General features: G+C 35.7%; 1 pseudogene; it reads left to right on the top strand.

Annotated features, from left to right (window-relative positions):
* The first annotated feature begins 3102 nt into the window (after window positions 1-3102).
* Window positions 3103-39132, top strand: LOC141552670 (SCY1-like protein 2 pseudogene; annotated as a pseudogene).
* The last annotated feature ends 32957 nt before the right edge of the window (window positions 39133-72089 follow it).

Here is a 72089-nt window from a genome sequence, read left to right on the forward strand (position 1 = left end):
AGAAAGGAGTACAAGACATAATGTTGTAAAAAAAAATTACATATGCATATGTACTATCAAAAAATGTTATAATTATAAAATTAATTAAAAAAATTTCTCTTACTCGATTTGCTTTCTTATTGAGGGCAAGGTCTGAACAAAGATTTTTCTAAAAAACATAGATTCTCACGTCATTCATGTGTTACTCTCCACCATAATTCCCTATCCTCATATTTGTTAGCTATAGTATACATTGTAACATTCCCTCAAATACTCAGCTTCATCAAGCTCCTTAATTTCCATAATCTATGAAATTGCTCCATCTCAGAAAACCATGACAATAGAAATACCTATAATTTTACTGTTCTACTTCCATGAACCAGAATCCCTCTCTGAAAGTTATGTCCTATCCTATGGGAGAGGTAGTAGATTTCCTTTAACATAAGAGCAATGGATAGAAATGACAGAAATTTTGGCTTGCTAGAAGAAAAAACTTGCAACAATTGAATTACTCCAAAATGGAACATTCTGCCTTCTCACCTCCAAAGGAAATAAGCATGGTGATCCTCTTACTATGGATCCTACTTCAGAAATTGGTTGAAAGATAGGTCACCTGAATTCTCTTGTGATATTTTATGAGCCTCTGATATGTTTTTCCTAGTTATAATTCAGAGCTACAAAGAATCAATATTAAGGAAAACAACAATATCACAATCAAACTATAATCATCTGTTAATTCCTTGCTATTATGCTTGGCTCTGCATTTACAAAGATAAATATCAATCATTCCCTGGTCTCAAGGAGTATATGTTTTATCTGAAGAAATAATATATATGTATATAAATATTTCTGTTGTTCAATTGTTTCAGTCATGTCTTTCAGATTCTTCCTGACCCCATTTGTGGATTTTTTTGGCAAAGATACTGGAGTGGTTTGCTATTTCCTGCTAGAGCTTATTTTACAGATAAGGAAACTGAGGTAAACAGGACTAAGTGACTTGTTAGGGTCACACAGCATGTGTCTGAGGTCAGATTTAAATTCAGGTCTTCCTAACTCAAGGTTAGAACTCTACTCACTATGCTACCTAACTTTCCCACATACAAATATAAAAAAAGATAAATAAAAGACTGGGGGAGGGGAGAAACTAGAAATGGACACATTAAAAAAGCTTTATGAAGGTGATAAGGTAGCTTCATAAGAACCACTACAGTTATAAACTATTTGTTGTTCCAATCATGTCCAACTCTTTGTAACTCCATACTATCTAAAGGTTTTTCTTGGCAAAGATAATGAAGTGATTTACCATTTCCTTCTTTACTAGATTAAAACAAAGAGAAGTTAAATGACTTGCCCAGGATCACACAGCTAGTGTCTCAGACTGTTTTTGAACTCATCCAGGACCCAGAACTTTATCCATTGAGCCATCTAGTTGTTCCTTTAAACCATTACCTTAATTTAAAAAATTGTGTTTCACATCTCATTGTTCATATTGATTGTATAAAAAGTTCTAACAATAATAGTGATGTAAAATTGCAAGAGCTCTGTTATTCATTGATATACAAGTATTTTCAAAGATTTGCATAGAGCTTCATAACAATTCAGTGTTATGAATGTTATGAAAGTGTTATTGTCTTCATTTTATAGATGAAGCCCTGTGGAGATAAATTGCCCAATTGCCTCTGTTATTGATAGAATCCAACCTTGAATCTATCTCTTCCTAATATTAAGTCTATTGCATTTAAATATATTGTAGATGTCTGTATGTGTGTCACATATATACATGCATATATATATATATATATTACACACATATACACATTATATAGATGGAGAGATAGAGAGGGAGAAACAGAGAGAAAAAGAGACAGAGACAAAAAGACAGACACACATACACAGAGATACAAAGAGACACAGAGACAGAGAGAAAGAGACAGACAGAAGCAGAGGAAGACAGACACATACACACACAGCAGAGATAGAGACAGGGAAAGAGTATGGTCATATTGTATCCTAAATTTAACCTCCACACTAACCACAATAAGGTGGGAACTGTGATTTCATTAGTGTAAAGAACTCCCAAATGGGAAAATTCCTTCTACTGATACAAATCTGTATTTTTTTCTGCAACTAATAGTCTTAGGAATTTTCTTAGAGACATTGGCCCACAAGCCAATATATGTCAAAGGCAATATTTGCATCTAGGTCTTTTCAGCTTCCAGATTGATTTTCTATTCATTCATTGCCAAAATAAACATTAATTTAATTAATAATGATTTGGCTTTCCTTCTTAGAATTTGGTCTATTGATATTTGATGTGGATATTAGGCCCCTTAAAAAATGCCCTTTTTTCCCATTTAAAACTTTAAAAAGTTAAAAAAAAAAAAAGCTTTAAAAACTGAACTCCCTTTTTTCCCCTCTCTGACTACATTTCCTCATAGTAAGCAGAGACAAATAAAAGTATCTCAGCTAACCTCAAAGTCTCCTTCAAAGTACATTTAGGTACTGTTGCCTAAATGTGTGGCATTTCTCCCATTGACAAACATTTTAAAAGAGCTGGCCAAACATCAATTCCCTTTACTTTCTCTTACTCTGTGCACTATTCACTTAAGAAGAATTTTGGACTAAAACTACTAGGCAAAAGTAAGCTCTGTTCACTCATCCTCTTTCTTCTTTCTTAGCTAAAGGCCTCGTTGATAATTAGCAAAATACTTCTTAACTTCACCACAAAGTCATAAAAACAAATTACTAGGTCATTAGCATTCCCTTCTGGGAAGAAGCTTTAAAACATTTGCTAAGATAGTAAAAGAAGTTAGTCTGACTCACTGGTATTCAGACATTGGCAGGAAACCTTGGAATGAAAAGAAAATGGGTCTGAGAATTAAGGGAGGATGCTGCTTCGACAGCCTTGAATCAGCAGGAGCTGTGAATGGTGGGGAAGTTCACAATTTGTCCTTTAAACTTTCCCAATCCCTCCACTTTCAAATTTTCTTTTAATCCACTAAATAACTGGTTGCATCAGTCAAAGTTAGACTTAGAGACCTGAGCTTACAAGGGCCAAGTTCTCTCATTGCATCCAGGGCCATTCATCAGTGGTCCTGATCTGTATCTTGCCACTAGACCGAGATGGTTCTGAAGGAGAGAATGAAGCTGGTAACTTTGCTCAGCCCTCCCTCACTTAAATCCAATTCACTTGCATCTCATTGCATCATTTACCTGATTAACTTTCCTCTTCCAGAGTGAAGGACAACAACAATCTCTGATCCATAAAACAAAAAACGTTTGTTGTCTTCACAGTGAAATGAAGACACTAATTAGTTATGTGATCCTGGGCAAGTCATTTAACCTCTAAACAAATTAGATAACTCTTAGACTATAAATACAGAGAAGGTACTGACTTGCTTTGATAGTAGGAGTTTCTTGCTGTAAGTTCATTATATTAGAACTCTGTGGTCACCTCCTTTACACCACTTTTCTTTGTGCATTTCTCCATTAGTAATTTGTTTCAGCTTACTCAACATATCATGCATCTTGCCCTTGATTTGAGTAATCTTTAACTACAATTCTTCAAAGACTTGGTTTTCCATAATTCACACAGCATCCCTGAAGGTTGTACTTAAAATGGAGTTTTTATTTTGGTGAGAAGCTTGGGGTCATTAAAAAAATTTCCCAATTTTCCAGGAATTACCCAGCCCTCTCTCTTCCTCTCATTCATTTCTGGGTCTAGCTCATTGTCCATCTACAATGTCTATCAAAGACATTGAAATTATAAATAAATTTTATATATGATATTCTAAGCTTAACCTCATACACCAATTCTTTTGGAGGTTAGGAAAAAAATGAAACACTCATATGTCATTCAACAGTTAACAAAAGGAGATCTACTTTGCCAACGTGATAATATATAGAGGACCTCTTGAGCTAATTTCAATGAATGTAGCTCTTTTACCCAAGTTTCTCTGTATGGTTCACCAAACATTAGAGAAGTGCTGGAAATCTTTATAGTTGTTTTGTGTGCAGGTGACCAAGAAGTAATGTCAGTAATGTAAGTCATCAAGTCTTAAAAGTATTCCCAATTCCTTTTAAGAAAACATTAGCGTGACTTCAATGGAAGTAGGGATTAGGTTATTACTATCACCACATATGGTTTGTTCATCCAACTAAATATCATAATGTCTATCAAAGATCTCCACTTATTTGTACCTCTCTCCTTGTAAACTCTGTATATACTCATTCTTCCCAATGATTATGTATCTGTGGGAGAAGGAACTCCAGATTTAGAGGAGAGATGTCTTGTGACACTGTTCCTGCCATCTGATTTCAGCAAATGTCTTTTCTTTGAACCATTTGTGTCCTTTGATTAGATTTGAGGTAAAGACATTAGTGAGAGCTTGTGAACTATTGGTTAAGGATTGTAAATTTACAGAGTACCATAAGCTTGGGGTAATCATCCTCCAGGATTCTCAGCCTTTTAGTTTGAGTTGGGGTAAGGAGGTGCATCATGGAGGACCACAGGAGGTATTGTACTGTACAGAGCTATGTTATTAGCTATGTGAACTTAGAAAATCACTTAAACTATCTCAATTTCAATATCCTCACTTGTAAAATGGGAATAATAGCATCTATTTCACAAGGTTACTGTGAAGAGCATCTGATATGTGTGTACACATACCTATATGTGTACACATATGTGCTTTTTAAATATAATATACAAATATGTATATATTTTATATATAATATACATAAGTATATATATATACATATATACATAAATATATACACACATATATATACATATATATCCATTACTTTGCAAACCTTAAAGAGTTATGTACATGTTAATTATTATTATATGTTAAAAATCTCTGTTTTATAGAGGCATATTAAGACCTTCCTATTTAGCTGAAAATATTTTCTTCAAAACCAAACATTTCTCTAGTATAAAGTCCTTTCCAGCCTCTTCCCTTTAGGAAAGTGTATAAAAGATCAAGACAATTCCAGAGAATGTGTATATATAAAGGTGGTTATCAAACTTAGAACAAAAAATATATATAGTTAAAATAATTGACTTTCCCATCCTCTGAATAAGAGTCATGACCCACCTAAGGACAGAGCCTCCATTCTCCATTCTGAAGGAGTGCTTATAATATTGTTCTTTTTCCTGGGAGTTGGTTGTGAAATATTTGCCATTATGTCTCTGGATTTGACAGAGAAGAGATCCTTTTGATTATCCTTAAAGGAGTGGTCAAAGAAAGAAATCATTTTAGGAGATTTGACTAACCACCATTGTTCTGTTAGATACAGTTGAATAACCTTAAAATAATTTTTATCATATTTTGCCCTTTTCCTTGTTCAAGATTCCTGTATTTCAAATGGGCTTATATTAGCGAGATACCTAAAGGTATGAGGATACTATGTCATCTGGGGCATTTCTCTTTCTAAGCTACATAAGCTTGGACTCAAAATAACATTAAATTAATGAGAATTGTTTCTGGCTAACCTGTGCCTAAAATGTAGACTACAGTATTAGTATAATTTTTTTTCGTTGATAAGTTAGAAACTTTCTTGGAACAAATCACGTCCTGTTTTTTCTTTTATATTTAATGCCCTACAGACTATTGAACAGGTGAATAAATTAATTACCTTTTTTTGTAGCTGAATTAAGGTATTAGGAAGTAATCCTATTCTCTGTAAAGTCACTGAAAACCTCCTTGGGATTACTATAGTAGCAGGTGGGATAGGGAAGATATGCAACTCATCCTGCTTCTACATGGTTTTAATTTCTTCTATATTTTGAAAGCTTTTTTTTTGTTTGTTTCATATAGCTTGGAGACAGTTTTCTTGAATTTTTATGGATCAATGTTATTTCTGGGCAATTGTGTATAATACTTGTGTCTATAGTAATTGTTCAGATTCATTATGGTTTACTTGATGAACTCTCAAAGATATTTTAAGTTCTATATCTGTAAATGGTACAGTACACAGAGAGTTGGACTTGGAGCCAGAAATTTTGAATCCTAGTTCTATTAAGATTGTGTGATTCTGTGATCCTGGGAAAGTCATTTAACTGGGTAAGTCTACCTCAGTTTCCTCAAATGTGAAATGGGGATTTTAATAGTACCTACCTCCCAAGATTATTGTGAGGATCAAATGAGATAATATTTATAAAGCACTTTGCAACTCAAGGTGTTATATGAATGCTAGTTATCATCATTATTACTAATAATTTATCAGTATGAAATATTACTGAATTTTCAAATAATTTTCAACTCACTGTCTCTACCCTCACCTCATTCTGGGAAAATTTCCCGGTCCAATTCAATCTCCAGTATTTATATGACATAGAAAATCGGGGGGTTTTGTGATCACATGGTTTATTAAACTGACAATGAAAGTGACAATAAGAACTTATGAAGCCCTTTACTCTATCATCTCCAGACTTCCCCAATTACTGTAATTACAGAAAACAGAGTCAATAACAGAAGTATAATAAGATGCTCTATTATGCAGTATAAGACCAGAAGTTCCATTATGAAGTGTGAACATCTTTAATTTCTAGCATTAGAGAGAAACTTCAATTTTACAAGCAAACATTGGACAAGTCTTTGCAGAATTTTAGGTCCTAAAAGAATTGTGTGGTTTACTGGGGAGTCAAAGTCAGGGATTATATAGGAGGCCCCTACAGTGGAAGAGGAGATAATTTTTTTTCTCAAATCAAATCTCCATGGTCATTTAGCTTTGGAGAAAAGCTACTTCCTATAGAGGATAGAAGAAGAGAAGAGAAAAGAGGAGAAAAGACCCCAGCTTTGGGGATAAGAACTCACTATTTGACAAAAGCTGCTAGGAAAATTGGAAACTAGTATGGTACAAACTAGGCACTGACCCACACCTAACACTGTATACCAAAATAAGGTTGAAATGGGTTCATGATCTAGACATAATTAATGATATTATAAACAAATTAGAAAAACATAGGATAGTTTACCTCTCAGACCTGTGGAGAAGGAAGGAATTTGTGACCAAAGAAGAACCAGAGATCATTATTGAACACAAAATAGATAATTTTTATTATATTAAATTAAAAAGTTTTTGTACAAACAAAACTAATGTAGACAAGATTAGAAGGGAAGCAATAAATTAAGAAAACATTTTTACATTAAAAGGTTCTGATAAAGGCTTCATTTCTAAAATATATAGAGAATTAACTCAAATTTATAAGAATTCAAGCCATTCTCCAATTGATAAATGGTCAAAGGATATGAATGGACAATTTTCAGTTGAAGAAATTGAAATTATTTCTAGTCATATGAAAAGGTGTTCCAAATCACTATTGATCAGAGAAATCAGAGATCAAATTGAGGCAACTCTGAGATACCACTACACACCTGTCAGATTGGTTAAGATGACAGGAAAAAATAATGATAAATGTTAGAGGGGATGTGGGAAAACTGGGACACTGATCACTGTTGGTGGAACTGTGAACAAATCTAACTAGTCTGGAGAGCAATTTGGAACTATGCTCAAAAAAGTTATCAAACTGTGTATATCCTTTAATCCAACAATATTTCTATTGGGCTATACCCCAAAGAGATCTTAAAGAAAGGAAAGGGACCCACATGTGCAAAAATATTTGTGGCAGCTCTTTTTTATACTGGCTAGAAAGTGGAAACTGAATGGATGTCCATCGGAGAATGGCTGAATAAATTATAGTATATGAATGTTATGGAATATTATTGTTCTGTAAGAAATGATCACCAGGATGATATCACAGAGGCTTGGAGAGACTTACATGAACTGATGCTGAGTGAAATGAGCAGAACCAGGAGATCATTGTACATGGCAACAAGAAGATTATGCAATGATCTATTCTAATGGACATGATTCTCTTCAACAATGAGATGATTCAAACCAGCTCCAACTGTTCAGTGATGAAGAAAGCCATAAACACCCATAGAGAGGTCTGTGGGAACTGAGGATAGACCACAACATAGCATTTTCATGCTTTCTGTTGATGTTTGCTTGCATTTTGTTTTCCTTCTTAGGTATTTTTTTCTTTCTAGATCTGATTTTACTTGTGCAGCAAGATAACTGTATAAATATGTATACATGTATTGGACTACCTGCCATTTAGGGGAGGGGGTGGGGGGAAGGAGGAGAAAATTTGGAACAGAAAGCTTTGCAAGTATCAATGTTGAAAAATCACCCGTGCATATGTTTTGTAAAAAAAAAGTTTTTATAAAAAATAAAGTTTAAAAAAGAGAGAGGAGAGGAGAGGAGAGGAGAGGGGAAGGGAAGGGAAGGGTAGAACTATATGAGGATTTTGATGAGAAAAATGACTTGTTTCCTCTGTGAGGCAGCTAGATGGTACAATGGATATAGTACTGGGCCTGAACTCAAGAAGATCTGTGCCCAATTCTGGTCATAGAGATTTACTAGCTGTGTGACCCTGGGCAAGGCACCAAGTCCTGTCTGTCTGTTTTCTCATCTATAAAATGGATATAATAGCACCTATCTCCCAGCACTATCTCATGGATTAATTAAGATATTTGTGGAGTAAAGTATGTGCCTTACTATCACTTTACTGTGTTCATGTCCATTCTTTCCATTTATTAGTGGAAGTGTATGCCTGAGGTTTGAACAGAATGAGGTTGGGTTGCCTCTTCTCACAATTTGATCTTTATTAAACATATATGGGCAAAGCATTATTCTTTGTCTTCCCTATATGAATAAAAAAAACCCCAAGAGTCTTTGGACTTAAGGAAGTTACATTCTATTGGAGGATCTCTCTCTCTCTCTCTCATACACACACACAGATACAGACACACATCTATCTAGCTACCTATCTAGGAATAGCAATATAGCCAAGGGGGGATGTACAAACCTACAGAATAGAAGTGAGTTGATTTGGAACAAGTATTGCTAATTGCTGCAGGGATCAGGAAAATCCTGATGTAGAAGGTGATAATTAAGCTGAATCTTAAAGGAAGTAAAAGATTTTAAGAGATGGAAGAAAGGAGAGAGCACATTTTAGGCATGGGAGACAGAGAGCATCATGGGATAGAGGCATGAGATGGAGTGTTGTATGTAAGGAACTGCAAGAATACCAGATTGGCTAGACCACCAAATTCATGGAAGAAAATAATGAGCAATAAGATAGGAAAGTGAGATTGGGAAGATAACAGCAAATGAAAGTGAAACACAATATCCGCAGCAGATGACAGTCTAACACAGTCAAGGGATGGGACATTCTGGTATATACACCAAATATATATGCTTGCTACACTTGGTCCTTGGAAAGAAAACTTGGCTCTTATGTGAAGCTATTCTAACATGATTGAACCAGCAAGAGCTTTCCAAGACTTTTAAGTACCATGTTGAACTTTTGAGTCATGATAAGGGAGCAGAAAAAGACTTTTTAGAAATTCCATTAAATTGTGAACTCCTTTGAGAATAGACATTGGCTTTTGCCTCCTTTTGTATTCCCTAATAATTTAGCAAAGTGACTGACTTTTTTTAGGTGCCTTATTTAATAAATGCATATAATGGCCTTAGTCTTGTCATGCAGCAATGGGCATTTTACCCCCAAGGGTAAATCCTCTGGCAAAATAAAATGAAAACAACCAAGTATTCACCCACAGGGAAAAAGAGCAGAGGCACTAGTCAGAATTAGGTCTTTTTCTCCAAGACTGTCTTTATTTTCCTCCCTCTTTAACTCCACTATCCTCTTTTGTCTGTTTGATATGTTTCTTTTTTTCTCTTTCAGTCTCTGCCTATATGTCTCTCTCCTCTCCTCTCCTCTTTCCCCTTTCTTTCCTCTTCTTCCTTCTCATCCTTCCCTTCTCTTTCTTTTCCCTGTCTCCCCTCCTTTTTTCTCCCCTCTCTTTCCTTTCCTCTTTTTTCTTCTTTTCTTTTCTCTTCTCTTCTCCTTTCTTTCCCAGATATTGCATTATTTGTCTTTTCCTGTCTTCCCTGCTGCTCCAAGTAGATGAAAGGATCTTTTATGCAATTTCACAATTTCTAACTGTGACACCACAGTGAGAAGTAAAGAGCTACCAGTAACTGTGCCAGGGCCTTTTGGCATCATTAGTGCCCTGGGATAGTGCTCCCCAATAGTAGGCTCTGTACAACCCAGAAAGTGTTTAAGATGATCCATTGGGTAATAGAAAAAAAATGTTAGAATTTCCATTTATATTTATTTTTATCTAAAATTAAGATGGAAAATAATGATTATAATGCAAGCATAAGGGAACAACAAAATAAAAATAAAGCTTTTATTTCTCCTGCTCATAGTATGAGATCCTCATCAGTCACATTCTGAGATAATAATAACAATCTAATCAGATCTGCTTGAAGAAGATGCCCTAAAATCCAAAGTTATCAAGGAGATAATTTGAAATACAGATTTATTTATTATCATTTAAAATGAAAATTTCCCTTGGTGTTTATTGCATCAAAATTAGGAAATGAGCATGTGAAATCATCACAAATAGCAAGATATTTAAAATTAAGATTTTGTTTTAGAAAACAATATGTGTCAGATGTAAAAATTTTCCCATTTTCACACTTAAAAAAACAGCTTGAAAATAATTGGCTAACATTTCAAGTATTAATGTACAGTTTTCAGTGACTTTTGAAGCCACTTCAGTATTCTTTTAAAAAATGCAATAGTTTCCAATAGTTTACAAGAATAACTAATCATTATCAATAAAAAAAATTACCAATAAAGTTTCAACAAAAATCTTGAAATAATCAGTGAATAGAATTGAAAATTTAATATAATTTTCATTTAGTAAGGACAGTCAATGTCCTTCTTTAATTTGTGTTTCTTTGTGACATCTCTACAGCAAGGTAGTCATTTATATATGTAAGTCTCAAAATAAGTCAAATTTGGAACCAGACCTTATCATTGTTGAATGACAACTATTTAAAGTAAGACTTTTTTTTAAAATGAAGCTTATTAAATAGATGGTTTAAATTTTTTTAATTATAGCTTTTTATTTATAAAACATATACATGGGTAATTTTTCAACATTGACCCTTGCAAAACCTTCTCTTCCAACTTTTCCCCTCCTTCCTTCCACCTCCTCCCCTAGATGGCAGGCAGTCCAATATATGTTAACTATGTTAAAGTCTCTGTTAAATCCAATATATGTATACATATTTATACAATTATCTTGCTGCACAAGCAAAATCGGAACTAAAAAGAAAGTAAAAAACCTGATAAGGAAAACACAAATACAGGCAAACAATAGCAGAAAGACTGGAAATGCTATGTTGTGGTCCACATTCATTTCCTATAGTCCTCTCTCTGGGTGTAGCTGATTCTCTTCATTACTGAATAGTTGGAACTGATTTGAATCATCTCATTGTTGAAGAGAGTCATGTGGTGGTTATTTTTGTTAAAGTGCTTTATCATAATTTTAGTGACAATAAAAAGGGTTTGTTGGTAGTGTTATTTTTTTAAATTAGAAATATCATTTGTTTTTATCTCATCCTTTTAAATTTTCTATTTTGTATATTTTATAGAGTAAATAATATAGTGTATAATAATATATGTACATAATTCATTAATAAATATATAGGGATAGGGATAGTATCACAAGAGTTTGGAGATTAGTGTCCCTAGGTTGGCTTTCTTTTGTTAAAATGTTCAAAAGGTATAAATAAAAATGACCAGCAGGTGCCTCCATGGAGCAACAAAAATCACTTGATAATGTGTGAAATCAACTAAAGTAAGTTGCTATGGAAAGCAGACACACGCCCTGCTTAGACTGACTTTTACTGGCTGGTGAGCCATGTTGGACTTCTTTTAGGCCACGTCCTGGCCTTTGTTTTTGCACACTCAGAAATCCAGTTTTATCCATCACTTAGAGGAAAGCAAATAAACTACTAACCCAACTGAAAAGACTGATAAACCATACAAAAGACAATTCAAAAAAAGAATTGTCAATGAACTCATTATTCTTCTGTCCAACAGGAAAGTCTAGTCAGAGAGTCAAACTGTCTTGATGAATACAAGTTCAAAACAGAGAGGTTCAATATACTTAGGGATCCTTTTTCTTAAGCTATAGCTTGAGGTACTATTTACTATTTGCAATATAATCAGTGTTTTTTAGATAATATAAACAATTTATATATAACTGGTATTTATATAAGACTTTAAAGTTTGCAAAGTTCTTGACCTACTTGAATCTCATTTGAGCCTTATGAGACCCAGTATGGCTGTTACCAAAGGTATTATAATTCCTATTTTTCAAGTAAGAAAATTGAATTTCCAAATTAAGTGACTTCCTTGTGGTCACATAGCTGGTGGCAGAAGGATTCAAATCCAGACCTTCCTGACTTCCTGATTCTACACAACTCATCATACTGCCTCTTAATTAGGGCTAGTATCTTTTAAGTATACTAGATACTTACAATGGCTAGTCAGAATACACTTCCTTGTGGAGAATGTTGGCTAGTTCTTATTGTCCTACTCTCCTTTTGGGATCTTCCTTCCACTTTTGTCTTCCAGCATTTCCTAATGACAGTGTTGCAATCTCAATTTTCTTTGTGGGGGATTTCATCTCTGAAAAGTATTCTGAGTATAGAACTTCCTTCCTCCTATTGAAATCAAGTAAAGTTAATGTATTTTTAGAGTATTGGAAAATTAGATAATTTGTGGGTCACATAATATATGATAAAAGCTGGACTTAAGCTCATAGAGAGCAAATAAAATTTAAAAGAAAACATTTGTTAATTACTTACTGTGTACCACGCAGTGTGCTAAATTTTGAAAACTAAAAAACAAAACAAAAGCAAAGATAGTTTTTGCCCTCAGAGATCTTAATCTAATGGAGACGAAAAGTCAGAGAAGTCTTCTCCACAACTTGATTGATTTCTATTATACTTCAGTCTCCTATAGTTTCTTAGAAAAATGCTGGGAATGGGAATGGGAATGGGAATGGGAACCTTCTAAACACCAGAAACTGAACCTAAGTTTTTAAGATATGGGTTTTTTTAATTAAAGTTTTTTTTTACCTTCAAAACATATGTATTGATAATTTTCAACATTAACCCTTGCAAAACCTTGTGTTCCAATTTTCCCCTCTTTCTCCCCACCCTCTCCCTGTACATAGCAAGTAATCCAACATGCTAAACATGGTAGAAATATATGTTAAATCCAATATATGCATATATATTATACAATTATCTTGCTGCACAAGAAAAATCAAATCGAAAAGGAAAAACATGAGAAAGAAAATAAAATGCAAGCAAACAACAATAGAAAGAGTGAAAATGCCATGTTGTGAACCACACTCAGTTCCCATAGGTCTCTCTCTGAATGTAGATGGCTCTTTTTATCACAAAATCACTGGAAGTGGTGTGAATCATCTCATTGTTGAAAAGAACCACTTCCATCAGAATTGATCATTGTATAAGCTTGTTGTTGCTGTGTACAATAATTTCCTGGCTCTGCTCATTTCACTTAGCATCAGTTGATGTAGATCTCTCCAGGCTTCTCTGAAATCATCCTGTGATCATTTCTTACAGAACAATAATATTCCATAGCATTCATATACCATAACAGCCATTCTCCAACTAATGGGCATCCACTCAGTTTCCAGTTTCTAGCCACTACACACTACTTTTGGTTAAAAGGGCTGTCACAAACATTTTTGCATATGTGGGTCCCTTTCCCTCCTTTAAGATCTCTTTGGGATATAAGCCCAGTAGTAATACTGCAGGATCAAAGAGTATGCACAGTTTAATAACCCTTTGGGCATAGTTTCAAATTGCTCTCCAGAATGGTTGGATCCATTCACAGTTCCACCAACAATGTAACAGTGTCCCAATTTTCCCACATCCCCTCCAAAATTTATCATTATCTTTTCCTGTCATCTTAGCCAATCTGACCGGTATGTAGTGGTACTTCAGAGTTGTATTAATTTGCATTTCTCTGATCAATAGTGATTTGGAGCACCTTTTCATATAACTAGAAATGGTTTTAATTTCTTCATTTGAAAATTGTCTGTTCATATCCTTTGACCATTTATCAATTAGAGAATGGCTTGAACTCTTATAAATTTGAGTTAATTCTCTATATATTTTAGAAATGAGTAAAGAGGAGAGGGCCTTATAAGTGAGGAGAAGAGAAGAGAGTCTGTGGGGATAGGGCTGCCTGAAAGTAGAATAAGCAAAAATAACTGAAGAGACAATATATTTTTATTTTTAAATTTTTATATGATAGCATTTTACTTTTTCTCCAGATCCATAACAAGAAAATTTATAGCATTCATTTTTACAAGATTTTGAGTTCCAAAGTTTTCTCCCTTTCTCCTTCCTTCCCTTTTCCCCTTCCCTCCACTCTTCCAAAGATTGTAGAAAATTTGGTCTCATTTAAACGGTGCTATCATGTAAAATATATTTCCATATTAAACATTGTTGTGAAAGAAGAAACAGGTCAAAAGAGAGGAGAAAGCAAGAGAAAAATAAAGTAAGTGGGAAAAAATGAGTTGATATGCATTCTGAGTTCATAGGTTTGTTTTTTTAAAAATCTGGTTATGGATATTATATTTCTTTGTGAGTCCTTTATGCTTGTCTTGGATCATTGTGTTATAAAGAAGAGCTGAGTTGTTAGTCATCATATAATGTTGCTGATGTTTGTGTACAATGTTTCCTTGGTTCTTCTCATTTCACTTTGTAATGGTTTGCAAAAAGTCTTTCCAGGTTTTTCTGAAATTCATCTGTTCATCATTTCTTATTGCACAATAGTATTCCATTATATTCATATAGCAGAGTTTATTCAGGCACTTCCCAATTGATTGACATCCTTTCAATTTCTGATATTTTGCTACCATGAAAATGTCTTCTGCAAATATTTTTTGCACATGTAGGCACTTTCCCCTTTCTTATGATCTCTTTGAGAAATAGACCTTGTAGTGCTAAAATATTATCTTGAAGAGATATAGGAACAAAATATCCTAAATCAGAAAAAAAGCTATGTCAGAAACAAATGTAAGAAAATATAAACCTAGAAATCTTTTACAATCCAATAAAGTGAAAAAGAGTGACAAATTGGGTAAAAAAAACCCCAAAAGTCTACAATCTATTGCTTACAAGAAAACTTTTAAAGCAAAGAGATACATAGCAAATTTTATATCAAATGAATCCAAAAAAAAAAAAAAAAAAAAAAAAAAAAGCAAAAGTGGTAATCAGTTTGGATTGGAATCAGCACTTTATATCAACTTGTTAGGATAAATCATTCAACCTCTGTAATGTTCTCTTGTTCAGTTTTCTTGGGGTCTTTGAGTCAGTCTTCCTTTCAATTCAATAATCACCACAAGTACAGCTAGGTGTCAAAGTCCAAATCCTTTGTATTCTCCTTCAAAGTCTCATCTCCTTTCCTGGGGCCCAGTTAGTTTTCTTAGAGACCTATCTCTCTCCTTGATTCTGAGAGCTTGAGCTCCTGCAGCCAGTCCTTTATCTTCTCGGCCTCTGCCAGCTTCTTGAGGTTCTCCTGAATGTGTCTTGGTTTCTGTGGGGAAGACAGGAGGACCACTACTACCATGGTCTCTCTCTTCCAGTTCTGATTCTGGCTAAGTTTGCCCCGAGCTTATATGCTCTCTTATCATAGGTGTGAATCTTGTAGAACTATAATAAGTACTAAGTACATGTACTGAACTAGAGAACTTACTAAGCATCATGCTAAACAACCATTGTCTTTATCAATTCCATGAGTTAGCACCTTGTAAGAATCCCTGTTTCAAATTTAGAGTTCTATCCCATAACAAACCTCTCCTGTTCTTAGTTTCACATCTATAAGGAGAATATTAATAACACTTACTTCATTAATAACAATTATGGTTGTTGTGAATAACAAATGAAATGACACTTAAATCATTATATCCATGATAGCTATAATATAGGTTATGTCATTTGCATATACTAATCTTGGCCACTCATAATTCTAAAATGAATCATATATCATGTACTTGGATAAGCATTGTGTACTTTTGACAGCTACATACTGAATTATGATGAATGCCCTGTTTCACTGTTTTTACTTTTTGTACTATTTATCTTTTCCTCTAAAGATTTTACACTTCCTCTACAATGGGGGAGGAGTGTGCTAGAAGTTGAAGGGGATCAGTAAAGATTCCATTTGGAAAGTGGTGCTTAAGAGGAATTTCAAAGAATCTAGAGATTTTAACAATTAGCATTGAAAAGTACATTCCAAGCATGGAAGATAACCAGTGCAAAAGTAGAACTATGGGAGATAGAGTGTCTTATATAAGAAACATTAAGAAGGTAAATTTGGGTGGATTGTAGTGTATGTGAAAGGGAGCATATATAATAAGATAGAATGCTACTTTGGTCCCGGGTGGTAAAGAACTTTAAAGGACTTATATAGTTTATATTTGATTCCAGAGGTAAAAGGAAGCCACTACAGTTTTAGGGAATGAGTGCATGGTCAGATTGGAATTTTAAGGAAATCACTTTGGAGTGAGAAGAAGCTTGAGTCAGGGAGAGTGTTGGACATCTCACTGCAATAATCCTGTAATAATCCAGGTAAGAAGGGGTAAAGGCCTGCAGGGTGGTGACCAGGTAAATAAAGAGAAGGGAATGGATGTGAGATATATTGTAGAAGTTAAAATGACAAGATTCAAAAATTCATTATAAATGTAGAGTGAGTGAGAGTAAGGAAAAGAGTATCCTCTTTTCCTAATTACTGAAACTGAGAATTGGAATGACAATAAGTATGGTAGTGACATTGACAGAAATATGGAAGTTCAAGAATGAGTTCAGTTTTGGTGAGAAAAGGAGTAATTAGTTCTATTTTGAGCATGAGTTTAGGTGTTCACAGGACAGCCAGATAAAAATGTCCAACCAGCAGGTGGTGATGTAAGACTGGAACTCAGAAGAGAGATTAACCTGGAGAGATCTATATCTATATCTATATCTATACACACATATATATGTGTATATATATGTATGCATGATATATGTGTATATATATGTACGCATATATATATACATACACACACACACACACACACATATATATATAAAAATCTAAGCATCTTCAGTAGAGATATGATAGTTAAATCTGTATAGAAGCTGATGATGTCAAAAGGAAAGTTGAGAGAGAAATTGGCCTATGACACTGCCTTGGAACACACACACACACACACACATATATATATATGAATGTGCTGATAAATCTTAATGACCAGTTCTCTGGAAAATGCACACACACTTTTAAATTTAATTTGCATTAATGTTTTCTCTATCATTTCCTCAAGGCTAGACAATCAACAAAATAATAAATCAAGAGCATTTATCAATTTGTGAGTCACAGTGATAATCACACTGACAATGGGCTCTCCTAAGCTTATTTGAGTGGACATTAGCATATTCTTGGTAGTAGGAAATACAATATATAGAGCATGATTCCACTTCCAAAACGCAGAGGATAAGAAGCCGAAAAACAGATAAGAGAACTAGAGAAAACAGTGTTGTCAAATCCAGAGAGGAGAGAGTTTCTAGGGGAAAGGGTAGTTAACAGTGTTTTAGCTGTAAAGAGGTCAAGAAATAAGAGGTTCGACACTGGGAAGCGAATGTAAATTGTTAGCACTACTGTCTATCTACCCAGGTTACTTATACCTTCAGAAGCTAATAATTAATGTGCAACAAGAAAATGGTATTTATACACATATATTGTATCTAGGTTATATTGTAACACATGTAAAATGTATGGGATTACCTGTCATGGGGGGAGGGAGTGGAGGGAGGGAGGGGATAATTTGGAAAAATGAATAAAAAAAAAAAAAAAAGAAGATTGAAAAAAAAAGAAATAGGAGGTTCGAGAAGTTGCCTTTAGATCTGGCAATTAAGAGATCCTTCTGGAGAAAGAAGTTTCCATTGTGATTACAAAGGTTACAAAATGGGAGCCTGCTTAGTATTCTGCACAGGAGAGGTGAATAGAACATTTTTGTGGAATTGCTGCTACTGAATTGCTAATGGCATAGGCAAACAGACATTTCTCTATCTGGAGCAGTTAGAGTGGGGAGATCTTTCACAGGGCCTGGGATTAAGGAAGAAGGAAGAAAAGTGCTTTTATGACTTTTTTTTTATTTTAAAGCTTTTTATTTTCAAAACATATGTATAGATAATTTTTCAATATTAAGCCCTGCAAAATCTTGTGTTCTAATTTTCTCTCCTTCCCCCAAACCATCCCCAAGATGTCAAGTAAACATGGTAAAAATGTATGCTAATTCCAATATATGCATACATATTTATACAATTATCTTGCTGCACAAGAAAATTAAATCAAAAAGAAAAAATGAGAAATAAAATAAAATGCAAGCAAACAACAACAGAAAGAGTAAAAATGCTATGTTGTGATCCACAGTCCTCTCTCTGGGTGTAGATGGCTCTCTTCATCACAAGATCATTGGAACTGCCTGGTTCATCTCATTGCTGAAGAGAGCCACTTCCATCAGAATTGATTGTCTTATAGTTTTCTTATTGCCATATATGATGATCTCCTGGTTCTTCTCATTTCACTTAGCATCAGTTCATGTAAGTCTCTCCAGGTCTCTCTGAAATCGTCCTGCTGATCACTTTTTATGGAACAATAATATTCTATAATATTCATATATCACAATTTACCCAGGCATTCTCCAACTGATGGGCATCCATTCAGTTTTCAGTTTCTTGCCAAAAACATTTTTGTATATGTGGGTCCTTTTCCCTTCTTTAGTATTTCATTGTGATATAAACCCAGTAGAAACACTGCTGGATCACAGGGTATGCACAGTTTGATAATTCTTTGGGCATAGAGCTAAATTGCTCTTTAGAGTGGTTAGATCCATTCACAATTCCACTAAACAATGCATTAGTGTCCCACTTTTCCCACAACCTCTCCAACATTTGTCACTATCTTTTCCTGTCATCTTAGTCAATCTGAGATGTAGTGGTATCTCAGAGTTGTTTTAATTTGCATTTCTCTGATCAATAATGATTTAGAGCACCTTTTCATATGACTAGAAATGGTTTTAATTTCTTCATCTGAAAATTATTCACATCCTTTGACCATTTATCAACTAGAAAATGACTTGAATTCTTATAAAGTTGAGTTAATTTTTCTACATATTTTAGAAATGAGGACTTTATCAGAACCCTTAAATGTAAAAATGTTTTCCCAATTTATTGTTTCCTTTTTAATAGTTTCTGCATTAGTTTGTACAAAAACTTTTTAACTTAATATAATCAGAATTATCTATTTTGTGTTCAATAATGAGCTCCAGTTCTTCTTTGGTCACAAATTCCTTCCTTCTCCACAGATCTGAGAAATCAACTCTCCTATGTTCTTCTGATTTGCTTATAATATTGATGTGGGCTAAAAATTCCTTTCTAATTCCCAGCCCCAAGAATCCCAATGGGAGATATCGTGCTTTCCCAGCCCCCATTCTAATCTGCTCAGGTTTCCCCAACCTCCACAAACAGCTTCCTCCTTATCTAAAAACCCATTGAATTCTAACCCTGGCTGAAGCTGGAGCCAGAGACTAATCTGGGACTCCACCCACCTTCACGATCACCAAAAGCCCCCCATTATAAAAAGGGGAACCCTGGAGAGACCACTTTTTGCAGGAGCCCCAAACATGGCACCCTTACGCTGGCCATGTTTGGGTTCCTGTCCTCCTGGCGCCAGCTCTGATCCTGGTATCATTCTACCTTTACCCTTACTTCCAAACCCCAAATAAATCTCTTTCATTAATCTAGTTTTTCGGGTCTGTAAATTCCTTTACAGGCGACTGTGCTGCTACTAGACCTCATTTAACTCTGTATCCTTGTGCCAAATTCAAAGGGGTTGCAGGAGAGCTCTATTTGACTCCTTGTACCCCAAACCTGCCACTAGACCTCAATTAACCCTAATTTCATTCAGGTACCCCTTACCTAACTCTCATCAATATCACCATTTATGTCTAAATCATGAACCCATTTTGACCTTATCTTGGTATATAGTGTTAGGTGTAGGTCAATGCCTAGTTTCTGCCATAGTAATTTCCAATTTTTCCAGGAGTTTTTGTCAAATTGTGAGTTCTTATCTCAAAAGCTGGGGTCTTTGGGCTTGTCAAGCACTAAACTACTACAGTATGAATTTTTTTTTAATAGAAGATTTTTCTGCCTTTCCCCCTTTTGTCTGTGGCTGCTTCTACATTTCTGCGTGCAACTAGTAAGTTTCTGCCAAATCCAAAAAGCAATTGTGTTCTACTATTGTCTTTGAGGTCTTCTGGAAAACAAAGGAACAAACAAAACAATCCAATCCAACTTCCCAAACTATTTCTTTTTTTCTTCTTTTTCTACCACTTTCTTCTGTACTTGACTCAACTGTTCAAAGCAGGACTAGATCTAGCTAAAATGGTAGCATGGGAGAAGTTCTTTGGTGTTCTTTTCTTATAAATCCAATTCCTTTGCCACTTCTCTTTTAATGCAGCTTGCCAAGAAGCCTCCTTCCTTATGTCTCAGTCGCCCACTTGGAAAACCTATCTTTATCTGACCTCCCTGACAGTCAATGGCATCCTTTTGTCTTGCCAAAGTTTTTCTTGAACAATGTTTTCCAGTCCCCTTTAATATTACATCTTATTGTCCAATGTCCCAGAAGTGTAGAGCTAGATTTTTTTTATTTTGTGCTTTCCAAGATGACAGTTAATTTTGCTAATAATTCAATCTTTGCTAACAAGAAAAGTCTTGGGACTCCCCCTCTCTTCCTAGGTCATATTCTATTTTTAACAAATCAGCTTCGTTTTTCACAGATTGTAGAGGGCTGAAACTCCAAAATGGTATGCTTGAATCAGACAACCAAGCACTTAGGGCTAGTTATCTATTTGATGTGAGACAATGGCATATATTTGGATAAATGGCTCTTCTCACTGTTGGTGCTTGCTGAATGTTTAGTGTTAAGATAATCAGAGGCAAGGATTGGAGGAGGAGAGAGATAGGCAGAGCCGCTTCCCAGCAGGACAAGGAGGAGAGAAATTGGTGACTCCAGACTCCAGAATCCAGGATTCTGCTTGATTCCTGCCCCTTTCACTTCTCCCCCTAAGACCAAGGACTTTAATTTGTCCTGACTCTGGCTGACTCTGGGGCCTCCAGGGAACTAGCCCGTAGTCTACAACAGACCATAATAAAATCCCTAATGGAAAACTAAAAGAGAAAAAGTATTGAGAACAACATCTCACATTGAAGTCTAAGGAGAAGTTTTGAGACTTTCCATTCTACATTCTTGTCTTAAGGTTCTAAATGCATTTATGCTACTGGTTTGAAACTAGGATAATATGTGGTTCAAGAGAAAAGGCTACGAGTCTTTTCCCTTTATTGCTGAAAAGAATTTCTAAAAGGAATTGTTAACATCATTTAAAAATATATAATGGGTATGTGTGTGGAGAGTAACACTGATTTTATTAGCTTTCTTTTCCCCACTTATCTTCATTGAGGCTGAATTTATTCTAGGCACAATATTAAGCACTAAAGAAACAAAGAAAAGTAAAAAAGAGTTCTTGCCCTCAAGGAATGTACATCCTGATGGGGAAGATAATGTGGGGAGGAGGAGAATATATAAGATATATACAATATACTTGGAAGATAAACTCCCAGAAAAATCACTGGCCTTGAGAGATTAGGAGAGGAAGAGCTTTCTACAGAAAGTGAGATCTCAGTTGTAATTTGAAGGGAGTCAAGGAAACAATGAGGATGATGATAGAAGTGAAAGTTCAAAAGCACATGGACAAGAGATTGTCTTGTAAAGGACAACAAAAATAGCTAGATGAGTGGAGGAAAGGGGATATATATGAAAGATGTTGTGAGAGTAGGAAAAAACAAGACAATCATACATTGAATATGCAAATAAATGAAAGGAAGAAGCTAAGGATGGCAAAGTGTAAATCTGAGTGACTGGGAAGATGCTCCCTCAATTGTAGAAAGGGAGGTAGGAGAGGAAAAGGTAATGACTTATCTGCAAGTTTGAGGAGCCCATAGGACAGCTTATCTGAGATAATAAAAAGGCAATTGGTGATGCAAACCTAGAGCTCTAGAGAAAGGTTAGGGCTAGATATACAGATTTAGAAATAATCTCTATAGGAACTAATGAGATCATCAAGCAAGATAGTGTAAGGATAAGAGAAGTCTGCTAGAACAGAGCTTTGGGGGAAAACTAGTTTGTGGGAATGAAGATCTAACAAAGGAGACTAAGAAGAGGTCTGACAGGAAAATCTAAGTGACATCTTGATCTAATAACTTAAATGTATTATTTAAGTTCAAGGAGAGATTAGTGTTGAGAAATTTGGATAATGTAGGAGAATAGAGCTATGCCTTGGTGGGTTGGTAAAGGAGATAACTGTGCCAACTTAAAATCATATAGTATGCTTAATATATATAATACTGCTTAATCCATTTACTGGTGGGGTTAAGTCCTGGAAAGTTAAACTCATAAAAATATAAATATTTTCTTTGAGATCAGAAGACATCATTGTGTATCTATAGAGCTAAAACTAGGTTTAACCTTGCATCCTCTGCAATTTTCAGATTCACTTCTTACAATGTACTTTAATTAAAGCAAATCCAGTCAGAGTGAAGGATTCTGCTATAGTACATGTCATTAATTGATTAATAGACTTTTCATTAATGCTTGTAAAGTGTCCTGAACAAATCCAGAGCTACATGCCAAAGTATAAGATGTTTTATGCTTATTTTTACTTCCATTAAATTTATGTATTCATGCTAATCATTTTCCATAAAAATTAATGAAGTATCTCTTTCATTTACAATGCTTCCAATCTAATTTACCTTCCTATATTTATAAATCTCTCTTAGATCAGGTCAAGCTTTTACCACTCATGTTTTCCTTTCTGAGCAAAGTGAATAGGTAATAATAATTTATAATTATATTAGATATCTTGAGTTAGTTTTATGTAGTGGAAAGAGTACTGGAATAGGAGTTGGAAAACTTGGTTTCAAATAACAATTCTATGAAAGAAAATTCTGACACTAGTTCCAGGATTATAAAACAATCACTTAACCTCTTAGAGTCTTGGACAGGTACTTGGACCTTAAAACTGCAGATGGGCGTTAGTGGGAAGGAAGTTCCTCACATGTGAAATCATACATCTTTGTATATCACAGTCAATATATTCTTTAAGGAAGGAAAAGGACCCACTTCAAAAATGTTTGTGGCAGCTTTTATTTTTTTTAACTTATTGAAGCTTTTTATTTACAAAACATATGCACATCTAATTTTTCATCACTGACCCTTGCAAAACTTTCTATTCCAAAATTTTCCCTCCTTCCCCCCCAATCCTTCCCCAGATGACAGATAGTCCAATGTTAATATGTTAAATATGTTAAAATATATGTTAAAATCCAATACATGTATACATATTTATACAATTATCTTGCTGCACAAGAAAAATCAGATCTACAAAGAAAAAAAAAAACCTGTGAAGGAAAACAAAATGCAAGCAAACATCAACAGAAAGCATGAAAATGCTATGTTGTGGTCCACACTCAATTCCCACAGGCCTCTCTATGGGTGTTTATGGCTTTCTTCATCACTGAACAATTAAAACTGGTTTGAATCATCTCAATATTGAAGAGAATCACTTCCATCAGAATTGATCATTATATCGTCTTGTTGCCATGTACAATGATCTCCTGGCTCTGCTCATTTCACTTAGCATCAGTTCATGTAAGTCTCTCCAAGACTTTCTGAAATTATCCTGCTTATTGTTTCTTACAGAACAATAATATTCCATAATATTCATATGCCTTAACTTATTCAGCCATTCTCCAATTGATGGGCATCCATTTAGTTTCCAGTTCCTTGCCACAAACGTTGTGGCACATGTGGGTCCCTTTCCCCCCTTTAAGGTCTCTTTGGGATATAAGCCCAATAGAAACGCTTCTGGGTCAAAAGGTATGCACAGTTTGATAACTGCTCTCCAGAATGGTTAGATTCATTCACAGTTCCACCAACAATGTATCAGTATCCCATTTTTCCCACATCCCCTCTAACATTTGTCATCTTTCCTTGTCATCTTAGCCAATCTGACAGGTGTGTAGTGGTATCTCAGAGTTGCCTTAACTTGCATTTCTCTGATCAATAGTGATTTGGAGCACCTTTTCATATGACTAGAAATAGTCTCAATTTCTTCATCTGAAAATTGTCTATTCATATCCTTTGACCATTTATCAATTGAAGAATGGCTTGAATTCTTACAAATTTGAGTTAATTCTCTATATATTTTAGAAATGAGGCTTTTATCAGAACCTTTGAATATAAAAATGTTTTCCCAGTTTCTTATTTCCCTTCTAATCTTGTCTGCATTAGTTTTGTTTGTACAAAAACTTTTTAACTTGATATAATCAAAATTATTTATTTTGTGATCAATAATGATCTCTAGTTCTTCTTTGGTCACAAATTCCTTCCTCCTCCACAGATTTGAGAGGTAAACTCCTATGTTCTTCTAATTTGTTTATTATTCTTTATGTCCTTGATATACAGTGTTAGGTGTAAGTCAATGCCTAGTCTCTGCCATACTAGTTTCCAATTTTCCTAAAAGTTTTTATCAAAGAGTGAATTCTTATTTCAAATCTTGGGTCTTTGAGTTTGTCAAACACTAGATTACTATAATCAAACCTATTCCATTGATTGCATTGATCAACTATTCTGTTTCTTAGCCAGTGCCAAATGGTTTGATGACTGCTGCTTTATAATGTAGTTTTAGATCTGGTAAAGCTAGGTGAGCCAACTCTTTTCGTAGTGGAAAAAACTGGAAAGTAAGTGGATGCCCATCAGTTGGAGAATGGGTGAATAAATTATGGTATATGAATGTTATGGAAGTAAGGAAAAGGGAAAGTTTTGGAGGAAAAGATAAGACCAGGTTGGACTTGAATTTTAGATGTCTTTAGGACATCCAGCTCAAGATTTCTAAAAGGCAATCAAACATGAAAGTCAAGAGGTTAGGAGAGAAATTACAACTAGATAAGTAGATTTGAACATTGTCAGCATATAGATGATATTTGAATATATGGGAGTTGATGAGGTAACCAAATGAAATAGATTAGAAGGAGAAGAGAAGAGGACCAAATTCATATCTCTTGGGAACATCCACTATGGTGAGTGACCTGGGTGAAGAACTTGTAAAGAAGAATTGAGGAGTGGTCAGACAGGAAAAGAACCAAAATGATCAGCTAAAAACTAAAGAGAAGAGAGTATAATGAAGAGGAGAGTACTAAACAATATCAAAGCTAGAGAGATATCAATAAGGATAAAGATTGGGAAGAAAGTAAGAGTTCACTTGAAATTTTGGAGAGAACAGTTTCAGTTGAATGATGAAGTCAGAAGCCAGATTATAGAATTAAGAAAAGCATGAAAGAAAAGGAAGTGGAAGCACTGATTACAGATGGCTTCTCAGGGAATTTAGCCACAAAAGAGAAGAGAGATATGGGATAATAATTGGTGGGGATGGGTGGACCAAATGAGAGATTTTTGAGTTTGCAGAAAAGATATGTAGATTTGTAGACAGTAGGAAAACAGTCAGTAGAGAGGGAGAGATTGAAGATTAATGAGAAAGTTAGGTAGGCTGTCTTCTGGGCAAGATGGAATGGAATTGGATTACTTTTACATGTAGAGAACTTAGCCTTGGAAAGGATAAGGGTCATTTTCTCAATTTGAGATAAGAAGATAGTGGCAGAAGGCCACAAGAAAGAATAAGAGGAAGCTCTCTGAATTCTCACTCTTTTTTGTGAAATATTATGCAAGGTTCTAAGATGATAAGTGGAAGGTTGGAAGGGGAAGTCAGGGAGGGAGAGAAGAAAAACTAAGTAAAAGCCAGTATAGTGGCTATTATGGAGGCACACAAACATAGACACAAACAACACATGCATTAAACCTTTCCTTGTAACAGAGTTGTTGAAGAAAATTCATTTATCAATGATTATATCTAGATACCCTGTGCAATATGCCTTACCTATAGTCCCTTTCCTCTCTATTGAAAGAAGAGAAATAAGCTTCTTTATCTTTTCTCTAAGACCAAGATTGATTTTTGACAAGTAGAGTTGCCCAAAGTTATTTTCATGTACATTATTTTTATTATTATGTCTATTATTTTCTTTATATCCATTAATTAATTTGCCTCTGCATCAATTCATTATAGTCTTACCAAAACTCTTCATATTCATAATTTCTTACAGTGAAATAATTTTACTTCATATTCATATATCATGATTTATTCAGCCACATTTTACTTGGTTCCCAAGGTTTTATTTTTTGTTGTTATTGTTAGGATGGTAGAATCTTAAAATTTTGGTAAATATCTGACAGTTTGATGTCAGAAGGATGTCATTAGTTAAAATAGGGGGAAGAAAAAAAACCTGAACTGTTTGTAGTCAAAATCTATATTTTAAAGGTTAAAATAACAGCCTATGGACCCTACAGATAAGAAAACTCATGAAAAACACTAGTCATACTGAAAACAATTCAACTTTAACTGGTCAAAGGTTAAATTGATTTGATTAAAGGCACAATTCTATAAACATAAAAAAGAGGAAATAGAGCAGAAACTCCAAAGTGAAAAAACAGATAAAGCTAATAGCAAAGCTTTTAGAAACAGTGAGAAAAGCAGTCATAGAATTTTAAGCTTAAAGTTGAAGTGATTATGTCCAAATCATAGACATGCAAGCCCAAATTCAGTAAATGATGTTGAAAAGTTTTCACACAATATAATAGATAGAAGCCAACCTTGGAGTCAGGAAAGCCTAGGTTCAGGTCTTGCCTTTGATGCTTATTGGCAATGTGACCATAGCCCAGTCATTTAAACTCTGTCCCAGGCAAATTTCCAACACTGAAAGTTAGAGAAGAATTTTGATATGCGTAAGTAGAAGAAATTTCTACAAGATCAGTTTACTATGCTGATGAAATCACAGATTAGATCAACCAACTAAGAATTTTCTTCTATTAACCTTCTTTATCTTCTTCTAATTCATAAAGCTGAATGAAGAAAACAAATAAGAGAATAGATAAGGAATTCATTTCAAATAGGGAAGGGGAGATAAAAAATGAGAGGGACAGGGAAAATGGAAAAATCAAGATTTTTTTCCCAATTTCCTTAGTTTCATCTCCCATTCATTTTATACTTTATTTTCTATCATTTATCATTCTTTCATGAAATACAGATCTCTTTTTTTTTTTCTTTAATATGAAAAGAAAAAATCAGTTGAACCTTTCAAAAAACAACAAAATATTTCTGATTTACATAGATATGCTTTAATAATACATATTCAAAAATACCAAAATTATATGTGCATATATATATATATATAATGTGTATAATTTATATAGATATATGTGTGTCTCTATACATACACTTACATAGTGCTTAAATGATAGCTATAATATTTTAGACAGCATTTATACTTATTACATGTTGACAAAATAAAGCAGTTCTGTTATTTTAGATATTATCTTTGGATATCTTTAGTCTTTATCTAATCAGTATATCAAAAAATCCATGATTTCATCATTAAGGACATTTCCTTCATTGGTGCAGATGGCAAAAAGAAACCATGCCTTCTCAAACTTTATGATTCTTGTCCATGTGGATCTAAAGAAAATGCTAAAATCCATTTTCTAATTCTTTAATATTTCAGGGATAGCACTAAGTAAGTCTCCCTATTTAGCCTTCACTCTCCATTCTTCAATGGATTGTGATCGATCCTTTTCTTCTTATATTTCCTCAAAGATATCTCTTCTTCTTCTTGCACACAAGTCATTAATGGAAACAAGCTATAGAATATTTAGGTTTCTTTTTTGTTGTTGTTTCTCTATTGTTCTTATATTTATCTACAAAATGGATTTTTGACCTGACATTTATAAATTTGGGTTTTTTAAGTTTTATTTTTATAACTATGTCAATATAATCAATCAATGAATACTTATTATACATCCCTGATAAGCTAGACATTGTGTTAATCACTGAAGATACAAAACCAAACCAAAACAAAACAAAACAAAAAACAACAACAACAACAACAAAAACCAGACCCTGCCCTTGAGAAACTTACTTCACATTATTAGAGTTCTGTAGAGTTCTACAGAACACATTTTGGGAAATGTCCAGTTCAATGAATAATTGTGTCTGTACAACATTTTGGAGTAAGAGAGACAGGAAGGAAATAAACATTTACATAGCTCTTAAATACCAGGCACTGTACTGACACTTCATAAATATTATCTTATTTGATCTTCATAATAACTCTGCAAGTAGATACCGTTATTATCCCCGTTTTACATTTGAGCAAGCTAAGGGAAACAGGTTAAGCAGTTTGCCCAGAGTTACACAGAGGTGGGATTTGAACCCAGTCACTACCTAGATGTCACACTTTAGTAAGGGCATTAAAAAAAAAAAAAAAAAAAAAAAAAAAAACAGAAAATATTCCAAGAAATCAATTTTTCTTGTTTAGAATCTGCTGAGTTTGATATATTTATGGGATTTCCACTTCAAAAATTGAAAAGCCAGCTGGCTGTGGGGCCTGGAACTCAACAGAGAGATTTGACCAGAGTATGTAGATCTGGGGGTCATTTTAATTCTCCAACATAATTGTTCCTCCTTGCCTCACTCATGGAAGAGACTTGCTATGGGCTAGGCCTGAATGTTTCCCATGGCACAAATTTTACTTTTTCCCAGATGGAAAGGAATATTGGCCAGAACCTCAGGTTAGTCCTATAAATCCAGAAGTCACTTACCTCAGGGTCAGCCAAGGGGTCAGAAGCAAGAGGAGAGGTCCCTGAGGAGAAGCTTCAGGTGAGTGCCAAGGCCAATGGCAAAGAGTTATAGTCTAGGTTGGGGGGGGTAGATAGAAAATTCTCACACTAGGAGAGCAGAGAGTGTTTGGGTTCAACACAGAGTTCAGCCCAACTGACAATATTCAGTTATTCTGATTGCATTTGTGTCTTTATGCTCTGGTAAATAAAAAAATGGCAGATAGCGTAGTGGTTAAAGTGCTGGGCCTGGAGTGAGAAAAATTCATTTTCCTGAGTTCAAATCTAGCCTCAGATATTTAGTAGCCGTGTGACCTTGGGCTAATCACTTCATTCTGTTTGTTCACTTGTCTCAACTGTCAAATGAGCTGGAGAAGAAAATGGCTAATATTTTTTTGGGGGGGGCTAAGAAAATTTCAAATGGGGTCAGACATGACTAAAAAAATCTAAACAACAGCAACAGGAAGTAAGCCCTGCCTTCCAGCTCCTATTGAATTAACTTTGCTGGCAAAGTCTTCTCAAGGTGGTAGCAAATGCTTTTTATCTACTATCTCTCGATCCTCACAATAACTATATTATATAAGTAGGGTAAGTATTTTTATCTCCATCTGACAAAGTGAAAAAAATAACAACTAAAATCAGAGTTAGTTGGCGACATGGCAAAACTAAACCGTTTGTTCTTATGGCCTTAAGTTCTTTCCACTAGGCTATACTGCCTGTGTAATTATTAGTCTAAGGAACATAGCTATACTACCCAACCCCACACAAGAAGTGGACTACCCTATCCCACTTACTGCCCCCCAAAAACCCTAATAAAATAATTTTGGGAAATGATATTTATAATTAAGGTTATTTATTTAAAGAGGGGGATTAGCGCTTTCTTCTTAAGTTTCCCATTATTAATATAATGACCTTACTATCTTATAAGTTAAGCACAATAGATTCAACAAGTAATTATTAAGTGCTCACTAGATGTAAGACACTGTAGTAGGTGCTGGGATACAAAAAGAGACATGAAAAATAGCCTCTGTCCTCAAGGAGCTTATATTTTTCTGCATATAATTAATTGTTTTTAGGGGTCTAAGAAATTAGGCTCTTCAAATTAGGCTGAATAAGTTATGGTATATGAATGTTATGGAATATTATTGTTCTGTAAGAAATGACCAGCAGGATGATTTCAGAGAGAACTGGCGAGACTTACATGAATTGATGCTGAGTGAAATGAGCAGAACCATGAGATCATTATACATGGCAATATCAATATTATATGATGAGCAGTTCTGATGAACGTAACTCTTTCCAACAATGAGATGACTGAGTTCAGTTCCAATGATCCTATGATGAAGAGAGCCAACTACACCCAGAGAGAGAACTGTGGGAACTGAATGTGGATCACAATATAACATTCTCACTCTTTTTGATTTTGTTCACTTACATTTTATTTTCTTACTCATTTTCTTTCCTTTTTGATCTGATTTTTCTTGTGCAACAAGAGAATCATAAAAATATGTTTACAGTATTGGATTTAACATATGTTTTAACATGTAAAAAGATAATTGTATAAATATGTATTGTATATATTGGATTTATCATACATTTCTACCATGTTTAATAAATATATTTGATTACTTGCTTTTAAGGGAGGAGGTTGGTGAAGGAAGTGCAAAAATTGGAACACAAGCTTTTGCAATGATTAATGTTGAAAAATTATCCATCCATATGTTTTGAAAATAAAAGGCTTTAATAAAAAAAAAAGAAAGAAAGAAATTAGGCCCTTGGTCTTATTCTTCATACCTATAATTCTCAACTCTGTGTATGCTTTTTGATTGTTCTACCAGACTAACTGTCCTCCATTTATCCACCAAACAAATTCCATTCCTTTTAGAGTCAAGTCTACAGTTGTCACTGTTCAGTAAAGCTCTCCTGGAAATGATGATCACATGAAGAGCAGCTGCAACTCTCCTGAGAAAGCTTTGGAGTGGGCCTCCCTTGGAATGTTGCCAAGTGTTAGCCTGAGACTTCCCTGTAGGACCATCTCCTTATCATACCACGCCAGAAATTTTGCCTCAGAGAAAGGAAAGATTTAAGCTCATTAGTAGGAATGAGTTGAATGCTCTGAAGGCTGTTCTGCAGTACACCAAGTAGAAGCATTTTGAGCTGACTCATAGCACATTAGAGCAAGAAGGGGCCCTGGAAACTGTGCCCCAGAGATGTGAAGGGAAGAAAGTAGTGTCATTAATCAGACCATTAGCCCTGATTAGATAAATGTCTTGTATTTATCCTGGGCAGTAGAACCGGGGGCCCAAATAAACATTTCATCTGTAATTTTCAACTATAGAATTTCATTCCTATTGTGAGCAAGGACTCTGGTCAGATTTTTATTGTCACAAAGGCACATGAGTTTATAGGGAGGAAACATTGCAAAGAATGTTGCTGAACCAATTTACTCACACAGCTTGAGATATTACAGAAATAACTGGGGTGGAAAAAAATCTCCAGTAGACTGTGAGGTGAATGTAGAAGACATTTTAAAAGAACAAAGCAAGTTCAAAATGGAAGGAGAAAAAAATAAACAAACAAACAAAAAAAGGAAAATGATCATGTTTTCCATTAGCACCAATGGTTCTAATTCTTAATCAAAAGTGTGAAACTATTTTATTTCTGTAGGAGTGTCAGAGTTTATTCATTCATTTATTTCATACATTTTTGAGTGCAAGTCACTTTGAGTCTTTAAAGATAATACAATTATTATTAACAATATATATGCATATATATAGCACTTTAAGGTGTTTCTGCAAAATAATTTATATTTCATTTATCCTGTAAAGTATTAGTTGTTGCTGTTTTTTTAAATCTACATTTTATAAATGAGGAAACTCAGACTGATAGTGGTTAAGTTACTTGTCCAGGGAAATAAGATTGAGTCCATATTGACAGAATCACAAGATTTAAGTGTTGGAATGCAATTGGTATTGTATGTTTGAGAATGATTGTGTAGCTTCTGCTTAAAGGTCTCCAAAGTGACCTCCAGAGAACCCAAGGTAATTATAGTTTATTAAAGTTGATGATACATGAGCACAAATAACTATGTATAATCAGAGAAAGTATATGATGCTATTAGAAGATACAAAGATTGTATTAGATACAAAGTAATAAGATTGGAATGGAGGGAGAAATAATTTCAATTCAAAATGATCAGGAAGGTTCATGGAAATACTTATGACAAAATAAAGGCATTCATCAGATATGGCAGTCAGGGGATTGGGTAGATGTATCTCTAGAGGAAAAAACAACAGCAAAGACAAAGAAGAGGATATACTACACCTGAGAAGGGTTGTGGTCAAATGTTTATAAAGTCATAGGTGAAAGGCACAGGCTTATTCAGCCAGACAATAAGCACTTATTAAACACTTTCTGTATACCAGGCACTGTGCTTAACACTGAGGATATAAAGAAAGACTCCTGGAAGAGTTCACAAACTCATTGGGTGAACAAGTAAACAAATATGTACAAAAAAGCTATGTATACAATAAGTGCTAAAGCAGCAGAAGCAGATACACTGGGTCACAACCCTGCACACAAGCAGCTTAGACCACAGCATCTACTGGAGCACCAATGGGATTTCGCAGCCCCGTGGCTGTCTGAACAGCCTTTTTTAAGGATTACATTGCTCACCACCCAGAAAAGGTGCCCTAAAAATTATCTGCTTCACCCAGTCCTGATCTGTTTACAGTGGCAGGGGGGGGGAATCTCACCCTTGGTCAAAACACACACAAAAAAATGTACAAAAACATTTGAGAGGATGATTCCACTTCCCATTGGTTCATGGAATGTGCTCATGCTTATGGACAACATAAAGCTTTCAATAAATCTGAAAAATTAACAGCTCTTGTTGTGAGAGAACTCCACAGATGAAGCATCCAAATAACATCCCTGAGTGGAAAAAAGGCTGGCAAATGAAAGCCAACCCAGCAGAATCAGAGCTGGATAGACATTTTTCTGGAGTGGCTGCAGTGATGGAATGAGCTATGAAACTGGTGCATATTTGCAATCAAAACTAATCTCATCAACAAGCTTGCATACCTCCCAAAAGGAGTGAATGACAGGTTCATGACAAAGTGATTACCACTTGTAGGAAAATGTCCTGCCACCATCATCTGTATGTTTGATCCCACCATGAGGAATCCTGTTGAGGTCAAAGAAAAATTTTATAAAGACCTAGAGACCCTCATCATTAATGTGCCAAAAGAGAACAAGATGCTGGGTGATTTTAACTCCAGAGAAGGCCATGACTACCAGACGTAGCATCCTTGGGAGGAATAGGGTCAAAAACAAGAATAGCAATGGTCACTTACTACTATAGACTAAACACCTAAATATCATAAAACTTCATGGATGCAACCCTAGCAGCAAACATTGGCATTTTAATAGTCCTTGTTGAGGTAAATAGGAAATAATTAATAGTGGGAAGACACTGGAATAAGAGGGATCAGGAGAGGCTTCTTATTAAAAGTGTAACTTAGTTGGAACTTAAAGGAAGCCAGGAAAGGTAAAAGAGGAAATGAAGATGATGGAAGCTTTTCAAGTATGAAAGTCAACCAATGACAGTGGCTGGAGCGGAAAGATGACATATTTTAATTATGGAAAAGCAAGGGAAAATATTGGATCAAAGAGAAAAGGTGGAAAATAATGTAGAGGGCCACAGAGAGTGAAGAACCCTGGTTGAGGTGTTTAATCCAGTGGAACTCTGCTCACTTGTCTGATTTGGTTCTCCATCCTTCCCCTAAGGGTGTCCTGACTTTCCTGAGAAGTCAGGGGGTATGACAACCTATGTTCTACTTGGAGCATGTTATGCTAACATGGCATCTGTGCACATAATAGCAAGTTGTTTATGTAGCCCTGCATGCTCAGTATCTTATAGTTATGTAAGTGTATTATGTAAGCATAGGGCATATAAGGCTGAGGATTTTTTGAATAATGGACTCTTATTTGACCATTCTTGCCTCATTACTCCTCACCCATGATTAGGATTTGGACTGGTTCTGAAATCCCCCCATGAGCAGGTTCAGACAGAATAAGGTGTGAAAAACCCGGAAAAATGGGAGACAGTTTATGAAGGGCTTGAATAGCAAACAGAAGATTTTATATTTGATCCTGGAAATGTTTCTAGAGAATGGGGGTGAAAGAGATTTTAAAGAAGGGCAAGGACCTGTATGTGCAAGAATGGTAGCCCTCTTTGTAGTGGCCAGAAACTGGAAACTGAAAGGATGCCCATCAATTGGAGATTGGCTGAATAAATTGTGGTATATGAATATTATGGAATATTATTGTTCTGTAAGAAATGATTAACAGATTGATTTCAGAAAGGCCTGAAGAGACTTACATGAACTGATACTGAATGAAATGAGTAGGACCAGGAGATCGTTGTATATATCAACAACAATACTATATGATGATCAATTCTGATGGACGTGGCCCTCTTCAACAATGAGATGAACCAAAACAGTTCCAATAGAGCAGTAATGAACTGAACCAGCTACACCCAGTGAAAAAACTCTGGGAGATGAGTATGAATCACTATATAAGAATTCCCAATCCCTCTATTTTTGTCCGCCTGCATTTTGGATTTCCTTCACACACTAATTGTACACTATTTCAAAGTCTGATTCTTTTTGTACAGCAAAATAACTTTTTGGACACGTATACATATATTGTATTTAATTTATACTTTAACATATGTAACATATATTGGTCAACCTGCCATCTGGGGGAGGGGATGGGGGGAAGGAGGGAAAAAGTTGGAACAAAAGGTTTTGCAATTGTCAAGGCTGAAAAATTACCTATGCATATATCTTGTAAATAAAAAGCTTTAATAAGAGAGAGAGAGAGAATGGGGGTGACATGATCACTGGGATGTAAAATCCTAGAAGCTAGGGGCTCTTCTTGAAGTTTGAAAAATTTAAACAAATGCAAATTCTTTAAATAACTGGTTTGAACATTAGGCAGTAAACTTATGGGATTTTATGCCCTAAAAGATGATATAGATTGAAAGAACAATTGACCTTTAAAAGATTAAAATGCAACAGGCATTGCAGACCCATAGAATTATTGAAAGGAGCTGATTTTTCCAGGTTCATCACTGTCTGACCTTTTGAGACTGATATCAGAGAGACCAGTCACATGCTTTTACCACATGTTCATTGGTGCCATGACTAGAGACAGGTGTTAGTTTGGATGCATCCAGAGCACATGTCTGACTGCCCTTGACAATTCCTATGCTTTTACATTCTGTATCTTTAACATGAAGATTCTGCACGTCAGCTTCCCTGTCACTAAGATGAGCACAACCTCTTGGGGATTTAAAAAAGTTGTCATGATGCACTCATTTCTATTTTGGTATAAAGGACTCAGGATCTTGTAACTGGCCAAATGCATTCTCAATAGTCATTTGAGCTTTGTGACTTTACCAAGAACCTGCTCTTCAAGTTGGCTGGGAGGAAGAACTTTGTGTGCCAGCTAAAAGGATTTTTCTTTCCAATCTTTAATGTGGTGGGAGAGCCAGGGCCTGAGCCCAGATTAGAGAAGTGAGGTACCCAGGAAGCTCCACTTTCACTTACATTGTCAAGAAATACTTCTGTGCGTTGTTAACTCAGATCAGATGACTTTCCCAGGATTCCTTGACAGGATAATATGAGCTCAAATTTTATCTCTAGAACTCACTAGCTGTGTAATGGTGGGCATAAAATCTTTCTGAGACTTAGTTTCCCCATCTGTAAATGAAATTATTAATACTTCACAGTGTGCAATATAACTGCTCAATAAATATCAGTTATTATCATTTTAAACTTAATCTTCCTGATAATATCAATTCAATTAGGAAAAACTAAGGAACACAATATGAGCTATACTTTTTACTATTACTTATTCTTACCATGGCATTTCTATGGGTGGATAGTTTGAGTCTACCTTTAAGGGTCCAGCTAACCTGCCATTCTAAATTGATGGCCTGGGAGAAATGTATCATTGTCATAAAAGCTCCATTATGAACTAGTGCTTTCTGGAAATGTTTTAAGTTAAAAGTCTCAGAATCTTTCTTTCTAATCTGACCATTTACAGCATAAGTAGGATCAAAAGGCTCATTTCAGGGAAATCTTCATCCACAAGCCAAAGTGAATCATTATTATCTCATTAGGATTTTCCCAGCATTCATCAAGTAGGTCTCTCCCTGTCTCTCCCTCCTTCTCTCTCTCTCTCTCTCTCTCTCTCTCTCTCTCTCTCTCTCTCTCTCTCTCTCTCTCTCTCTCTCTCTCTCTTTCTCTCTTTCTCTCTCTCTCTCTCATATGTGTGTGTGTCTGTGTCTCTGTGTGTGTGTGTGTGTGTGTGTGTGTGTGTGTGTGTGTCTTTCTCTTTCACAGGATAGAGAATGAGAATACAAGACACACCTTCCTCGGGTACATTTTATAATGGCTTGGACTTAGTTTATGACTACATATTCATTAGATTTTTTTGTTTTCGTCTCCCCAGTGCCTAGTACAGTATTTTACATGTAGATGCTTAATAAATTGAACTGGAAGGAATCAAATCCCTAAGTGCCCTGTGCCTCTGACCTTCTTTGCCCTCTCTGCTTAGATTTGCTGCATCAACATTGACAACGGGTTATTTGGGCAGTAAAACATCAGGGATGGTGGATGAACTAGAATACTTATAATGAATTAGTTGCCAAGTAGTGAGTCCTTAAACTTCATCTGTGTACTCAGCAAAGTATTCCCTACTCTTGGGACTTGATTACTGGCATCTAAGCCTCTCTACTGATACCATTTCTATTATCCTGCATTAATTCAGACAGATTTCCTTAGAGAAAATAGGGTTATAACCAACCTGGAGATAAGAAGGAATAAAGCATTTTGATCCAAGATCCCTTCGAGGTTTAGCTCAAGGACCATCTCCTATGCTTGAAGAGGAGAGCTGTTGTTTGCCCTCCTCAATTATTTTGTATTTACCTCATGTAAAGAGTTTGCCATGTACATGCCCAAATCACCTAATATGATGAAATGGCACTCTTCATATTGATGAGTGTAGTCTTTTTTCAATGTTCTGTTTAGCAGAAGGCAGCATCTTTAAAACTAGTCATCCTAAGACAATCTTTCTTTTTTAGAAAAAATAACATTTTATTTTTCCAAAATACATGCAAAGATAGTTTTCAACATTAACTTTTGCAAAACTTTGTATTCCAGATTTTTCTTCTTTTCCTCTTTCCTCCCTTCCTAAGACAGCAAGTAATCCAATATAGGTTAAACATGTACTATTCTTCTAAACATATTTCCATATTTATCATGCTACACAAGGAAAATCTGATCAAAAGGGGGAAAAACACAAGAAAGGAAAAAACCCAAGCAAACAAACAACAACAACAAAAAGTGAAAATACTATGATTTGATCCATTTTCAGTCTCCAAAGTTCTCTCTGGAAGACTAAACCTCATATGCTAGGAGCAAGCCTGTTTATTTGTGATTGTACCTTTTAAAGTAAATATGCCCTTGTAAAAGATAATCTAACCATTAAGAGATTAAATGGAACTGGGATGCTAAAGGTTCATCTCCTACATTTATAGGAATACCATCAGTTGGAGGATAGAGCCATTGGCAGATAGCCTAAACACTTAAAATCCCTTTAAGGATACCAGAGAACCTTGGAGGAAGTGTGAAATGTAACTACACAGCCTTCAGGCATTGAGGGCCAGGATAGTCAGTGTTATAAAAATATCTTGTATTTTTTTTCTTTGTTTTCTTGTTACTCACCACCTTCCAGAAATCACTCCTGAAGGGTAAGAGCTACTTATCATAGGCTTTGTGTTCACAGTGTCTGACATATAGTAGGCATTTAATAAATGCTTGCTGAATTGAATTAACATATTTGAAATATATATAAAATCTATGGATTTAGTTACTATCAAATATATCATTACAGCTCAACTCACATGTACCAGGGTCAAAAATAAGCCCTAGGATTTGGTCCAATGCTTTTCAAAAGATCCTACCATTTCCAACTTTGTGGGGAGCAGGCGGACCATAACTAGCACTTGATCCTTCTTCGTTTATATCTAAGGAGGAAATTGAGTTAGAATTTGAGGTGAGAGCCTTAAAACCCCCTTCCATTCAAATCCAGGAACTTTGTTTATTTATAATCTTTACAAGCCGTTTAGATTATTCATTCATAAAAGTTCTTTGATATCAAGAATTTAAAAATTCATGTTTACAAATGTCTTCCTTTGCTGTTCATGTACATTCATTAGTGTGTTTAGGAAAGAGTTTGGAATATATTGATAAGTGGTTTACATTCTATGACATTCTACTCTTTCTACAAAATATTCCATCTAAGGAACCTATGGTTCTCATAGAAATGTTATGTTTACAAACATATTTTTACTCATGAGTAATTGGGAAGCATCAAGTTGCAGCTTGCTAGGAAAATATTTCCTCATCTGATTCTTCTAAGAATTGGAAAAAAACTTTATTTCAATAATTTCAATTCTTTTATTTCAGTCATCAAAGAAATGTTGCACAGATTGGAAGTGAAACATAAAAAGCAAACTGGAGCAACTGTGCATAACACAAGAATAGCAGGAATGTTTATACCTCCAATCATATGAATGTGTCTAAAGAGACAAAAACTCCAAAAACTGGTACCACCTAACTGGTGGGTGGATCAGGCAGTAAAAAGAGTGGGGTATAGAATTGTCAGAAAAGAATATTATTGACTATGAAAAGAAGTAAAAGTTAACAAAGAAACAGGAACAGGCCCAGAAGCTGAAAAGTCAATAGCTGCTGAAGTCCCAGGCCTATACCTCTTGATATCCATCAAATAGATTAAAGATTTGATAGAAACTTTGTTGGATAATATGTCTTCTTTGACCAGCTTTTCTGTTAACACTCCCTAAATTTTGGCTTCCATAACTTCTTTTCAATTTTCTCCATTGGGGTGAGCATTTTTTTCCCACATCAGTTGATAATACAAAGAAAAGTTTGGCAAATGGCTTTCAGACATCAACATTCAGTCTTCAGCCAGAGCAAGCCAGCATCTCTTTAGTGGTCCAGGTATACCATTTGTGCTCCAGAAAACTCTGGGGATACCTTTTAGTTACCTTGCACCTCAGAGGGCTTCAGTTGAAATATCACAGGTGACCTCACACAAACTCATTTATATGTCTGCTCTGGACAGTCTCTTTAGGCGTCAGAAACCCAAAGTTATCAATGAACCAATTATCTCAACAGAAATCTTACCAGTGGCTTAATCAAATTCTAAGGCTCTGTACCTCAAATATTCCCAGTCTGGTGATTATTTTGGATCTAAGATAAATGTCACTTTCCTTGATCACTATGTAGAACAGAGTAATCCTTACCTTATTGTTCATTATTCAAACATATCAGGCCAGTCTGACTCTTCATGACCCTGTTTGGGGTTTTCTTAGCAAAGATACTAGAGCAGTTAGTCTTTTCCTTCTCCACCTCATTTTACAAATAAGAAAATTGAGGTAAACTAAACAGGATTAAGTAACTTGCTCAGAATCACACAGCTAGTAATTGTCTAAATGCAGGTCCTATTGACTCCTGGTCCTGAGCTCTGTTCACTGTGCCACCAGCTACCCTGCTTAGCTTACTATCACCAGCTTAGCTCTCTCCCAACAAACACTGGTCTCACAAAAGATCAACATAGTACACATACCTCTTTATCAAAATAACTGGAAAAAAATGAAACAGAAATTGAAAATATTACACAGATTATATTAGAACAAAGAATACACAAGAATAAAGATGATCTTCACCTTTATTAAAATGAAATAAAATCTCAATTCAACTAAGAAGAAAGGCAACAAACTCATCAAAGAGGGTCCACTTTCTATAGGGAGTCTCTAGGGTTACAGATGAGATGAAATCAAGACACATAGTTGGGGGCTGACTTCCCCTACCTTCTCTCTCTCTCTCTCTCTCTCTCTCTCTCTCTCTCTCTCTCTCTCTCTCTCTCTCTCTCTCTCTCTCTCTCTCTCTGTCTGTCTCTCTGTCTCTCTCTCTCTCTCTCTCTCTCTCTCTCTCTCTCTCTCTCTCTCTCTCTCTCTCTCTCTCTCTCTGTCTCTCTCTCTCTCTCTCCCTCATGTCTCTCTTTCTCTGTCCTTTTCTATCCCTGTATGTTTTTTCTATCTATCTGCCTCTTGACTACCTTTCAAAAGACCATCAACCATCTGAAGAATTTCCTCTTCACTCATGCAGATATGCAGAATCACAGCTCAGCATTCTCTCTGACAACAGAATTCATATCTCATTATATATATACAGCAAGTATAATCACATAGAAGTCCTTCAGGATGCTGCTCATCCTGAGTGGGTGGAGATTTTATGTAGAAAAATGATGTCCTTTGATTTTTACAACAATTGTATGAAGCAACATCTTTATTTTACAAGTGAAGAAAAAACTGTTGAGTGAAAAAAAAAGAAGAAATTCCCAGTATTGTGACTTTCACCTAACTTCTCCAGTATTCATTTTCCTCTTTTATAAAATGAGGAGATTGAACCAATTGGTCTCCAAAGTCCCTTTCAAGTCAAGGCCCATCATCCCTATGGTCTTATAAGTATCTGGAAACAAGTTTTAAGTCCCTATGTTCCTGATTCTCAGTCTAGGGCTCTTTTTTCTATACCATAACAATTTTCTCTATGCTGGAAACAAGTCCATTATGCATCATCGTGAATAACACTTCACTTATTACCAAGAATTAAATTTATGGTAGGGCAAAGGTAGGGTAGTGCTGATTGGGACACATTTGTTCCACCTGTGATTTCATCAGTATAGGGTCCCTCTTCATCAATGCAGAGATGCAAATTTGTTGGCTGTTTCCTGAAGGGGTTGCATAACTAATCTAAATAAAATTTGAATTCAAGTTTTCTGGACTATAAGGTCTCACTTGACTGCAAGACTACCCACTAGGTCATACCTGGCTTTTTATATTCAGCAGCAGGTATATATGGTTCATTATTCTTTTAGCATGAACTCCAAATACTTTTGAACCTTTAATTTTCATGGCAAGTTAGGACAAATAGCTCCTAAGTTGAACACTAATTTAGGGACTCAGTCAATTGTCAACATAAGCATAGTTCATGTGAGAACATAGAGAAATTTTAAGATAGCATTTTTTTTTGAGAAATCAGAATATCAGACTCAACTTTGAAAGGCTCAGTCTTTTTGCAGAAAATTGGGGGCATCTCAATAGCAACTTTACCCATGTAGGAGGAATACTTTGTACAAAACAGACAAATATTTCCCCAAGTGAAAATTAGGTGGTAATTAATTTCCTAAAAATAGTGAAGTTGCAGCTTTATTTAGACTAGAAAAGAATAACATCAACCTCATTTCTATTAATTGAAAAATGATTTTCAGGCTTTCTGCAGAATTAAGCATGGCCTTATTCTTTAAAAACAATACTCTTAATTAAATTTGGGATTAATAATAGTGCAGTGATGAAGCCAAAGGGCTCTGGATAAGCACCAACAGAAGCACCTCATAGTAAGAATACAGCAAGAGCTCCACAGGGAACTGTGCTGATTTGAGGTTTTCCCCATCTATAGAAAGGTTCTTGCCATAAAACATACATACATACAATATGTATGCATATATAAAAAGGTGTGTGCATGTGAGTGTATATGTTATAAGTTATGTATATACACATGCATACATATACACTCACATATTTTTCTCAGAATTTTTATGGTTCTATTGGCTTCCATGAAATCTACAGTCATTTGAAGAAAACAACCTTATCTTCCCATTATAACAAATAAAGTTGAAATAAACAATAATAATTAACATTTATGTAGCACTTTTAAAATATTACCTCATTTTATCCTCACAAAGATCTTGGGAAGTAGGTTCTATTACCATCTATTATCACCTCCTTTTTATATAAAAAAGTGAGTAAACTAAGATAGAGAAAGGACAAGTGATTTATTCAGGATCATTAAGTCACCAGTGTTTGAGAAGGGATTTAAACTCCCCTCTTCTTCATATCACATCCAGTAATATATCCACTGTGCCACCTGTGCTCCCCTCAATGATATTGCACAGATTATGTCATTGCTGTTGAAGGAGTTATCAAATAAATTTACCAGTACATAGATCTTTGACAAGCATTAGATAAACAATGGCATATACTTAGAAAAGAGCAGGAAAAGAATAGGCTGGATTACATTTAAAGAATACTACAGTGCTTTCAATCATCCTAAAGTTGTTCCCTGATTCAAAAAGCCTATCTTTTAAACAACAGTATTCTCCCTGTTAAGTCATATAGCTGAATAGTCAGTTGCTGGAAGAATTAAAATTGCAGGTCAGAGAATGAACAATGGAAAGATACATGATGGCTGAGTATAGACCACAGCACGTGACAAATGATGATTTGTTGTGGAGAAGTGACATAAAAGATCATCATTGAATCATTCAATCAATAAGCATTGATTGAGCATCTTTCATGCCAGGCATTGTACTATGCCTTGGGAAAACAAAGAAAGGCAGACAGCCCTGCTCTCAAGAAACTCATGTCGAATGCGGGAAACAATATACAAATAACTATGTAATATACAAAATGTATGTAGAATAAATGGAAGGATAATCTTGCATGGAAAGGACAAGTCTCTTATGGGTTTGAAAAAGATCTGCTATGGAAGGGGTTTTGAAGGAAGTTGGGAAGCTGGGAGGTTCAAGGAGAGCATTTAAAGCATGGGAAATGGTCATAACGAAGAGCACATGATTGGGAGATGGAGTGTCATGTATGAGAAACAGTAGGTAAGCTGGTATAACTGAATGACCTAATTCATGGAAGGGAATAAAGTGTAAGAATCTCAGAAAAAAGAGGAATGTCTTGAATAAGTGGGAAACGAGGTAAGAGTCTACATTTTTGTGTTTGTTGGTTTTTTTCTGTTCCAGATTTTTGATTTCTTCAGTTGTGAGAACACCCTTTACCAATACTGATGGAAAATTTAGAATCTCAGTGATTTGTCTAAGATGGCATAGGTTAGACAACTTATCCAAAGTTAATATGTGCCAAAGGACAATAAGTTGACCTAGATTCTTCTGACTTCAAGGCTAGCACTCTATCTGCCCTGCTTCTTACATTAAAAGAAAGAGGTCATTGACAAAAACAAAGTCTCCAAATACACCAAAATAAAATTTATAGCAGAGTTTTTGTTGTTGCAAAGAATGGGAAACAAAATAGGTGTTTAACTGTTCCCTGTCAATTGAGGAATGCCTAAAGAAATCGTGATACATGAATACAATGGAATATTGCTGTGCTTTCAAAAAATGAGGAGTGTAATGAATGTAGAGGGACATGGGGAAACTTTGATAAATCCATGCAAAATGGAGTAAACAGAATCAGAAAAAACACATACACATATGTATGTATGTGTACACATATATAAATGGAAATACTACGATATACTACAATATAAATGGGAAAAAGGATAACAGTTACAAAACAATTGAAACTGAATACTGTGAAACTAAAGAAAGATTGGCTGCAAACATGTTGCATGAGAAGAAACCTATCCTCGCTTCTTTGCACAAGTGGGGGGTATTACATATAATATCAGATTTTTCAATGTATTTATTGATTTCACTGCCTTTGTTTTCTTTCCTGCCTTTTAAAAAATGCTTTGTTTCAAGACTAAGCCTCTCTGGGAAGGAGAAATCTAGGTAATTACAAAAGTACAAGATTTTTTAAAAGTCTGTTTTAAAAAACAAATTAAAAAGAAGGGATAGCAAACAGATGGATGGCCCAGTTATTGCACTAGTACCCATAAAAGAATAAAAGGTTTCCAATATAGCCAATAGATCTTCTGTGGAAGAATTAAGGATCAAGTGACAAACATTTATTAATTACCTGCTGTGTACCTGTATGTGCACCATACTAGGTAGTAAGGATAAAAAGACAAAAAGAAGACGATATCTGTCTTTAGAGAGCTTACATTTTAATAGAAAGGCATGGGTGCAAATTACATAAGATGGAACAGGGAAGAACTGTGATTTCTACTGATGGAAGGACTTACCCACATTTATGAGATCATAAATCCATTGACATATCCATCAGTTTCTAGGTGGGAAGTGCTCAGATAAAACACCATCACTGCAGGTAATAATGTTCATTTCAGCTCCTCAGGGAACCCATACCACCTGAGAGATTAAGTTTCTCCATCTTTCCTTGACAGCCAGTATGAGTTGGTCTATGATGGCTACATTTAATCAATGTCACACCTTCTCCTTTTAAGTGGCAAATAGATCAGTTTTCTGTTTCCAGCGCAGCTAAGCTCAGAATGCCCATTCAACTATATCATCTCCTGCAATCAGGCTACAAGCTCTAACCTAGAGGAAATACTACTAGCAATTTGCCAGGTATCAGTTTCTGACAGTGCGAGCTACCTCAGCTACCTATAACATGTCCAATGAGTAAAGAAATGCCTGCCAGTGCACTAAAGAAATAAATGATACACTCTCTCCATATTTGCTGGCAGCTACTTCAAATATGTGAGCCATTCATCTCTCTGACAGTTACAGGCCTCTGGATTAAATTCTTTCATGCTCCACAAAACTATATTTTCAATAGAAAATTGATTTTCCATTTTTTTTATTAAAAGGAATATTGCAATTGGTGATCTTCAGGAGAAAAATGACTCTTTCTTTTCAGAAGTATGATAGTCCCTACATGCTTAGGGCAGAGCTGAAGATAGAGTAGGCTACTTGTCCGGGAAGAAGAGCTACATTTATCACAAAAATCACAAAGGAAACCAAAGCAACAAAAGCTTTGGGAAGCAGGTCCAATGAAGAAAAATACAAGAAATTTAGAAAGATGATGCTAAAGGAAATCAGTAGCAATCTTCACGTGCATGTGGGAATAGCATATGAACTATTTGTGATCTTTTCATTGTGGAAATGACAAGAGGAAACAAGCTTCAAATGAAGGATTCGTAGCCTGCATTAAGAAGTTTGTGATTATAAAGACTGTGGGAAACATTTTTCTGAAGGCATCTGGGATGAGGTCAGACAATGATTGCTCGGAATAATTTACCTATGTCCCTGCCCAGGATATAGGCTGGTTATATAGGAGAAAAGTAAAGAACATTAGATTCAGAATCATTCAGTCAGTTAAGAAACTTTTTATTAAATACCTGCTGTATCCCAAGCCCTGGGCTAAGTATTAGGGGTACAAAGAAAAGTAAAAGACAATTTCTACTCTGAAGAAAGAACTTATACTCTAATGGTAGAAACAACATGATATTCCTACATACAAATGAATTGTATACAGGCTAAATTGAAGGTAATCAACAGAGGGAAGGCACTAGAATTAAGAGGGAATTCATAGGTGTATAATTAGAGAGAAAGAGACACAGACACAGAAAGAAAGATAGAGAGTTAGAGAGAAAAAGTGGGGGGAAGAGAGAAATGAAAACTTCCAAGAGTTATTACCTCCCCAGTAACTCAGTTAATAAAAAGAGGATACAGGTCTCAAATCCAAATTTTCTGACTTTAAGGTCAGTGTTTTTTCTACTGTCACTCATATTATAAATAAGAATTTGAATTAAAATACTTCTAAAGAAGGTGATATTAATAATTCTCATTCCTGAGAAGTTCATGCTTATTTCTGAACTAAATACTTTATGCTTGAGTTTAAAATAATTTTCTCTTATTTTTAACCTCAGGACAGATAGATTGCAATTAATTTATCTTCTATAGAATAACTCTAACTAGTTGAAGATGACTATAATAAGCATTTCCTTCTTCTTCTTTGGACCCAATTTTTATTTCTTGGGGCCAAGTTGTAATTCCCCACCCCACCCCCCACACACAAACAGTTGAGCTCTGACCCAGACATCATCTTTGAATTTTCTTTCCTCTACTTCTTCCTTTCCCCACTTTAGCACAACTTAGGTCATCCAATCAACCCATTCCTTTGCCCAACCCCCAGACTGTTAACCAGTAGGTTTCTGGTCTGCCATATCCCCTGAGTACACAGTTCTCAATAGGCCACCTGGTCTGGGGATGTGCAGTGGACACCCAAGATCAACCCAGAATGAGCAAGGGGATCTAGAGCAAGTTCATCTCTTCTTTTCCTCTACACATCTGAAATTCCAGCCAAACAATTGTCCCTTCTGAATATTCTTTGTGCTTTTTTTGTTGTTGCTGTTATTCATTCTGTTAATCCCTGTTCCTGGAATGCCTCCCTCTCTCTGCCTATGAAATTTTCATTCCTACTTTAAAGATAAATGAAAATGTCATTTCCTTCTTAAAGCCTTTCTCCTGATCTTCCTACTCCTTGGTACAGTAAGGGCCTCAGTTCAATTAATTCAATTAGACATTTACTAAGTGTTTGCAATTGTTCATGAATTACTTGAGACAAAGAAAAATATTTATACTTCTGTACTTTTACAATAATTTCTATATCTTTAAACAATTTTAATATGCAATATGCTCTCCTTTTGCTGGAGTGATTTGTTTTACATTCCTTGGCACTAAGTTCTCACAATTTTTGACACATTTTTGGTTCTTAATGTGAAACTACACTTTTTTTTAAATAATTCATTTTCTAAACTTAGTTTTAATTAAAAACCATAAGGTTGCAATGGGGTTTAAATAAAGAGAGTTCTCAGGTCACTAAAGTGTAGTTATCTCCTACTCTGGAATAAATTTCTCAATCTTGCATGATATGTAGCACTGGGTGAAGCCATGTAGCAGTACTCCACCACTGTTTTGGAATCTCCATAATTCTGGAGCAGTTCTCAGAATAACAGTATATTTTTCAGAGTCCATCATCCCCTCAGTGAAATCAAGACTTCCAGGCCCAAGTGGAAGTTCTCCAAAAGATTTTTGGGGGGTGGATGCTTTATTTTTTGTAGAAATACCCAGATTTGCACTACTTCTGACATAAATTTTAGGATAGCCCTAAATGAAAAAGTGAGTTTCATCCGTAAAAATTACCAATTTCAAACTTTTAATAGTCCAGTCTTTCCATTGTTTTGTCATGACAAACATTTTTTATTCAGAGAAATAGTTATTATTGATTGTTTTTTAATCTACTGTTGTTCTAATTTTAAGAATTATTTAAAGGAATCAATAACTTTCCTTCCAGTTACTTCATCCCTTTGAAGATCTTAGTTTGTTTTCTAGGGGTCAGAGTATTTTTTTTATCAATAGTTTGTCATTCTTGGTGTTGTTTTTTTATTTTCAACCATATTTACATTTGTACTTTGTTGTGACTGATTTGGTTTCCTTGTAGGATTGAATAATTCTTGAAATCTCTAACTTTACTACAACAACTGCAACAACAATTACTGCAATATTTCTAACAGTCATTGAATTGTGCTCTTCAAGAGCCACAACTTTTGCACATTTCTTTGAATTAATATCCATTTTTTAAAATCCCAGAATTAAAAATACAACAAAAGGGAACAACAAAATTCAGAGCTTAAGTTACAGAGAACTAACTAATGATGTGGAATATAGCTCAATCCAGTTTCATCTGGTTAAGGTCAGATGTTCTAAATCAGCCTAATATTTTTCTTTTCTTTGTTATCACAAAGTGGAGCCATATCAAAATTATTGCACACCACTGTATTATATTTAAAATACTGGGAATGTATATATAAAAATAAAAATTTAGCTTTATATTATGTGGGAGAATTCAACATGAACCCAAATAAGTAGGGGACAGGGTAGGGAGTAAAGGAGACAAGAGAAAGGTCAAAAAACACTCTGGGAATATTTGAGACATTAGAGAATATTAATTAATTCCTTTAAATCAAATAAGGCTTCAGAAAGGAGGCGATTTCTGAAATTATCCTGAAAAGAAAGTAAAAATTCTAAAAAACTAGAGATGAAAGAGTGAAGTTCAGGCACAAAGACATGACTTACAAAGTTGAGGAAGTAGTAAATAGACCAGTTTGGCTGGAAAAAAGAGTGAAAATAAGAACATGGAATAAAGTTAGAATCAGACTTGGAAAAGCTCAAACACCAAGTTAATTAATTTCTATTTTGTCTTAGAAGCTGTGGAGAGGCCCTGAAGATTTTCTGAACAAGGAAATGACTGATCCGTGTCTTGGAAATGTGATTTCAACAATTGAATAGGAAAAAAAATGCATTAGGAAAAGGGAAGACTTGAACAAGAAGACCATTAAGACTATTATATTAGTCCAGGTAAGAGGTAATGAAGACCTGAAATAAAGTAATAGCCATATGAATGAAGAAAAGAGGAATGATGCAAGCAGTGTGATGGAGGCAAAATCAATAGGACCTAACAACAGATTGGATTTCTGGGATGAAGTAGGGGAAAGGATCAAAGATGACTCTAAGATTATAAAAATACTTGATTGGGACAAAAATAGATAAATTTAGAGAAGGGATAATTTGAAAGAAAAAAAGAGATTTAGATATCTTGAGTTTTAAAAGGCAATAGTGTAGAGGTGACACACATAGTTGACAATGTGATTAGAGTTGGATATATGGTTCTGTGACATGGTTTTCTCCCTCAGAAACCAAAAAAGTGCTTTATGATATTTCTCTCATGTGATTATCATATATCATTATGTATGATAATGATTTCTGCTTGAGCTAGGCCCTGTATTGACTATGAAGAAGAGAGTTGTTTGGATTTCACTTGGGAAATTGCAACGCTTTTTACTTTCTGAGGTTTTTCCCTGATACAAAAACCTATCTTTTTAATGCTAATTTCCTTTCATTTGTGTTGTACTGTTTGTGAAACCTGGAAAAGCATTTTATCTCCAAAGAATCAATGTTGCCACTGACACAAAGTACAGTGGAGGAATGTGTGCTGGATACAATATTTGCAAGGAGTGGGATAGTTTACATTTCTATAGCATCTACTATATAAGACTACTATATAGACACTATGTGAATGTACAAAGCATTTTATAATTATTATCTTAGTTGATTCTCTGAGAGTGGTATTATTTTTATCCCCATTTTACAGATGAGTAAACTGAGGCAAACAGGTATGAAATGTCTTATCTAGAGTCACACAGTTAGTAAGAGTTTAAAGCCAGATTTGGACTTTCCAACTCCAGTCCCAGCACTTTATCAACTGTACCACCCAATAATCAGAAAAACGTATGATCCAAAAAAGGAGATGAACTGCCATGTGTCAAGTGAAGGGATAACTGATGGACAAGTAAGCTGATGTTACATTGGAACATACATGTACACAGGTGTATATATGTGCACAAGTGTGTATACATATATAGAGGAAGGCATCCAGGTTGCTGGGACCAACTTTGAAGACTTTGTGAAGACCATATAGGAGGATGTGTATAAGACCCACACAGGGTACGAAAACAAGGATGGATTGCAGTCTGAATAAATAAAGAAAATGCCCATAATAATGAGGGGATTCACTAAAGTAGAATTATAGAAGAAGATTGAACTTGAAAGACTATCAAGTCCAGGCCATTTTATAGATTATGCAACTGAGGTCCATGAAGGTTAAATCATTTATCCAGTCACATATGTAGTAAATGTCAGAGGGTGGATTTGAAATCATATCCTGCAGAAGCAGAGCTCTTTGCACTGTCCCACAGATATGCACATCTGCACATATGTATATATGTATGCATGTGTAGTTACAATATAGGCAATATATTGATTATATATGTCCACATGTGTGTCATATATATATTTGTATATGCATATATACATGCATGTATAAATTGTATGTATGTGTAAGTGTATATATGTGTTTGTATGCATACTGTATGTGCACACATATACTTATACACATATACACACACATGGATCATATTCCTATACTAAAGTCTAAGTTTTATTAGTGAAAGAACTATGTTGTAATTAAATCAATTGCTTTCTCCAGCATCTAGCATGGTATTCTACACCAGCATGGTCTTCTACTTACAGGTTTTTGGATTGAAATGGAGGAGGGGGAAGGGAACTAATGTTTCATTTCAATCTGCACTATTGGCATTTTCTCCATTGCTTTCTTAAATCCAGCTATTAAAAATAAAAACAATAAACCAGTCCCTTGACTGGTTCCATTTTCTGAATTTTGAAGCGGAAACTATGGTCACACTAAACTTTTAACAATCAGCTCTCTCAAACCAGTCCAAGCTGGCTCTTGATTTGTTCGCTTTCTGATCTAAGAGCCATTGAGAATTCAATAGATAAGGGAGAAGCAGATAAAAATTGTGCAACCCCTTAAATTTCTATAGTTTTCTCATTTTAGGAAATTAAAAATTGCTCTGAGCCTGAGTACTCTTAAAATCCATTATTTTACACACAAGTCTGACCCTTCTTTTTATAAGTATTCTCTGTGTTTCACCTTCTAAAAGGGTTAATTGCATAAAGCAGAGTAAGCATGAGAGATGTACCAGTCTCTGAATTTATGAGCACTTTATAACCACTCTAGTATTCAATACACTGACCTATATTGGCTAGCTTTTAAAGCTCAGGTAATACAAAAATAAACATCCTGTAATGATATTCATGCAAAGGGGCTGAAAAAATACAACCTTGTTGTCTCATTTGAATAGTTATATGTGTTTTCTGATGAGTCTTTTCACATACTTTACAACCTCCTGGATTATGAGATTTCTTCCTTTTATAAAGCAACTATAAAAAAGAAAGAAGGAAAACAAAGGTTTCCAAATTTAAATCTTTGCATCTTACTTTCCCAAGATTTTTATCTTGTCTTTCTCTCTTTTTGAGAGAAAGGCAACAGAAACTGGTAGCTGAGATCCTTTGGAAAGAAGGTCAGTCTACAGATCATCTGAAATCACATGACAAAGTTGGGTTTTAAGATTCCATTATGAGGCCCAGGCTCAAACTCAGTTTACAGAGTTGGACTTGGTCCCATATTTATCATTTTTCACCTTAACAGAGTAATGAAGTTACATCCCAATTCAGAGCTGCTAACAAGTACTTGATTAGATCTTGTTTTCATGCAAAGAAAGAAAACCTCTCAAGTATGGTGTCGTTTGGATAAAATATAGATAATAAAACAAAAAAGTGAATCTAGAGCTTGAAGGTCACTTTGACCAAAAGAAGCAGAGAGATGGCATAGAAAACAGTGGGGTAAACAAGAAAAACAGGTCAAAGAAGGGAAAAAAAAACATCCCACAGGATGATAGAGATTCAATTCTCTATAGTGTTATAAAAAGTTCAAGCAGCAAACAAATATAAATTCTTTAAGTGAAAAGGAACTTGAGAATAAATAAATGCAGTGAGGCTTCCTGTACAACTCTGACAAAGTTTACCTACCTAGTTTTGACTTAACCTAGATATTGAGGTATATATATTTTCATAAAGGCAGGGAACTGATAGAGGAGAGGAAGAAATAGCAGTGGAAGGAACTTGTTCTAGTGTACCCCACATTTTTCAAGGGCCCTAAAAGGAATCCTCATACTGTCTTACATTTCTGCTATCATGCACTAAGTAGCACAGTGGATAGAACACTGGATTCGGAGACAAGAATAGCTGAGTTCAAATCCAACCCCAGACACTTATCTAACTATATGACCCTGAGCAGTATTTTAATTCCTGTCTGCCTCAGTTTCTTCAACTCTAAAATGAGAGTAATAATGGCAACTACCTCCTGAGGTAGTTGTGAGAATCAAATGAAATAATATTTGTAAAGTTATTAGCACAGTGCCTGGCATATAGGTGCTATTTAAAGGTTTGTCCCCTTCCCCTTTTCGTCTAAAACAGCATTGGTGAGTAGGCACTCTATTAATATTTGTGAATGAATGAATGAATGGTGCTGATTTAGTTGTTCTAGGCTAGGAGACAAGAACTAGAAGATTCTCATTTAATCAGAGACCTTCCTAATTCCGCCCTAAAGTCTAAGTAACATCCTGTGAATTGGGTAATTCCATATAACTGGCCCCTGAGATTATAATAGGTTTGAGTTAATTTAATTCAATGAGCATTTATAAAGTGAGTACTGCATGTATGCAACTAGGGATATAAAGGTGAAAAAGTAGCAATCTCTACCCTCAAAGAGTTTAATGATTAACTAAAGCAAGTTGAATGGCAAATTAATTAAATATGCAAAACTCAAGCTCTGAAGATATCATGGCAAGAAGAAATCCTCCCTGTCCTCAATGAGCTTACTGTTCTACTGGAGGGAAGCAGTGTGGCAAAGAGAAATTAATACAAAGAATATCAAAAATCATTTTTTGGGAGGAAATAAATTGAGGCATCAAGGTTTTCACATAAAGAGGTAGCGTAGGAGCTGAGAAAGAGAGAGACACACAGAAATACAGAGAGACAGAGAGAGAGAAACAGAGACAGAAACAGAAACAGACAGACACACACACACACATAGATAGAGAGACAGAGACAAAGATGGAGCCTGAATGTGGGGTAAACATAAGAATTACAAGACCAGAGCTGTTCGTGAGAAGGATCATTCCAGAGTTCCTTCAGTATGCCATGGGGAAGGAAAGGAAGAAGAGCTCCTTAAGACTTTTAATGCCTGTTCTGACTACAATCCTCTTCTCTGTTTGAAAGTTTGCCTTGATCTACACCTGCTACAACCAACCAGAAGTGATAGTGTTGCTTGCATTCCTCAGTATACAGACCATGCTGTGGGGGAAATAACAGCAAAAAACAAAAAATGGGGAATTGTTAAGGGTCAGGTTAGTTCTCTGAGAACATCTACAGCTGTGGATCATAGCATCTGAACGAGTTGCAGGGCAGCCTTTGCTGACACAGGGGACTGGGAATGAGATAAATTGGAGGCAGAGGGAAGAGGAGAGAGGTCAGACAAGGCAATGGCCTCTCAGTCAGAGAGATCAGAGAACAGCAACTGCCTCTCAGTCTCCTTCTTTCATCCCCTCACACAAGAAGATCCATTCTGGGTTGGATCTGCAGCAACCACTGTCAGGTGGCTCCCATACATTCCAACAGCTCCCATATATTCTAACACAGAGAGACAGAGACAGAGACAGACAGAAATAGAGAAAACACAAAGAGAGACAACAGGAAAAAAAAAGACAGAGAGATAGGCAGAGAAGCAGAGATTCAGACAGAGACAGAGAGAGACAAAAATGCAGACACAAAGAGAGAATATTCCAGGTATGCAGGATAACCTAAAAGATGGAGAAGGTATGTCATGTTCAAGAAACAGCAAACAGGCTGGTTTAGCTGGAACAGATTGCATGAAAGGAGCTCATGTTAAATGACTCTGGAAAATCAGGCAGGAGTCATATTATGAAAGGCTTTAAATACCATACAAAAAAAGTGTTATTGTTGTTGTTTAAATGCTAGGGGCAATGGGGAGCCACTGAAGCTTCATGGGCCAGTGTAAAGGGCTAGAACTGAGCAGATGCAAGGTAACCTCGCATGTAGGGCTAATTACCAATTGGACAATTCTCTATTAACATATGCTTGGAGAATGACTCTCCCCAACTATTCTGTGCTGTATCGGTGGGTGTTGACAAAGAAGGAAGAGAGAGAGATGAGATGGTGGAGTAGGACAGGCAAGGACCATTCTTTGGGCGGTGGAGAGAGAGGAAGGAGGTGTGAAGATTGCTAGATCTAATCCCCTGACAGCCCAAAAGACCAAGAATAAAGACTTTTGCTTATCCTGACTCTGGCCTATTCTAAGATATCCAGGGTCACAACAGCGCAGGGCAGAAGTATGGCCAAGAGCTAAGCTTTAAGACTCTTAAGCCAGCAACTGTATGGAATTCTGATGGCTTAGCTAGAGGAGAAACTGGAAACAGGGGAAATGTATCAAATGGAATATTTCCAAAAGTAAATTTGTCATTTTCCCACAAATTTCTGTCCTACTCCCACGTCCAACAGTTCCCTTCTTTCCGCCGATGACATCATCATGTTCCCAGTCACCCAAATTCCTAACCTTTTTAATCATCTTTTGGAAGCTGTTAAACATCAGCATCTCTTTGTGTCTGTCTAGCTTGGTCACTAGCACAGAATAGGTATTTATCAAATCACTGTTGAAGTGAATTAAAGGAATTTTTAATTTTTCCCTCTCACTATCTTTACTCTCTAGTGACAATATCTAGAGAACAAAGGAAACCCATCCCCATAATGTGAAATAAGCTTGTGGCATCCTGTAAGATCTCTTTAGCCTCTGTTCCTGGGAGTATCTCCCAGAAGATGCTCCATTTAAAGAAGGTACCCAGCTAGCCATTTCTTCATTTCTCACTCTGTTGTATTCTTCTGTATTTTTCTCTCATACTCCAGTGTCAGGTATTTTCCCCTCCCTGTCTTTTCCCTAATTCCCTGCTTCCTTTTGTGTATTGTCTTCTTGTCCCCTTTCCTCCCTTCTCAGATTATAAATTCCTTGAGAGCAAGGACCATTTTTGCCTTCCTTTGTATCTCCATATTTACCACAATGCCTCACACATAGTGGCACTCAATAAATATTTATTAACTGATTGACTGTCAGTGGGAATAGAAAAGACAGGATGGATGGGGAGACTGCTAAATTGTATGAATGGAAAAAAACCAGATCACTGATAAGATATCATTGGTGAGGGACAAGGAAAATAAAAAACGACTCAGATTTTGAGTTTAACTGCTTGAAAGAATTATGGGGCTAATTATTAAATAAATAAGTCAGGAGAAGATGCAAGTTCCTAATTCAGATTCATATCTAGTCTTTGTAACGTGTGAGATTCGAGGAAAGAGAAAACTGATATCTTCTATTACATAACATAACAAATTCACACTGTCTTACCAATGTATGTATTTATCAATTCATAGTCATATTATTATTCCTTTGAGAAAGCATGACAGTACACTCCCCTACAACTCTCTTAAGAAATTGTTACTGAGGAGTTGCTGATCTTTAGTACAGAAATCACACCGGGAATTCCCCACTTCTAAAAAAAATCACCAATTCAGATTTAAATTAATTTTAATATAACATTTTTCAGAGTTTCCCTGAATTGTGATATTGCTAGAGGAGGGGAAGGTAGAAGAGTGTGAAAAATGCAAACTTTTCTTTTGAAATATCTCTGATATTTCTGTAACCCCATATGATATGCTTACCAAGGATTCTGGGGAGGATAGGTAATCCTTTGTAGGGAATTAAGAAGGAAAAATACAGAAAAGAGGCAAAATCATTAGGCTAAGAAATGCACTAAATTGATCTCCATGATAAAATGGAAACTAAATATTAACATAACCCACAGAAATTCTTTTTGGGCCTGGCATATCTAAATTACCTCATGAATTTTTAAACTAAATCCCCCCTGGTTAAAACCAACTAATGACACTACACACAGTGACACCCCTGACAGATACAGCAATTAGCCAACACCCTAAAATGTAAATAGCAAGGTAATATTTCATCTTATGTTTAAAGTGAGTAGAGAGAGAGTAGGGTAGAAAACCCTGAGGCAAATGAGCTGCTCCTGATTATGCTTTTCTGTACAAGGCAACCAAGGCAGCCTGGTGTAATGGAAAAAACACTGACTAAGGGGGTCAGAGCATCTGAATTACACAGCCCCTTCCCACGTGACCTTGTCCAGATTCAGATTTTAAAACTTCAAGAGAAAGAAGTCAGACTTAAGGTCTCAGCCAGCTCTCTAAGCTTGTGTCTTGTCCCACCATTTGTGTCATTCAAGCATTGTGTACAGTTCAAGAACACAATATGATTCAATTTAATTAAACAAAAATGTACTCATTCCATCCAATTCAATAACTATTTATTAAATGTCCACCATATACAGGTTATTGTGGTAGGTGCTGGGAAAACAAAGATAGAGGTGAAAAGTAGATAGACCCTGCCTAAAAGAAGCTTACTTTATATGGAAATATAACATTTGAGGAGAGAAAGAACACTAACAATTGGGGGAAGGAAGGAAGGAAAGAAGGAAGGAAGGAAGGAAGGAAGGAAGGAAGGAAGGAAGGAAGGAAGGAAGGAAGGAAGGAAGGAAGGAAGGAAGGAAGGAAGGAAAAGAAAAAGGAGGTAAGTAGAGAAGAAGAATAGTTGTACATACTATGTGTCAGGCACTGTGCCAAGACAGGAAGAAGTTCCCTTGCAAATAAGATATGACAGCTTAACTGACCTTTGAAGATAGGCAAAAGGAAAAGGTGATGTATTTCAAGTTTGGAGAACAACCTATACAAAGGTTTGGAATCAAGAAATTGAATATTGAATTAAGGAAACAAGAGGATGGTATATGTGTTGTTGGCAGCCTCAAATTTGATAACAATTGTGAAATGCTTTGTAAACCTTTAAGCAACATATAAATGCCAATTATTATTGTTGTTGTTATTAAGCTACAATCAGTCACCAGGCCTCCAGTCTTGGGATGACTACATTTCCATTGAGCTTAAGCAACATTAATAAAGTAATAGAGGGATATGTTAATAAATATTTAAAAAGCTGGTTCTCCAGGAAAAAAATAATCTATATGTATATGTATACACACACAAATTACACACACATACTTTTAAATTTAATCTGCATTATTAAAACTTTCTTAAGTCTAGACAATCAATAAAATGATAAATCACTCCCTGCTTTGTAGGCATTGCCAATTTCTGAGTTGTAAATAAATTCTCAAACTAAAAATTTAACAATTGTTTTCTAAAGCTGGTTCAACCTGGCTCTACCATATTCCTAATAATGTGGCTGAATGGACAATGAAAAAAGGGAAGAAATGCAAAACAAATCTAACAAGGTGTTCTATGGATGGATTGGGGAAGATATTAAATGACAAAAAGAGAATTTTACATTTCATTCTAGATATAATAAAGAGTTTTTGAAGCTTCTTGAGTTGTGGGAATGATGTGGTCAGAACTGTAATTTAGAAAATTATTTTGGCAGTTTCCTGGAGAATGAATTGGAGAAGGGAGGTATTACAAGTCTAGAGGTCTACTTGAATTACATTATAATAAATCTGATAAACCAGACTAGTGGCAGATGACTAGAGAGAAGTGTACTTACCCCACCCAAAGCACTGGACCTTCTATAATACAAGACAAATTGCCATCATTGAATAAATGGAGTTATTATGCAACTTAGCTTATTTAGCATAAGGTGATTTTATCATTTGTTTTTCTTGTACTGATTTCTGCCTGAGATTACAAAATTATACATTGCTAGAAACAAACATTCTGTCTCTCATATTAGGTCCAGTATTTCCCACCTATCTCAAAAGAATGAACTCAAATAATCACCATTAGTCAGATTGTAGGAAAGAGAGGCAGGGTTTCAGTTGCTAGATCAGTCATAAGACTCTGAAGCAATTATGTCCTAGGGGAGAAGAAAATAACCTTAGTGAGAAACTTCTGGAAAGCAGTGAATTCCATTGAATTCAACATCTATTAAATACTTACTTTTTAAAAAGGTATCTTTAATAAGTCAACTCATCATTGAACAGTTTCTTTGGAGTGTACTTTGCTTGAATCTTCTTGGTGCTTTCCTCTGTGATCCCCTACTGTGTGCCCCCTTTTTAGTCTTCTTGGATCAGCTAACTGGCACAATGGATGAGGTATAGGGGCTGGAGTCAGCAAGACCTAAATTCAAACCTAACTCTGACATTTACTAAGTACACAACTTTGAGCAAATTATTTAGCCTCGTTCTCAATTTCCTTAATCGTAAAATAGCTATAATAGCACTTATCTCACAAAGTTATTGTGAGGATCAAATAAAAATATTTTTATTGTGCTGAGCATCGTGCCTGGCATACATAGGTTCCTAAACAATGCTTATTTTCCTCCCTTTTCTCTTAAATAATCTTATAGATCTTTACTCAGTGCAAAAGGATGTTGTTTTTCCTTCAGCACCCCTAACCCTAAATGATAGATGCTATTGTTTGTCCTTTTGTTTTTGAAGATCAATGACAACACAGGCTGATGTATTGATTCATGTGGAAATTGGACTTGAGTTTCATAAAGTTGTGGTTCTCTCTCTTCCAGAGTCATCAAAATACAGTGATGAGATAAAAATCAAATTGACTGGTGGTGGCCCAGAATGCAGTGACTGTCCTTGGCTTCTGATCAAGCTCTAAGCACTCCATAGTCCCTGCTTCATTTGCCTTTATAGCTACTGGAACAAATTCATCCACCCATTCTACCAGGTGAAGCATTCACAAATTTTGGGTAGACACCCCCTAAATTACCAATAGGTTCCCATCACTTACCCTCAACCTTGTTTTGCCAGTCTGCAGAGATGATTAAGGGGATCTGGCCATTTCACCTGCTACAGTTTCTGGGAAGCACAGGTGAGAACTGAATGCCAGGTAAACAGCAAAGGTGCAAAGCAGCCCTACCAAGGGCTTGACAAGCTCTCATACCAGAATTGATAGTCACCCTTGAACACCCCATATGTTCCATAAAGTAGAAACAGTAGGTATTATTATCTACTCACATGTCACATTTGGTGATCCTGAATGTGCTGGGTAAAGGTGAAGATGGAGTTAAAGATTGCTCTAAGGCTTTTAGTCAGGATAACTGGGAGAATAAGAAATAAGGACATTATGGAGAGGACCTGGATGTAAAGGAAGAAATGACAACTTCTATTTGAATATAGAGAGGGAAGACATTAAGGCAGAAACGATTGATGGGCAGTGTTAAAACATTGATTGGAGCTCAAGTTAGAGTTGAAGACCTAGTTACTTATCTTTGCAATTTGGAGACATCCTTGACTCTACTTTCTTTTATTCTCCTTGAAAAAGAGAGACCAATTAGGAAGTTATGAGGGCTAAAACTGGATCAGTGGCTATGTGAGTGGAGAGGAAGTCACACCTGAGAGACATTTTAATGTAGTGGAATTGAAAGTGTGTGGGCTTTGGAGCTGGGTTAAATCCTGTCTGTGTTATTTATCATCAATATAACATTGGACAAATCACTTAATCATTCTCAGACCTAATTTCCTCATCAGTACAATGAAGGAACTAGACTCCATCACCTTTAAGGTCCCTTTCAGCTCTAACTGCATGATCTTATGTACCATCTAACTGCCCTATAGTACCTTAAGTTTACATAATCAACAAAGCAAGAAATCAAGCCTTGATTTATGCTCTTACTCAAAATTTACCAGCTCTCATTAGCTAGTATGAGCTAGTTTCAGCACATCCTTGTGCATAAGCCTGATTCAGAGCAGTACTCTATTGGTTCAGATACAACACTGAAACAAAATGAAGCTCTCATAGGTCACTCAACAACTGACAACAAAAGTTCATTTAGCCATCCCAAAGAAAGAACATTCAAAAATTGTGGTATATGAATGTTATGGAATTTTGTTTTTCTGTAAGAAATGATCATTAGGATGATTTCAGAAAGGCCTGGAGAGACTTACATGAACTGATGCTGAGTGAAATGAGCAGGACCAGGAGATCGTTGTATACTTCAACAACAATACTGTATGATGATCAATTCTGATGGACGTGGCCCTCTCCAACAATGAGATGAACCAAATCAGTTACAATAGAGCAGTAATGAACTGAACCAACTACACCCAGGGAAAGAACTCTGGGAGATGACTATGAACCACTACACAGAATTCCCAATCCCTCTATTTTTGTCCGCCTGCATTTTTGATTTCCTTCACGGGCTAATTGTACACTATTTCAAAGTCTGATTCTTTTTGTACAGGAAAATAACTGTTTGGACATGTATACATATATTGTATTTAATTTATACTTTAATATATGTAACATGTATTGGTCAACCTGCCATGTGGGGGAAGGGGTGGAGGGAAGGAGGGGAAAAGTTGGAACAAAAGGTTTTGCAATTGTCAATGCTGAAAAATTACTCATGCATTTATCTTGTAAATAAAAAGCTATAATAAAAAAGGAAGAACATTCAATAAGGACAGTCTAGCACTCAGTTTGGAGAGGGAGCCCACTTCTCCTCTATATGAAAATGTATCTGTGGACAGGGTAGAGTGTGATGGCTGTTTGGATCTGGGATATCTGCCAGGTCTGAAGTCCCCAGAGTTCACATGGGTAGCCTTTTTTAAATGTCCTTAGTTGACCAGGAAGCTACATCAGTTTGGCCAAAGAGTACCAAGAAGATGTATTAAGGAACTCTTAGACCTCTGGGTTAATCAAGCTGTCTGGGAAGTTTTATTGCCTTTCAGAGAAACACTAACTTAACCCATGTAGTGGGGGAAGGAGGAATTCTGGTAGATAGCAGTTCCATTACACTGAAATAAGAAGAATAAATGAATTGAACTTCTACATCTTAATAAGGGAATTTTTTCCCATTTTACCTAGAATTACTCTTTTTTGCAGGTGGGATAGTTGCAGCATTGTTCTGTTCTTATTGGACTCTATTCTTCGCTGGTCTGTCTCTGAAATGTCTTGGTGATTCGTTTTAAGACAAAATTTTTAATCAATTTGTCCATAACAAACTTGCTGTGAAACTTTCCCAAAAGAACAAAGACTCCGAACAGTGATCAAATGATAATGATTTCATTTGAATTTTAATTAAGAACTGAGGAAGAAAGGATTTTCTCTTGTGTTTCCTATCTTTAGAGACATTACTTCAGTGTCTATTTTCATGCCTTTGTGAGATAATTTGATATTCCCCAAGAGTTACCAGCTATATTATATTTTGACAGACCATCATGCTTTAGAAAACATTGTGTGTTTGTTATAACCTACTTAGCTTTAGTAATTTCTATGTTGTTATTGTTCAGTCATTTTCAGTTGTGACTAACTCATTGTGATTCCATTTGGGATTTTCTTGATAGAGATACTGAAATGATTTACTATTTCTTTCTCCAGTTAATTTTACAGATAAAAAACTGAGACAAAAGTATTGAAATCAGGAAGATGAGTCTTCCTAACTTGAGGTTCTGTACTCTACTCACTCCCCAATTTCTATATAGATAAACAAACGTGGGCATGCTGATGCTATCAATAGAGGGAAAAAACAGCCAAAGCATTTTCTTAGATGTAGTAGCTCAATACAGTATACCTTACTTGGTCATGAATATATTAATCTTTCACAATAATAGATAATGTACTGGGAATACTATGTTTCATCTGCTTCAATTTTCCATTAAGGCAATGGACTTAAAAAAGAACCCTACATGCAGAAAAAGACTTTCTTTTTTATTCCTAGGCTGGCAACTAGTAAAAAAGTGCACTCTTTGAAAGAGCTTCATCAATGGATGTATTATTGTAGGACACATTCCTCTTATTTCCTGAAGGGCCTCTCTATCTGCCAGTCTTCCTGCCTATATTAAATAGTCAATGAGTCCCACTGTGCTTCATGTTGTTTGCCTGCAAAGCTTTCCAAAAATATTTAGCTTCAAAATACCGTTAGGCAAACTGACAAAGATGCTTCTGAATGCATGGTAGGAAAATATAGTCACTTAGGTCATCAGAACTGGGTGTGTATTACAATTTAGAGAATAAGTTTAAGTATTTCTTTAAAGGCTAGAACTTAATAGCATGCTTGTGGGGGAAAAAGGTGAGTTTGAGGAACTGAAATATACAACAGTACAAAAAAGCTTCGTGTGTCAGAAGGAACCCAGGACACTAGGAAGCTTGGTGCAAACTGTTAAGTTATAACTAGGAACATTAGCTTCTTTGTATTGAATGACTCAATGAGAAGCTTGTCACTGGACCATTGCTTCTGTAGGACTACTGTGAAAGAACACCTCTGGCTCAACATATGGGCATGTGTAACCATCTCTTGAAAATCAATTTAGACAGAGAAGCGATTTATTTTCTTTACCACTGGCTGGAAAGCTAGGAGAACAGGAACCCAGAATGGAATTTTTTCAAAACATAAAATTCTGTATCTATCCTATCCTATGTAGTCTCTGTCAGGAGTGAGGGCTGGATCTGATTGGGTCCACAAGAAGAGGATCTGGGTGTCCTCTTGCTTGGATGGGAATCTTAGGATTTGGGCGCAGTTATATGAAGTACTATCCAATATAAACAAGCAAACAGAAACAACCAGAAACTTGTCCATAATATAAAATAAAATCCTTAAATTTGTATAATTGTAAATCCAGTGGCAATAATGTCCAAAAGTCAGTGACAGAGATGTGGTCTGTGAGAGAAACAGAGAATCAGGAAAGCATGGAGATAAATGTAGAGGAGATCAAATCAGGGATTTAGAGCATAAATTGCCGAGGGATAATTTGCTTCAGCTGGAGTGCACAGTGGCCTTCTAAGCTAGGGAACAATGACATGAAAGTTCTTCTCCTTCTTTCTTAATGTGAAACACCTGTTTTTGTACCCAAGCATCATTTTGTTCACCAATTAGCAATTTTCACCTTGAAAACACGCAATTTAACCAAATTGATGTTAAAAAAATTTGCTAATTTGGAAATGAAAATTTTAGAAAAAACTACACAAATACATGATGGAGGAGATATAGAAATTTTCATGTGGAAAAAAATCTAGAGACTTTAGTTAACAGTAAGCTAAATATGGGTCAATAATATCATATGGTTTCTTATTAAAAAAAAACTAATACCCTCTCTTTTTTCTTCCCTCTTTCTTTCCTTCCTTTTTTCCTTTCTTTCCCTTTCTCTTTTTTCTCAATTTCTTTCTTTTATTATTCTTTCCATCCTTTCTTTTTTCTTTTCTCTTCTCTTAATTTCTTTCCATTTCTTTCTCTTTCCTTCCTTCCTTCCTTCCTTCCTTCCTTCCTTCCTTCCTTCCTTCCTCCCTCCCTCCCCCCTTCCTTCCTTCCTTCCTTCCTTCCTTCCTTCCTTCCTTCCTTCCTTCCTTCCTTCCTTCCTTCCTTCCTTCCTTCCTTCCTTCCTTCCTTCCTTCCTTCCTTCCCTCTTTCCTCCCTCCCTCCTTTAATCCCTCCATCCATCCGTCTGTCTGTCTGCCTGTCTCTCTCCTCCCTTTTCTCTTTTTCCCTGTCTCTCTCTGTCTCCATTGTCTCCCCCTTCCCCCCACTCTCTCTCTCTCTTTCTCTCTTATTTTCCCTTTTTCTCTCTGTCCCTGTCTCTCCGTCTTTCTCTTTCTCTGTCTCTCTCTTCTCTTCTTTGTTTTCTTAGTACAAGATTCCTCATTTTCAAGAATAGTCACAACACCTTTAAAGGAAAATTTACCTAACATATAGGGACCAGAGGGCCTTAGGATATTGTTCATACTGTATCTGATCCTTCTGATTTGTAAGCTGAATCTCTATCCACTTTACCATGCTACACAGCCTCTCCTAAATTTTGCTAAATATTACTCCACTAAAGTCTTATTATTTTATCTCATTGTGGCATGGTGAGAACTCCAAGTTTTCAAAACCTATGACAGGGGTCTTGAGCATGGGCCTGGTGACAGATTACATATTTGACCTTTAAGGACAAGAGATGCTCATTACTAATTGGTCACAAAGTGATAAGTTTTTCAGCCACATCTCTTAAAGGTCATTCCCCAAGTCAGAGAGAATTTGCAGTCCACATTTGCAAAAGGAATAATTGAACTAACAATGTAGTATTGAGCTATAATAGTCAGAACAAAGGGAATATAAACATCACTCATTACTCTGCACTGGCTAAACCAAATCAAGCAAGCAACAAGCATTTATTAAGTACCTCTTATATTCTAGGCTCTATGCTAAAAATTGGGGATAAAAAAACAACCAAGTCACCTTTGCCCTCAAGGATTGAATATTCTTTTGGAAGAAATAAAAATTGGCTCTGAACATGCTAAATGAAACCCTATACAGTGCTAGCATCATCAACTCCTCTCAGGTTTGGAGTAGATAATGTGCAAAAAAATATGCACATACAAAATATAGAGTAAAAAGAAGATAATTTCCAAAGGAAAGAACTTTGGATAGAGTTAGGTAGGGGAAAGGAGACTGAGGAAAGACCTTCTACAGAAGGTAGAATTTGAACTAAGTCTTGAGGAAAGCCAGAGAAGCCAGAAGATAGAATGAGGAGGAAAAGCATGACAGCTACAGGGAACAGCTAATGAAAAGGCAAAAAGTCAGGGAATAGAGTGCCATGTATGAGGGCAGTCAATAAGAATTTATTAAGTGCCTATTGCATCCCAGATATTGAATTAAGTGCTGGACATACAAAGACACAAAAGACAGTTCTAGCCCTCAAGGAGTTTATAATCTAATAGAGGACCAAACAAGCAAATAAATCTGTACAACCAAGCTTTTTACAGGATAAATAAAAAGTCTTTAAAGGAAGGCAAGCAGTACAATTAAAAAGAAATAGCAATGGTTTCCTGAAGAAGATGGGATTTCAGTTGGGGGTCAAAGGAAGTCAAAGAGGGCAGCAGGAAGAGATTAGGAAAGGGAGCCTTTCAGGCTTGGGGGACATGGCCAGCACCAAAAAGAATAGAAAGTAGGTGATTTAGGTCAATAGTAGACTAAATCAAGGACAGCTAGGTAGTGCAGTGGATAGATCACCCGACCTAAATTCAGGAGGACCCGAGTTCAAATCTGACCTCAGACACTTAACACTTCCTGGCTATGTGACCTTGGGCAAGTCACTTAACCCTAATTGCCTCAGGAGGAAAATTGTAGAATGGAAAGTGTAAGAAAGATATGAAAGGCTGAGGTTGTAAAGGGCTTAAAATGCAAACAGATGTTTTCACATTTAATCTTGAGGGTTGAAGAAGCCACCGGAACTTGAGTGGTGAGATCACATTAATGGACCTGTGTTTCAGAAAAATCATTTTGATGGCTTTGTGGAGGATGGATTAGAATTGGGAGAAAATCAAGGCAGGTACATCAACCAGAATACTATTCAAATAATCCAGGTTTGAGATTACAAAGGACTGCTCCAGAGTAACAGCAGAAAGAAAGGATCATTTAGGGGGAAAGTTTTCAAAGTAAAAATGGCAAGATTTGATGACAGATTGGATATGTGAGATAAGTGTAAGTGAGATATTGAGGATAATAATAATATCTAGCACATACAGAGTTTACTAGGTGAGAAGCATTGTGTTAAGTGCTTTACAATTACTATCTCAAACCTGAGAAGTAAGAGCTATTATTTTCCCCATTTTATAGATAAGGAAACTGAGAAAAAGAGCATACCTGGAGTCATCTAGCTAATAAGTGTCAGAGGTTGGATTTGAACTAAAGTCCTTCTAACTCTAGGCCTTGGGTTCAATCCATTGAGTCACCTAGCTACTGTTAATGACACGGAGATTGTAAGCCTGGGCGCCTGGGAGGTAATAAAAATCTTGGAAGAGACAAGGGTCTGGGGGGAAAAAGATAATGAGTTTTGTTATGGACATGTTGAGTGTGATACACTACATGGCTTCCAATTCAAAATGTCCAAGTTAGTAATCCCAGTCACTCAGGTTCACAATCTGTCATTAGGGGCTAGGTGAGCCTGGAGCCTACAATCAGGAAAATATGATTCAAATCCAGCCTCAAACACTTACTAGTTATGTGAACCTGGGCCCTGACCTGTTTCCTCATCTAAAAACTGGGGAAAGAACCTCAAGTTGCTGTGAAGATCTAGTGAAATAGTAAAGGGCCTCAAGAGAGAATTTAGGTGTGTATATGTACCATAAGCATTTGTGTGTACACACACACACACACACACACACACACACACACATACACATGGCTGAATCAGATGCATTGTTTGCGTGCAGGAGTTCTGAGCTGTACTATGGCTAAAACAAGTCAGGTCTGGGGCTAAGATGGATAAATCCCCAGGAAAGGGTGACCCAGATCAGAAAAACAAAGCAAGTCAAAGCTTCCATGCCAATTAGCAGTAGGACAGTATCCATGAATAATTATACTTCCAGCCTGGGTGAAATAGAATCGATCTAATTTTTTTCCTTGCCCCTCCCCACCAAAAAAGATCCAAGGAACTAAGAAGATGACAGACCCAACCCTTCTTTGTTTTTTTTTTTTTTTCCCAGTGACTTCCCCAAGGTCACACAGCTATTCTAGGCTAAATTTGAACTCAGTATTACTGTCTCTAGGTCTAACACTCTTATCCCCTACCCCACTGGCTGCTTCCGCTCAACCCCTCTTGTGAATCAGATTATTTGGAAAATAATGATTGGCTAGAAAGGTCACAACAAATTTCTGAGATTAATTTCTGCAGAACTGAAAATAAGGAGAATTTACCAAAGGATTTTATAATGAAAGTAGTATGTTTACAAAAGAAATCTGTATATCCCCTCTGGGCTTACTCTCCCATATTTCCCCTCTCACACCCTCCCAATAACAGGATAGGTCCCAAGAAGGGTAGACTTTTCCCAATGTGATTTTGATATATGAAGGACCAGAATTAGAAATTAAGTGGAAATTGGTGGGTAGGGGGGGAGTTTTGTAGAAGCTACAGATGACATGTAAAGACCAGTAGACAACATAGAGCCCATGACCAAATACTTAACCCACATTTTACAATGAGGTATTATAAACACCTCATAAAAGAAAAAGAAAAAAAAAATCAAACTTCTTCTTTGGTACAAATGGAAGACTAAAAAATTTTATGCAGTTTATCCTCATTACACAGTTACCATGCTCCTAACCCTTACAATGTGGAAGGGATAACTGTACTTCTCTCAAAAAAGTTAAAAGAAGCCTTGATGGACTAATGAAATCACACAAATATTGGAAAGGCACAAATTAAAGTTATACAACACAAATAATGGGGGAAATGAAGAAGATCAGAGATGTACAATCTGTTCTGCTCTGAGAAAAGAAAAACTGGATATAATTTTGGTAAAAGAAACATGGTACTGCTTGCAAAGAGACTAGGTTTGGGACTCTTCACACTATTCAATGAGGGAAGAAAGCCATATGGGGTGGGATTTAAAATACATAATATAGCTGTCCAAAAGATATATGAGATCTGCCATAGAAGATGTATGATTATGGATGGGAATTGGGAACAACTAAGTCGCAAGTGTATATGTCACTGAAATGTGAAAAGGAAAGGATGAATTTTTTTAAAGGATATGTTATCTTTCCTGCACGCAACAAAAAGGAGACTATTGTGAGACTATATTTCAGGACAAAGTGATAAAGCTATTGTAGCTATAATAAAAAGCCCAATATGAGAGAATATTCTACAAGGATATAGGATTGAAGAATGAATGAATAATAATGATGATAATGATTATGATGATGATAATAGGTGGAATTTATAGTTCATTTAAGATTTTCAAAGTTAAAAACTTTAAATGAACTATAAATTCTAGCTACTATCATCAAATATATGTGTGTATTTACACACACACACACACACACACACACACACACACACACACATACACACACACGGAGAAAGAGACAAACAGAATGAATTTTCTTGGCGTCATCTGTAAAATGACCCTCATAACAAACTTGGGAAGTAGGTATTACAGATATACTTTTCAAACATTTTGTATATGAGAAAACTATGAAATGAATTGCCCATCCTTTCCAAAGCTCATAAGTGTCAGAGGTGGGATTGGACCCAGATCTTCCTGGAGCAGAAGGAGCCTCTTATATTTAACCTGCTATATAGCACTGAGAGCAGACTATACACTTTAAGATGAATTGACAGGATGACTATAACCTGGGAGTAGAAGACAGTCTTTCAGAAATGACAGGAGCAATGTTCCCCACTACATTCCATAGATTCATAAATGTCATCTTCCAGTCAGAGTGTTGTACTATATTTAAACAGAGTTATCATATTCTCCCATGACTCTAAAAAGCATATCCAATTAGTCAGAGAAATATAAAACCATTTCCAAGGCCTCCTTCTATATGTAACTGGAAATGGATGAGTTCAGCAAGAACGAGTCAGAGTTTTAGCATTCTCCTATAGGCAAACAGGGAGTTAGGATGGAATTGTAGCAATTGGAAGTGGTCTTCACATGGGAACAACTAACTAGTTTCAAAGAGATACACTGATTTCAATGTAATAAATAATACCTCAGATTTTCTGATTCCTTCCTCTCCCCAGACTTTTTAAATATCCCCAAGTACTTCTTTCCTCACTTCAGAGGAAACCTTCCTAGATCTAAAGAAACATTTTGTCACTATGCTTTTTATGGTCAACTCAGGTTCATAATAGCTTTCCATGATATATATATGTTCCCAACCTTGCATTAATAATATAATGTAGAAAACAGTCCAGTTGAAACATAGGAGCAGGTGTGGCCAATTTGCCAGAAAACTACACTGATATTTTTACTCACTCTAAAGCCCCTAGAAGCCAGGGTCTTTAAGTGGAAAAGACAATGAAATTATTGCTGATGTGTTTGAGACTTGTTTCACAACCATGGCAAACAAAAAAGAGGCAAAAGGAAGGAATCAGTTAATAATAGCTTGTATTTGTAATTGCTGTTACATATCTATATATCTATATCGATATATATACATATATATATACACACATATATATACATATGCATACACGGGTGTATAATATACTTTTGCTACTTCCTCAGGGTTCTCTAGTATCCTAGAGGGATTGAGTGGCATCTAGGCTTCTTGAAAATATCTCCAGCCCCCATAAATAATGTTTCTCCAAGATTAGGAGCAGTCCTCTGTGCCCCCAGTTCTATTTAATCACTAATAGTCAATCAACTTTTACAAAGAAATATTTACTTCAAAGGCATAATCACAAAAATATAACTCAATCCTCCTTCCTGGGTGTATCAACCACCTCAATCTCTGGGGAGGGAAAGGGTCATAATTTATCACAATTCTTATAGAGGACAGTTCCTGTTTTAAGGCTAAAACCCAACTTAGTGTTGAATCCCAGACTCGCTTGTTTTTCTCTGCTTCTCTGATGACCTGGCTAGCTGTACTATCCTTCCTGGAATCCTGCTTCTAAGGTCACCATGGCTCAAACTCTTTAGTCCAGTGATTATAATGGGGATTATCATAAAATACTTGAAACTGGGAAGGACAAACAGCACAGAGCAAATATGAACAACTCAACATTCATTCTCAATATTAGGTTTAAGAAGAGAGGAGAGCAAAGAAGTCCTTCCCTTTTCATCATTTCAGTTAAAAGGCACTCGAGCTATAAGTATACTATGTATGACCATCACCCTGTGGATACATCACAAAAGAACACAGGAAAGAGAGAGACTGTCTCAGTCTGTCTTGTTTTAAAGATATAGCCTTTCTAGCTATGTAGCCTCAAAGGAGGCTGCCTCCACACATGTGCTAGGGGACATAAAGAGTGCCTCCATGTCAGGCAACCTGGACGTGTCCGGGAAAAGCCCCATAATGTAAGTAACTGCCTTACACGGAGGCACTCTGTTTGTCCCCTACCAGATGGGTGGAGGCAGCCTCTTTTGATTGTTTACATAGCTAGAAAGGCTATGTATGTATGTATGTGTACATAGAATATATATATATATGTATATCTATTTCTATGTGTGTGCATATTTACATGTGTATATATGTGTATATTTCTGTGCACACAATATACATAGTATATATACTCTATGTGTCAAGTATATATATTTCTATGTATATATATATTTATGTATGTTTATATAAAATATACTTCTATATACACACATATATGTATTTTTGTATACTTCATATATGTATATATGTATATGATTATATATACTTATCTGCATGTTTTCTCCATTTGAAGATTAATTTCTTGAAAGTAGGGACCTTGTTTTTTACTTTTATTGTATCCTCAGAACTTAGTACATTTCCTGGGACTTAATAAATACTTGTTGACTGACTCATGGTCTCATGGCTAAGGTCTACGATATTTAAAGATTGTCCAAGCAAAGCAAAATTTTGGCCATTGTCTTCAGAGGTATGAGAGGAGGGGCTGAGAAAAGTATAATGGCACAATGAAACAAGGAGCATGGGCTATGATATTTTTAAAAAGAAGGAAGAGTTGTTGGAAACTGTAGATCATTAATAATACTAAATGCTGGTTAGAGAATTTCTGCAGGAATATTATTGCAAAGGTGAGCAAGAATAGCAGAGGAAACAAAATACAAGGCACAGCAATGTGTTATAAAGGTGCAGGAAATAGCTGACTGGTAAATTTTTAAAAAAATTACAGAGCATTCCAAAGGATTATAGTGGAAGGGATTTTTATTATGTTTGAATCAAGAAAAAAAAAAGGTTTTAATTAGACAATAGTGATGAACTAGGAAATATCCAGACAACAATGAATATGAGATTGTGTCATGTGAAAATCAGTTGAAAGACCTGGGAATGTTAAGCCTAGAGAAGAGAATATTTTGTGAGGAGGACATACCTGTCTTAAAGTGTTTGAAGGACTGTCTTATAGAAGAGGAATGAGATTTGGGGCTCATTGACTCCAAAGATTATAAGTAGGTGACAGATTTAGGATCAATGAATTTTTAAAAATCCTAATAATTAAAGCTCTCCAAAAATGGACTAGGAGGCTTTGGGAGGGAGTAGTTTCCCCTTTACTTGAGATCATCAAAGTCTGGATGATTAGTTTGGGGGTAAGATGCAGAACAAATTCTTCATGGGTTCCACTAATTGGTTTCTGAGATTCTTTCCAACTCTGAAAAGCTTTGGTTTTCCTTTTAAACCCTAAAATATATTCTATTATGGAAACTACGGAAGCATGTGAGACTATCATGAACAATGGAATTCAGGTTTCATCAGGTAAAGAAAGAAAGTCATTAACATGACAGGAGAATCAAGGTAGAACAGCCATTATACTACTTCCTCTACTGCAGAATATAGAGCCTTTCGTAAGAAAAAACAAATCAAATTTGAGAGAAGTGCAGTGTAAAACTAAAGAGGGGGCAGTATCCTATAATCTGAGAATGTTCAGAGCTTATTACGTAAATGACATCACACTAGCCATTAGAGAAAATAGATTGTGAGTATTTAAAAATGTAAAGAATTTTTCTATAAACTAGAGTAAATATCAGCAGAAGCAAGTCCAAAGCTATGAAAATAGGAATCAAGGGAATTACCATAGTATTGAGCGAAGGATCAGTCAGAGAGAATTTTTAAGGTAATATTTTATTTTCCCAAATAGATAAAAATAATTTTAACATTCATTTTAAAAATTTAAGTTCCAAATTCTCTCTCTCCTTTTTTCCCCTCTCACCTCCCTGAGATAGCAAGCATTTTGATATAGATTATACATGTGCAACCACACAAAACATTTCCATATTAGTTATGTTGTAAAAGAAAACACAGACCAAAAAAGCCCCCAAGAAAAATAAAGAAATTAAAAAATTGTATGACTCCATCTGCATTCAGACACTATCAGTTCTGTCTCTGGAGGCAAGTAGCATTTTTCATCATGAGTCCTTTAGAATTATCTTGGATCATTGTATTGTTGAAAAAAGCCAAGTCATTCACAGTTGACCATTGTACAATATTGCTTCTTCTGTGTACAATACAGAGAATTCTTTTAAAAGAAAATAATTTGTCATGGGTTCTACTCAAAGAAACCACAAAACCGGCTAAGTGGATAGAAGGCTGGGCCTGAAGTCAACAAGAGCTGAGTTTCAAACCAGTCTCAGACTATATAACCTCAAGCAAATCTGTTTATTTTTCTCAGTTTCCTTAATTGAAAATGTGAGTCATGATAGCACCTACTTCACAAGAAGATCAAATGAGAACTGCTTAGTACAATGCCAGGCACATAGGAGGTGCTCAATAAGTCAAGTGGACAACAACTTTGTTATAATCAGGGAAGTGGGACAAACATTGCCAGCTTCACCTAACTTCAATTTTATTATTGGCTAGAGATTAACATGGACTACATTAGACATCAAGACTGTGAAAAGGAATTGAAAGGAATATTCTAAATCTAAATTTAAAAAAAGCAAAGTAAACTCCCTGAATCAGAAAACATCAGAGTTGGAAAAGACTTCAATGGCTCCCGGATGCATCTTATATCTGAAAAATAGACTCTACTATAAACATCCCCAATAAGTGGTCATTCAACCTTTGCATGCAGTCCTCCAGAAAGAGGGAACTCCCTCTCTCCCAAAGCAACCGGTTCCACTTTTGGAATGCTCTAGTTGTTAGGAAGTTATTCTTTCCCTTAAGATTAAATTTACATTTTCCATCCATTGCTCTTTTTTTTCCTGCCTTTTGAGGATAAATCAAGAATTAAGTACTTATGGTGCTAGGCATAGTTCTAAATATTGAGGATATAAAGAAAGAGCAAAATCAAACTCTGCCCTCAAAGATCTTGCATTTTAATAGTGGACATAGGACATACATAAATTAACACATACAAAGTAAATATGAAGTAAATTGGTGGTGGCTTTAGGAAGAAGAATTTAGCAGTTGGGGGGCAAGGGAGGAGGAAGAAATGAGAAAAACCTACAGAATCTCAGTCTTAAAAGAAAGCCTGGACTCCTGGAAGACAAAGGAAAAAGGAAGAATATGGCA

The sequence above is a fragment of the Sminthopsis crassicaudata genome, chromosome 2, assembly GCF_048593235.1.
Source record: "Sminthopsis crassicaudata isolate SCR6 chromosome 2, ASM4859323v1, whole genome shotgun sequence".
NCBI classification, from domain to species: Eukaryota; Metazoa; Chordata; class Mammalia; order Dasyuromorphia; family Dasyuridae; genus Sminthopsis; species Sminthopsis crassicaudata.